The 72089-nt window shown below is 36.2% G+C and overlaps 3 protein-coding genes across 4 annotated transcripts; 1 reads left to right on the forward strand and 2 right to left on the reverse strand.

The window, feature by feature from the left end:
• Nucleotides 1–8548: 8548 nt before the first annotated feature.
• LOC144978381 (uncharacterized) lies at nt 8549–37193 on the reverse strand. Its single transcript, XM_078924337.1, has 8 exons — nt 37044–37193; nt 24965–25956; nt 23719–23916; nt 22137–22585; nt 21162–21323; nt 19347–19458; nt 18991–19053; nt 8549–12625 (listed from the first exon to the last, which is right to left on the reverse strand). The coding sequence occupies exons 2-8, from the start codon at nt 25896–25898 to the stop codon at nt 9213–9215; spliced, it is 5331 nt and encodes a 1776-aa protein (XP_078780463.1). The 5' UTR covers nt 25899–25956; nt 37044–37193; the 3' UTR covers nt 8549–9212.
• Nucleotides 35445–36116, reverse strand: LOC144978952 (uncharacterized). The gene has a single exon (XM_078925572.1). It carries the CDS (start codon nt 36114–36116, stop codon nt 35445–35447), a length of 672 nt encoding a protein of 223 aa, XP_078781698.1.
• Nucleotides 37194–37632: 439 nt separating the features above from the next.
• Nucleotides 37633–59960, forward strand: LOC144978384 (uncharacterized protein KIAA0930 homolog). Of its 2 annotated transcripts, none has more exons than XM_078924342.1 (10): nt 37633–37779; nt 42038–42195; nt 43386–43490; nt 44552–44629; nt 45156–45257; nt 47329–47469; nt 48417–48608; nt 49094–49259; nt 54373–54522; nt 56512–59960. In XM_078924342.1, exons 1-10 carry the CDS (start codon nt 37659–37661, stop codon nt 56550–56552), a joined length of 1254 nt encoding a protein of 417 aa, XP_078780468.1. In that variant the 5' UTR covers nt 37633–37658; the 3' UTR covers nt 56553–59960. The 2 variants fall into 2 exon arrangements, with proteins under 2 accessions (XP_078780468.1, XP_078780469.1); XM_078924343.1 differs by having other exon boundaries at nt 37638–37779; nt 49094–49244.
• Nucleotides 59961–72089: the final 12129 nt, after the last annotated feature.

Raw genomic sequence — 72089 nt, forward strand, 5'->3', positions numbered from 1 at the left:
AAAGTGTTTTAAGACGCTTGCGACACATTTAGGTCATTTCAGCGCCAGTACAACGGAAGAAAATGTGATAGCAAAAATTTGTTTTAATAGATTTACAACTGAAAGCACACGAGAAAGGAGATTTCAAGAGCACACTATCAGTTTTTTTGTTTGTTTGTTGCTTTAGGTCTCTTCCAACACAATTGAGGTTATATGAGAGACCGCTGAAACAAAAAAACAAGCAATCTAACAAAAAGAGTACAAATGTAAATCAAAATCATAACCTAAAGATATCATAAGCTAAATTATAAATAACCAAGAACAAACAGGCAGAAGATTTACAGAAAAAAAAAAATATCCCCTGTCAAAAATACAATCACAAACCAAAGAAGCAGGATAGGCTAGTAAAGAGAAGAAGAAACGACATCACTATCGGATCGTACACCCATGCGAACATCATAGGTATATGATTCAAGGGTGATGCTCCCATCCAACCACCCGCACACTATCAGTGTACTTAATTTGATATCACAAGTCTCATCCACACTCAAGCACAGAATCCCACCAAATGGAATATACACTCAAAATGCTTACAAATCATGATATTCAAAACAACAACAACAACCACAACAACAAAAATTACAATAAATAACAAGATGATCTACAAAGAACAAAATATCATCATCTACCAAAAGTAATACTAGGCATTTGACTGTTTCCCTAAGGACTTCAGCCAGGGTCAGAACAAACCAAGAAACTGATAAAAAGGGATAGAAGACCCAGTAAGTAATCTCCGCCCACCCAGACGTGTAAAAATCTGCTGGTAGACATCTGTTGATTTATAACGACGGATTGGAATTTGTAAAAAAAAAAAAAAAATAAAAAAAAAGTTACCCATCTCAACATAGACAATTATCAATATTTTGTATGTTAAAAAAAAAAAAATCCTACATATTGAACACAAATGGCGACTACACTTACATTATTATTATTATTGTCATCATCAACACCAATATTATCACTATCATTACTAGTACTAGTATCATTATTAATATTAACAGCACCACTATTATCAGCATGCAGACTGAAAAATAAATGCCTTTGTGACTATGGTAATGACTGTCTTTTAATGCCTCTTCTTTACCCGTTATCAAAAATAACAAAAGAAAAAAACCCAAAAAACACACACACACACACAAAAAAAAAAAATAGATATATGATACAAAAAATTCAAAACAATACACAAAAAACAATCAAATATAAAAAGGGATTCTGACAAATCTAATATGTAAAAGTAAAAGCATGGATGGACTCATTCATCAGTGCTGATGGTGGCAAAAGGTTAAAAAAGGAGGGACATTTTTGAACGATTGCCTATAAGTATAAGCCCCGTATTTACTGCAGTAACCCCCACTTTTAGAACAATATTGAGATGATAAACTATCAATATCAATGATATTTTGACTCAACTCTGGAAAATGGGGGAAACTGCATTTGTTTGTCCCACCACACCAAGCCTCTCACTCTCATTGTCAGGAGATTTGATTGGGGGAAACACAGTAATTTTATTTTTTTCAAAAAGGAGGAAATTCCTCCTCTGACTCAAAAATCACAGACTTAATTCCCGCAGATCCGAGGAAAATTATCAGCACTGATTCATAATATGTACTATTACACACAAAATATATATATAAAAAAAACATTTTATCATCAACCAATTCAAACTGAAAGATCCATTGGATTTTATCTATGCATGTTGGGAACATTCTGTCGAATAATACTAATATTTGTTTTTGTTTGTTTTTAAGGGTTTTACGGCGCTTGCTACACATTTAGGTTATATCAGCGCCAGTAAAAAGGAAAACGGGATAGTAAAAAGTTCTAGTTTGTTTTTGTTTGTTTTTAAGGGTTTTACGGCGCTTGCAACACATCTAGGTTATATCAGCGCCAGTAAAAAGGAAGAAAATGGGATAGTAAAAAGTTCTAGAATTACAATTGAAGCATCCAAGAGAAAGTAAGACATAGGGGAACAAGGAACTAATAGGGATTAGATGTAGATTCCAAGAGCATATCACCAATGTACTTAGTTTGAGATCACCTATAAGCCTCATCCGGACACAAGAACAAAATCCAACAAAGAGGAACACACTCAAATGCTTACATTATACATTAAAAAATAACAAATATACTAATACATAACAGAGAGATGATTTACAAGGAAAAAAATATCATCTCCCAAAACAATAACTATGCATTTGACTGTTTCCCTCCCAGCCAGGACTCCGACCAAGGCCAGGAAAAAAACTAAGTAATCTCATTCCAAGACAAAGACAGAAAGCATGTTGGAAAACAGATATAAGGGGATAGAAGACAGTGTGTACCTCCCTGCCCGCTATGGGAGGTCAGGATCCCCACCCAGGAATAATACTAATAACAATAGTAATAATAATATTCAACACAAACTGCTTCATATACAAACTTGCTATCAAACAACATTATATTATCATGATGTATGTTTTTTTTTTTTTTTTTTTTTTTTTTTTGTTAATTTTTGTTTGAGTGTTTCCTGGCGCTTGTGACACATTTAGGTCAAATCTGCGCCAATAAAAAGGAAGAAAATAGGAAAGTCAAAAAATTTTAGGATGACAATTCAACCACAACAGAAAAAAAAAAAGAAAAAAAAAAAAAGAAAAAAAGTAAGACAAAGGGGAATGGAACAAATTGGGAACAGGTGTAGATTCCAAGAGTAAACTATCATTGTGCATAGTTTGAGATAACCTAAAAGTCTCATCCAGACACAAGCACAGATCCCACTTAGAGGAATACATTCAAATGCTTACATAATACATTCAAAATAACAAATATAATAGTACATAAGAGGGATGATTTACAAGGAAAAAAAATATCATCTCCCAAAACAATAACTATTGACTGTTTCCCTCCCAGCTAGGACTCCAGCAAGGGCCAGGACAAAACTAAGGAATCTCATTCCAAGATAAAGACAGAAAGCATGTTGGATAACAGATATAAGATAGAAGACTCAGTATGTACCCGCCTGCCTACTATGGGAGGTCAGGAACCCCACCCAGAAAGACAAAAAGCAATTTGGAAAACAGATATAGGGGATAGAAGATACAACAATTGACCTCTTGCTCACCAAGGGAAGTCGAATCGTAGTTTTACAAGGATCCAAGGAAAACCCTCAGCATTGATTCATATTACTATTTCACATACATCGAATATAACATAGAAATTCAAACTGAAAGTTCCATTGGATTATTATCAATGCAGGTCGGGAACATTCTGTGGTATAAAATTAATAACAACAATGATATTCAACACAAACTGCTTCACATACAAACTTGATATCGAACAAAAATCATATCATCTAGTGTATCAAATATTATTTATCAACTGTGACTCCGTGACTGATCATCCCAAAATGGTATTATGTCCAGGTGGACCTGATGCACAGGTAGTTGTCCTTCAGAGCCAATAGGCCCATGGAGCAAGGAGTTTATCCCATCCGGTTTCTATTACATGAAACAGACAATAGCAATTTCTTGCTACCCTTTGGATAGGATGCCATTCAATTACAGAGTACTTCCGACCAGATATAACAGACCTCTGATGATGAAAATGCAACTGAGCAAGTTTCGAAAGTCAGTCACCTCCTCGCTCAATGGAATTAAGTTGACCTTAAACTTGTTTGTTTGTTAGGCTTTTGGGCGATGGCAACACGATTACATTGGTAATTCCAGTGCCAGTGGCAAGGAAGATGGGATAGTCAAATAAGAAAGAAATTGTTTGTTTTTTGGGGGTTACATCTCATTGGCAACGCAATTAGGCTGTTTCCGCATCAGTAACAATGGAAGATTGGATAGTCAACTAGGGAACATGTTCGTTTTTACAGTGCCTGCTTGCGACACAATAGAAAGGAAGAAAATGGAATCATAAAATAAACAAAAGGACCAAACCAAAAGGAACACACTCAAATGTTTTACTTTTACAATTAAGTACTATCAGTACTTAAGAGTAAGAAGAGAGATGACTTAAAGGAAAAAAAAATGATCTCCCAAAACTAATACTAATACCACACAGCTATTTATTCCCCTCTCAGCCAATGACTCTAGCCAGTAGAAAACCGGGTAATCACGTTCCAAGACAAAGACCTTGAAAAGGATAACATAGATAGGGGGATATAAAACACCCTTTTAACCACATGTGAGGTCTAAAGGTCCCGCTAAAAACTTTTTAAATTTGAAAATTACTTGACAAAAAGAAAAAAAAAAAATGAATGCATCTTGTCACTGTAACGCAGAACAGGGAAACTTTGCCACTGTGAATTTCGAGTCACCTCAGCTTTGCTGCTGTTATTTTCCTGGTAAAAAGACATGACTTTTTATCAAAGGAAATTACTGCTGAAAAAGCTCAATACACTCTTATTGGTCCAAAATCAAGTAGGCTAACTTTCTCCTTAAGGAAAATTTACCCCAGTTATTGGTACAAAATAAAAAAATAAAAACATCAACAAAAAAAAAAACAGCTGTACATGAAAGATTCATTGGAGAATTAAAAAAAAATAAATTTATAGTTATCAGTTGAAAGAAGCAAATTAAAAAAAGACAATTGAATGTCGGTACAACAGTAAACATTATACAGTATATAAGAAATATACATGAAAGATTCGTTTGTTGTAGGTTGTCAACTTATATAACGGGAGTTGAGGCTGCCAAACATATAATGTATAACATGCTGCCATGGGAGTTAAAAACATAATGTCCGACTGAGGCTGTGGCAGAAGGTGGGGGTTAGTAACGTTCCACACCAAAAGATACCAGTATTAATATACAGTTTCATCACAACCCCTGGTTGAAAAAATTAAAAAATTAATTTAAACAATGCTGATGGTGACAAAAAGTGAAAAAGGAGGAACATTTTTTGAAAGATTGCCTTTGAACCCCATTTTCACCGCACTTACCCTTACTTTTACTTTTACAGCAACTGAAATTATAGCTTACTTGTGGAGAGTGGGAAATTGAACCTATATGTTCCTACATACAACAAGTCTTTCACTCTCACTGCCAGTACATTTGATTGGGGGAAATTCCTCCTCTGACTCCAAAATCCCGGATTTCAGTGGATCCGAGGAAAACCATCAGCACTGTTTAAAAATTTAGGATCTGGCACCAAAACTGAACACATCTGGAATATGGAATAAACCGTTGTGGCACTGTTACTAGTTTTTGTGAAAACTAAGCTTAAGCTGCTAACAGCTGTGGGCTGTGAAAAGAAATGTACAAAAATGGATGTAACAGCTTCAAAAAGTACAAAAGACCAAACATGAAACAGTCTGGTTACACAATCCTTCTTCAGCTGAGCCTGACTGAAACACATGTATGGTATTTTTTTTTTTTTTAACAAGCTTTTATTTTATTCATTTTTATACATCGTTGATTATTTTGTTGCTAGTATCATAGCACTTGGATTATTCTTCACTACGTATCATTAAATAATGCAAGGACATTTAGATCGCTTCTTTCTACTTCTATAGATTCTTAGAGTTAAAAAATAAATAAGCTTGCTGTCTACAGATATCTGTTGTCAAGCATTACAAACTTGAACCTTTTCCCACAGTCTCAAGTACTGGAACAAGTAATCCAATTAATTTACATACATAAACAATATCATCTTTATTTCAATGAATGAACACATCATAAAATCTCAATAAACTTATTCAAAGCAAAAACAAATGTTTTTAAAAACAGCTAGGGAACTAGATATACAAGAAAAGAAAAGTCTACACACAAAGCTACTCACACTAGTAAGTACTGATGGTGACATGAAATGAAAAAAGAGGTAAATTTGAAATGATTGCCTTAAAGCTCCTTTTATACTGCGTTAACTCCCCATTTTAGAGCTCTTTCTAGCTCCTTGAAGAGTGGGACAATGCACCTGTTAGTTCCTACACACACCAACTCTCTCACTCAAAGTACATTAATTGAGGAAAATGTAATTTCTAAAAGGAGGAATACAAAATTCCTCCTCTGATTCCAAAATCACAGATTTCTGTGGATTCGCGGAAAACCATCAGCACTGTTATATATTATCAATTTTCATCTTGCACAAATGAATGAAACGCACAAATGCAAACCAGTAATAAGTTATACTGAAATATACATTTCAAGTCAACATCATCAGAAAAAATAAAGTTTCTTTCTTACTTTTTTTTGTTTGCTTGTTCTAATTCTTCTAAATAAATTTCAAATTTGCTTTCCAAAATCAATTTTTAGTACTTGTTTTGTTTTAAAAACACAACAATGACGGCACTTTTGACATTTAAACACCAAACTGGCAAAGGCAGCTCAAATGAGAAGATTAGGATTTGACATTTAACATAGGGAGGGATAAAGACAACTGAAGAAATCAAAACTAGATTTTTTAAAAAATCGTTTAAAAAAAGAAAATATTCACTGGAACCAAAACTGTTATCATGAGAGTTCATCTATGACTTTAAATCCTATTATGTTGAGTCAAATGACATTTCATTTCACTTGAGGGTTTAAAGGCATTTATAAAATACTACTAATCTGAAAAAGCGTGTGAAATTGAATGGAGAAATTCTTTTGTATTTTTCTTTATGCCTTAGGCACTGCTTCATACATATTGTTTATATTCTAATCTTACACTAATGCCTGCTCCCTAATCTGTCACTCAGATATTTTCAATATAAAATATTACTCCATCAAGCATGTATGTAAAATGGAAAAATAATGCTGCGACTGTTTATAGTTCTCTACACCACTGAAATAAAGGGAAAGAAAGTCATTTTGGGCTAATAATACACATACGGTCAGAATGCTTATGAACGTCTATGAACGCCTTGATCTAGTTTTACTTGAATAAAGACCTGTAATTGAGCTCCATAAAAACTGACTGATATTTTTTGACAATCCAAAGACAAGAATGTTAAAATAAATGAGGACAGTGACAGAGAGAAAAGTGATAAATGACCATGTGATTAAAATGGTAAATTTTATTACCACTATAGGTGCTTTTGTGTAGAAGTAGAAAAAATGCCAGATGAGCAAGTCATTCATAAAAGTAAAGATGACTTAAAAAAACAAAACAATGCTTGAAACAGTTTCCATAAGGTAATAATTTCAAAACAAGAAACTGTCACAATTAAGTGTATGTGTCTGTATGTATATATATATATTATATATATATATATATATATATATATATATATATATATATATATATATATATATATATATATATATATATATATATATATATATATATATATATATATATCATTTTTTAAAAATATTTACCACAATGTTTGAGACAGTCTACATACAGAATGTAGACTGTCTCAAACATTGTGGTAAATATTTTAAAAAATAATAATTCGCTCCATTACTACATGTCGAGCACTTTTCGTACCATATTTGTATCAAACACGATTCTATATATATATATATATATATAAATAAATAAAAGCACTCCTAAAAGAATATATTACCGATGGCCATTTAAATCTAAAGTTAAAATAATCATACTTCTAGTCGGGACTGATTGGGTTTATTCCTCACATTCAACCTTACTAATGCTCGACAAGTCTGAACTGTGATCAACACCGCATACATTGTGAGAACATTAAACGAATGTATCGAGGTTATGTTTTTGTTTGTTTTAAAGGGTTTTACAGCGCTTACAACACATTAAGGTCATATCAGCACCAGTAAAAGGAAGAAAATGGAATAGTAGAAAGTTCTAGAATTACAATTAAAGCACCCAAGAAAAAGGAAGACAAAGGGGAGTTGGTTCAAATAGGGAACAGATGTAGATTCCAAGAGCACATGTCCCCACTAAGAGGAATACACTCAAATGTTTACAAATGATAATGCATAATTTGTAAACAAACCATAATGCATAACAGAGAGATGATTTACAAGGAAAAAATATATCATCTCCACAAAACTAACTAACAATAACAATACAGACAGGGTATCAGGTCAGGGCCAGGACAAAACAAAGTAATCTCATTCCAAGACAAAGACAAACAACAAATTGGAAAACAGATAATAGGGGTATAGAAGACACAGTAAGTGACCTCCCTGCCCACTATGGGAGGTCAGGAACCCCACCCAGTCAACCAGTTTGTTTACACATGAGGCGATCAAGTATAGTAACGAGAAACAACTATGTTTCCTTTCGCATTTTAGTTTTTCATGAGTTTACTTTCCCCAGTTACAAAGTAGCCGCAATTAGCTAAGACGAAACAGTGGAATTTATTGCTAAGCCAATTGGGCACCTTTGTGTGAAAATGACAGGTTTGGAAAATAAAAAAAAATAATTTGATGAAGACAGAGTGGAAAATAGCAACACAGGGATCTGTTCAGACACCAAACGTTTAAAAGAGTTTGCTTACCCATGGTAATATAGTCACTAAAAGTTGTCTATCAATATAACCCATGTGCTATGCGTAGTGCTGTGAAACATTCCATACTTATTGTTATAAACCACAAATTAGATTCATTCATCCAACTACAGTCATGCCTTTTATTTTTTTTTTTGGCTTTCATTCTTTCCCTTTTCAAAAAAAAAAAATTGACAAACCGGCTGATATCAGTCAATTGACTGAGGATTTATAGGTTTAGTGAGTTTCAGTCAGTGCCAGAACCAGGTTTGACCTCATACTTACACATATCAGACCTCATTTGCGTCTTTTTTTTTTTTTCAAAGGGTTTTCCAGCTCTTGCGATTAGGTCATTTCAGCACCAGTGAAAAATATAAGATAGTCAAAAAAAATCTTGCTCAATTTCTTTTCAAATCTACAACATTTTGATAAATTTGCTAAATCGAAGCAACTGTGATGTACCACTGCCTACAAAACATATCCAGAGTTATTTTTGAAATATGTTATTTAAAGGTTTTACGGCATGTGTGACACGTTCATTGAGGTCATATCAGTAAGTAAAACCCAAGGAAGAAATGGGATAGTCATAAAAATTATGGATTTACAATTAAAAGCACCCAAAAAAAAAGTAAGGCAAGGAGACAAAATTTCAAAAGACCCCACCCAATTTTCTGAGTCATCATAGTCATCCCAACGGTATGTGCATCATAATAATGCCCTTAAAAATGAACCAGTGATGTGTACGACAGTTGAGTTAAATTGTTTCCAGCGCCTGTATTGGTTTCCTATCAATCCAACCCAACCATCAAGAGTGTGGAGAGAGTTGAATGTTGGGGAACCCTGGAGATAGACCGGGTAGGCTGTTGATGAAAACGTCAAGGTTTTCCATTAAGCTGGGGTCAAGGATGCTTGACAAGCTCTCTGGGGTGAAGGACGAAAGGATCTCAGGGGTTTGTTGAAGCTGCTGACTGCTGTTGTTGTTGTTGTTGGCTGATGATGATGATGATGATGATGGAGAAAGGAAGAGAGGGTTATTGGATGTCCCTGCAACTGATACAAATAACGGTGCTATTGTGGCACCTCCACTACCAATACTTCCATTACTGATGCTAGAAGTGCCTGTCATGCCACCACAAGGTGGGGTTATCAAGGAGCACAAAGTCAGATCTGATGATGACAGTGTTGATAATGATGATGTTGTAGCCGATGAGGCTGTTGATGATGATGAAGATGATGGGTAGTAGCTTTTAAGAATTGAGGGAGGCTCATCTTCAGTGATTTCATATTTTAAAACATTACCAAGAGGAGCAAGTGTGTCCTGATCCTCTTGGTTTTGTTCTTGTTCTCGCTTTATAATATCTAGGGGCATCAGAGTTGATCTATCCTCATTGCTATTATTGTTTTCTTTTAAGTGTTTCTCTACAAAAGCAACAAGGATGTTAGATGATTGGCAACGAGGTGATTTGGAAACTGATGTCGTTGATTCAGCTGTTGTTGCTGCTGATGTGGAGGATGTTCCCAGTATTGTTCCACAGGGCGGGGTATCCATGGAAGACATGCTGGTGCTCCAAGGTAGAAGAAAATTACTGCCATTCACGTGACTCGTGTTGTCTCCAATCTCCCGAGAGATGGGTATTGGTGAGAGCTTTGGTAAAACAAAGCCCTGACTTTCGTCATCACCATCGGGAGAAATCTTCTTTCCTGTGGATGTTGCAGTCTTGCTGGGAACAGAACGTTTCTGGGAATATCGGGATGGCGGAGACGGGGTTAGCAGAAAATGATTGGTTGGGGATAAGAATGGAGGCGGGATATTGTTAGTTTGATGAAGATGGTTATCACTTGTAGGAGTTATTGAGATTCGATTGTCCATACTGGTGACAGCTTTGTGGTAATTATCATCTGACAAATTTTGAGATGGCAATTCTGTATCATTAGGAAAAGTAGACAAAAAGTGGAGCACACCGGGTGGAGTGTCCAATTCGGATGAAAACAAGGGGTCTCTATGATTCGATCTGTCATTTGTTGCCACATCAGATGAGGAAAAACTACTCACGTCTGTCATTTCTTCCTTTATAGGGGAGCTAGAACATGTGAATATGCTTTCTATAACTTTGTTGACATCACCTGAATTTATCTGGAAATCGGACAATGAAATATCATCTGCCACATCAATGTAAATATCCTTCAAGGGTTTTTCTTTCACAGATGTGAAGGTGGCGTGCTGGTATTGCTCCAATGGCTTTTCTTGTAAAATTTTCAAAGATGGCTGCCTTATCTCGGTAGATAATGCAGACACAGGCTGCTGCTCTGATGTTGCTGCTACAATGCTATAATCATAATTCCCCTGATGACTGCTTTCATCTGATATATTTATGAATTGAGCATTTTCATCATCAACAATAAACACAGACGAATCTTCATCTTGTGGAATTGCATGAGATTTAGCTCTAACTGGTGAAATTTCAACTGTTAAAGGGACATGTACTTGCTTCCTTCGAGATTTTGAGCGCAAAATATTTCCAACTCTTCGAGATGAAGATCCAGTAGACTTTGACATATTTCCAGAGGGATGCACGTTTGATGATGAAGAATGTGAATGAGAAGAATCCGAAGATGCCAATGACATTGGACCATGTTCACCGGATGACATATGTCGAAACACCAACTGGCTTGCAGATTTTGTTGAAGAACGTAAAGGTGATAAACCGCAAACATTATCCTGGAAACTCCCAGCTTTCTTTGAAGACGGAGTTTGTAATGGATCAACAGCCCCGTTATCATCACAGCACATGATGTTTTTATTCTTAGCCAAACTCATCCTGTCTCTAATGTCTCTAAAGCTCAGACCCTCTTTCTTATCCAGTGGGAATGGCAACAATCTGGATCCAGCCTTGGGCAAAATTTGTTGCTGAAAGTGAAGTCTTTCAACATTTCCATCTTTATCCAAAGTACGAGATCCATCCTTGACGAGGCCAGCGTGAGACATAATATTTGCTGTCTGCTCCTGAAGTGCTCGTTGCATGTGGGAGTTGAGGTGTGATGATTCTCTCTCAGAAAATGACCTGATACGAGTAAAACCATTTGATGACTGCCCACCATCCTCACAACCCAGTCTTTTGCCTTCGTCCTCTTCTTGCAACAGAAGGCCTATTGTATCAGAGGCTTTCTTGTCTTCAGCACTGTTCTGTAACACGGATTGGAGATTCAACACAGGACCTCTGCATTGACGATTGGTTCTTTGTCCTTCTTTAAACTTTTTCTTGCTGCCACCAAAGTTAAATGAATTCATGTCAGTCAGTGACTTAGCTTGTGCTGAATCCTGCTTGACAAAGACCTCACTCAAATTCTTTTTAAATTTTCTACTTCTATAACTATCATTATTAATACCATGACAATTGCCTACACCGATTCTATTGCGCTTTGTCACTTCAGCTATTTTCTGATTCTTCTGCCGTTTGTTATTCTCACTGTCTTGCAAGACGAATACAATCTTTTTCTCACCAGGCTTCCCTCCCTTTTCCTGCCTGACCTCAAAAACTGCATCCAGAGGAAAATCTTGATGGTGGTTGTTCTTTTGTGATGATGGCATCGCTTGCACAGAGCATTCTGACAACACAGTGGAATTCATTTGTTCCATTGTATATGGAAAATTACTCGGGGCTTGTACACCATCATCGATACCAACATTACTGATTGAGCCATCGTTGACATTATTATCCACGTATTGAGATGTCATAGGTACAGACTGGTCAAACATTCTTAGAGATGAAAATCCGAGGGTATGACTCGAATTACTGTCTGACGATTGATAAATTCCAGAGGGAGTGTTACTTATATAATCAGAAGGCCCAATTAGGGATTGATCTTCAAACAACGTAGAAGAAACAGCCATTGCATGATGCTGTGGTCCTTGGTGCAGGAGTTGCTGAATAACATGATACTGATCTGGTTGATGTGATATTTGAGATACAAGTTGAGTATGAAACTGTTGATCAAAATTTGATCTTTCAGTATCTTGTCCTTCCTGATTGAGATTAACAGAGTGAACAAAAGTTTCCTCCCTTTGCTTTGGCAGGATATGGACGGGCTTGCGGGGAAGTGGTTGTGGGAGGAGTTGTTGATCCTGCTGAGGTTGAGAGCCATCAGTAATAGAGTTTGTCAGATTGTGAATGGGTACTAAGGCATATGCATTCACTTTGGGTAGGATGGGCTGGGGAGCTGGAGACAAATGAAAAAAAAAAAATATATATAAAAAGATGCGTTAATAAGAATGCTTGATAGAGACAAACTGACAAAGATGCGTTAATAAGAATGCTTGATAGAGACAAAATGACCACTCAAGCCTATACAAAATAAAGATTGCTCAGACTTTCAGCTCCTTTCCTTCGCCGCTCTTGAAAAGCAATGACATTCTATGGATTCTTTCCCTCATCAACTTACATCGACAAACTCATGAAAACATTAATCACTTAAAAATATGTATTTTCTTTTCTTCTTTTTTTAAGTGCAAGATTTATATCTCCCTCCTTATTTCTTTAAATTGCCAGTTGAACTTCATCAAAATAGATCTTTTATTGTTGCCTTGCAACAAAATGGTCATGAAAACAAGAGATGAGTTCAATGAATAGGTCGACAGATTCCAGGTGGAGATGTGTTACTGCTGCAGATACTTTTCTACTACTATTACTACTGCTTCTACCATTACCACTAGCCAGGCCTAGAAGTGATTCAGGAAAATATTTTTCCCTGCTTTTTCCCGGTTTTTTCCAGGCTCTAGGGAAAATTTTAAGGTAGTAATTTTCAAGCATATTCATCAATTCTAGACCAGTTACCACTACCAGTACAGTAGTGTGTTCGATGAGGGACATACTGGTATATGTGGGAAACCCTATTATAAATAAAAGAAATACTAATACCTTGAATCGACAAAGCTTTCAAATTCTAAAAGAAATGGCTTATTGAATAATAAAATGTGTAAAAGTACTCACAGTGTTGTTTATGTTGAATATCTGTTTAACTCTCTAGGAGCAGTAATGTCCAAATTGGTATATATCAATTTAAGATTAAAAGAAAGTTTGTAATCCATTGTCCATTGTCCAGAATCCAAAAATAGAAATCAGCAAAGTATACACAAAAATGTAAATTGAAAAATAAAAATCCTCTATACAGACTATAATTACACTATTTACATCACATTTTCATTTACAATGTTAACACTGCTTCATTTCAAGCAGCTTTTCATCAAGCTGCTTCTCCACCTTTTCCTTCTCTGCCTCCTTTTCTCTCATTGTTTTTCTAAGACTATTTGAATGAGTAATGAAAGATATTTTCCTTTGCTCTTCAGCCTGCTTGGCATACTCATCAGCACTGGCTGAAAGGGCTTTAATATCTGTTTCTAGTGCAGCTTTTTTAGATTTCAGCCCATCTATCTCCTCTACCAAATTCACTCTCTTCACTCCTCTTGTCTTCTCTTTTTCTTTCTTGCGCTGTTCGTCTAGGTATATCTGGTATTGCTTGTGCGCACTACTAGCAGATACCAACATGGCCGGGGTGACATGTATATTGTCAAGACCTCCTGCCTGACGAATAGAGTCAACAACGAGGCGTCTGGCAACAAGGGTTCTTTCAGCCAAATTTGGATCTTCTATCTCCTTGTTGACAGAAAATCCTCGCTCCACTGTAGCCTGTCCATGTGAGAGGAGAAGGAGTGTTTTAATCACTTTCCACAGTCTACCAAACTCATTATTACACCCAAGGTGTGTATAAAAAAAACACATCTAACCGATCTCTGTCCATGGAAAGGAGGACAGAGCTCCACTTGTAGTCACTTTATCCACAAAGTCTGAAAAATTTTGGAGGACTTCGTCACATTCCTCTCCTTTAAACTGTCTTTTGGAAACCAGCCCAATCAAAATTCTGTTTAGTTTGGCCTTAGCCTCACTCTTGCTTTCTAAAATGTAAGCTGGGTCTAAAAAAGACATGTCCTTCACCAGGCTGTAATGAAGAGGGGATTTTAGGTGGAATTTTGTCATGAAAGCAACCAGTATTTTCTTTGCATCATCTCTAAACTGCATTATCTGCAAATCAGAAGCCTTTTTTTCCCTCTTCAACCTTTTCAGTAGGTTCTCTGCCACAAAACCAACATCAACATTGTGTGCTGTTTTATGATTCGCAGCGTTGTCAACTTTGAATCCAAGTATATCTTTTGAAGATTTCAAGATGTCAAGCTTCTCTTGCTTAATAAATCTTCCAAGAAGTTGAAAAGAAATGCTGTGCAGATCTCTGTGCAAGAATGGCATCATTGGTTTGTCGGTCTGGTACTTGGTGAGGAATGGTTCAACCTGCTTGTTGAGTGAGACAAAGAATGCCAGTTTTGCAGGCAAGAACACATCCTTGAGTCCGTCTTGTACAACACTGAACGATTCGGTACAAGGCTTGGTGAACCTGCCTTTAATGCATTGCTCAACGTAGGTGGAAATATGGTCCATAATATCAATAGCTCGTTGAGCCACTTTGGCATTTTCAAGCCACCTGTGCTTGCAAAAATTCAGTGGGAAAATGCTGCTCCCTGTGCATTTAACATAGTCTTCTCTCCTAGCAGGAGTGTCTGAAAAAAGTCTGTGGAGACATTTCAAGAATCTGTCCAAACTCCAGTCTGATGCATCCATTGCTGCCTTGCATGCCCCGTGAACCTTATGCAGACCACAACTCCCAACATTTAACAGTTGAAGATCATGATCAGTTGAAAGTTTGGTGTTGACTTTGTCATAGAAACTCCAGTTTACATTTGGGCCATCCATTGATAGCTGAATCATGTTTGCAGCATTCAGTGATATGTTGCCTCTTCATATGCAGTTTGCATGTCAGCAGCTGTAGCGTGACCAAGAAATTTTGATGTAAAGAATTTAGTCTTCACATACTCACAGTCCCACAGACGAACATAAAAGTCCATTTGTTTGTTTTGATAAGATTTGTTCATACTCTCATCAAAGAGCAGAACAAATGGCTCCTTTGCTAGCTGCTTTGACAACAGGGAGCTGAAGTAAGGTGCCAGTCCAAAAGATGTCAGATATGATGTTTTGCGGTCAGAAAGGCTAAAATTCTTGGCAATTGTACTGTCCTTAAAAACACGTTGAAACACCTTATTTATTCCTGTGTTAGACGCAAAACTGTGGTGTTTGTCAATGGTGTGGAGAGTCCATAGTATCTCACTCTCTAGTAGATCTTCTTTGGAAACAAAGTTGTCCAGTGTAGCCTGACCAGAGGTTGAAGGTGCTGCTGAGGAAATAGAAGACGCTGATGATGAGGCAGGTGTTTCTGAAGAAGATGTGGACGCATTAGTACTAGAGGTAGTACCAGATGGTTTCTTGGGAAAAAATGCACCAATATTGGTGTTAGGTGCTGTTAGTGCCTTCACTCTAGCACTGTGCTTTATCCCATCATGGTGTGACGTAACTGCTCTCCTGTCCATTGATTTAAGATGAAATTCTTTCCTGCAAAGGGAACAGTATGCCCAATTTTCTGTTTTTCCTCGCTGAATCCACATTTTAAAATCTTTATCTTGCAGCCATTCATCTTGAAAAGTACTACCAGTCATCTGCAAAATACAATGAACATATATCTAGTAAAACTTATGTCCGCAAAACACAAGAGTAAATAGTAAAGGTATATGCAAAAGATGTTAAGAAACAGATAGAGAGAGAGAGAGAGAGAATCAGAAAAGAGGGGGAAATTATTGACTCGTAGTACATATTACTATAACAAGCCATCCAGTATCTAAGCCTACACCATCCGTGGGAAAAAAAAAGGAAAAAAAAAAAAAAAAAAAAGAGAGAGAGAGAGAGAGAGAGAGAGAGAGAGAGAGAGAGAGAGAGAGAGAGAGAGAGAGAGAGAGAGAGAGAGAGAGAGAATCAGAAAAGAGGGGGAAATTATTGACTCGTAGTACATATTACTATAACAAGCCATCCAGTATCTAAGCCTACACCATCCGTGGGAAAAAAAAAGGAAAAAAAAAAAAAAAAAGAGAGAGAGAGAGAGAGAGAGAGAGAGAGAGAGAGAGAGAGAGAGAGAGAGAGAGAGAGAGAGAGAGAGAGAGAGAGAGAGAGAGAGAGAGAGAGAGAGATATGTGAGAGAAAAAGAGAGTGGCTGAGACTGAGAGAAAGAAATATATTGACTCTGGCTATTAATACTTAGACGTATTCCTGTAAAGTCTAGGCCTCCTACAACATGCAAAAAAAATATTTTAAAAAAGAGAGAGAGAGAGAGAGAGAGAGAGAGAGAGGAGAGAGAGAGAGAGAGAGAGAGAGAGAGAGAGAGGAGAGAGAGAGAGAAGAAGAGAGAGAGAGAGAGAGAGAGAGAGAGAGAGAGAGAGAGAGAGAGAGAGAGAAATGGGGAGAAAAGAGACAAAGAGAAGAGAAATCAATAGAGAGAAAAAGACATTTGAATATTACTATGAGAGAGAAAGTAGCGTCCAAAGACTTGTGGCCTACTTATTGAATTGCACATGAATGAAATAAAGCTAGTTAATCTAGAGACAGACAAAACAAACTTAGTACAAATTACAATGAGTAAACGACCTTAATCTGCCATCTCCAAATAATTGAATAACAAGTCACGAAAATTAATTAAAGTAGCCCAAGGACGTCGACCGTCTTTCTTAGCTTAGCTAACAATCGCATTCATGACCAAGTCAAAAACAAAAAGAAAACACACAAAAAAAAACAAACACACTCACACACACACACTACTAAGATGAGGGGAGGGACGTGTGTTTCTTGCAGCCTGTGATTGTGATCAGATCTATAAATAGAACCAAGTTTGTAGAGTGCACGCAAACTCTAGCCTAGGGTTTAAACGTCTTATTATGATTTCATAATGGCATTAATGATAATGAGGAGCGCTGGCGCAAGTGGTAGGCTACTAGGTCAAGAAGGGGTAAGGATGTGGTAAACCTTTTTTTTTTTTTATAGTGAAGTTTTCACTCTAAGCAAAACCATATCAGACATCGCAATTTCTAAAGACAAAAGTCCAGTATTAGTAATACACCCGAAATCTACACTACAAATTAACAGTTTTAAAAAACTTGTAAAATATTATACACTTACCTTTCTACAAACAGCTGAAAGTCCAGGGGAAACAACGAAATAGATAGCACTCTTGTCTTGTCGACAATGATGAGTTGACTGAGTGAATCAAGCGTCTTTAAGTCTTCGACCAATCACAGGCTATCTAACCGAACCGGCTGGTCGAAACAAAGACGCTTCTCGCCGTCGATGTATTACGCTATTGTTGTGCAAGTGGCAAGCAAGGAATATAACACCTTTTTGAGTAGGCCTAAAAGCTAAAATCTAAAAGTAAAAAATATAATTCTGAGGAATTTGAAAGTCACATTGTTGAAATCGGCTTGAAAAAAGAAGAACATTGGTCCTTGTTTCAGAAAAATCGATTGAAAACCAACTGTTTTACGAATAAATTCGATTTTAAAAATTGCTTTTGTTTATTTTCGATTTTTTTAGCAACTTTTTTATTTATCGGCCGATTTTCTTGATTTTTATATCATTCTTTATATCTCAATGAGACGAGATCAGTGATATACTTTGTTTCTTTCAAATGTAACTACAACATAATTTGGTTTTTTAACTTATCAACCGTGCCTGGATAATTTATTCAACAACTGACGCAACTATCCCATTGCCGTCTTCCAGTGTTTCAGCGATGGCTCTAAACCATGACGTAACTATAGTACTCTAGCTTAGATGACACAGGACCATGGCCGACCAGAGTACTATAATTACGTCATGCACAGGAAACATAGTAATAGTCTGTGTACTCTACGAATGCGGACCGGACGCTGCTGCCATGCTCTAAGCCGATCGTTCGCAGGTTGGTTAATGATTACGCGGAAGAATACATGTTGGGTTGTTGTTCACCTAAATTTTTCTCACGGCTTTTTCCCGGCCCAAGACAATTTTCACCGATTTTCCCGGCTTTTCCCGGTCGGGAAATTTCAAAATAAAGTTCCCGGCTTTTCCCGGCCCACTTCGAGGCCTGACTAGCACTACCACCACTGCATCATCACTAGAAAACAAACAACCAATCATTCTCATCACTAGAAAACAAACAACCATTCATTCTAAAATGTGTTTCAAATCATTAAACCAATAAGATATATTAGGAACTGTAAACCTTTAAGCCAACGTCTTAATTGAAACAGGACATAAACAACATTAAAAAAGAACAGTAAAATCAAATTAAACATTTTCCATGAAATTAAAAAAAAAAAAAAAGAGCAGTCTTTCAGAGCCATTAGGCCCGCTGAGCCAGTTTATACCAGTTTCTATAGCATGAAAGGGACAATAGAAATTATTTGCTACCCTTTTGATAAGATCTTAGTCTATCACCAAGTACTTTCCATCAGATCTAACAGACCAAGCTACCCAATCACACAGTGGTGTTGGAAAAAAAATCTTGACACCATCCAAGATTGATCTCGGCTCAAACCCAGGACCTTCCAATCTGATGGTGAGTGTCACACCACTTGACTACATAATAGCCACACATACAACTAGGAACACTCTACCTACCATTTTTCTTAACCCTCTTCAAAAATGCTGTCTGGGCACTTGTCATCTCTTGTGGAGCAGGAACTGTAGAGTGAAGTAAGCATACAATTTCTTTAAAACCTTCTCATATCTAAAATAATTTGGAACAAAACAATGAAATTCATCATGTCTTCACAACAATAGCACATTCTTCCATCTAATTTATTGTGTTCTTGATTAAGGTGCTATAAGGAAATTAACTATGTTATCAATGAATGAGAGCATAACAAAAGAAGGAGAAGAAGAAGAAGAAGAAGAAGAAGAAGAAGAAGAAGAAGAAGAAGAAGAAGAAGAAGAAGAAGAAGAAGAAATTATACACGACTAAGTAAAGGACTAACCATGCAGATTAGGTTGTGCCACATCATTACAAAGTTTCCACTTGCACCCGTGTTTCTTGTCATCCGCCTTCATGAAATCGCTATGCAAGGACAAATTGTGACGAATGGAACTCTGAGGAGACAGAAAAACTATATGGTAAATATTTGTGATTTCATACTGACTTATTTGCTGGACTCACAGTACAGTCATAACATGGAACAATGACTTTTACCACTATGGCACAAGAACAAAGGGAGAGAGCTCAGCTGGTCACTGGTGCAGATAAATAAGTACGCAACAGACATGCCACATCAACATTGTGAAATTTCCTGAAGATTTTCGCATCCAGTAGTAAATAGATAGAGAAAAGTAAACACACGGTATCAAAATGTATCTGAATCTGAATGTTACTCGAAGTCGACTCAATTCTGAGTATTTGTATTTGAGGGCGGAGAGAGTTGTTGAGTGTGACAGCCATTGTTAGTATTTACGTTTAGGCTGAAGAATTTAGATAATCTTCATTTGAATGTTTCTAAATCTGTTGTGTTCACACATGATTCGGGAGGAGCGTTCCAGACTTTGATAGTGTGGTGTGAAAATGAATAATTTTAAGATATTTGAGTTTGTAGATTGATGTGGTGAGAATGAATAAGCTTTTAACCCACCTCAACAGAGGAGCATTTCGGTAAACTGGAGATCTAACTTGGAAATATATACTGTATACTTATTACTTTTGCCTTTTAGATGCAGGGAGCAACCTGAATTCAGAAAATTTCTGGAAAAGCAGTATCTCGGAAGTAAGCATTTACTTACTTATTTCTCTTGGTCCCTGTTGGGACATGGTGCTGCAACGATTCTCTTCTGGCACACCTGGTATTTGATCATTGTGACTATATAGTGCTCATCCAATTTTACAACAGTATCAAAGCTCTTTACAGGGATGTAAATGGCAAATGGAAAAAAACATTCTGAAACCAACTCGCACACTGCCTTTTTACAAAATTGTTAGTTCAAATAAGAAGAAATGGTTGTACATGTAGTATATTTTTCTCATATTCTATTTATCAGTGCTTCCTCCAAGAAATTGTCAAAAAGGAGGATTTTTTGAGAAGCCCGCCGAAGGCGGGCAATGCGACCGCCAAAGGGGGGTCAGGGGACATGCTCCCCCGGAAAATTTAAAAAATTGACATGCAATTAGAGCCATTTGGAGCCACTTTGGGATCAAAATTATGATTTTTGTTAAGCACTCCAATAAAAAAATTTTTTCTTGAAATTTTCCGCGGATATTTCTCTTGGTTTTTGACAAGTGCAGACTTTTCACGGATCATTATAAATGTGGAAATCCGCATAAAAGCGGAAAAGAGGAAGCACTGATTTATAAAGTGAAAGAGAAAACAACTAATGAATATTTAACAAAGGTTTAAAAATCTCAGTTTAAAAAATCACCCGATATCCGATTGATTGTTTTGTAAGTTCAGTCTCCTAAGGCTAACTCTACTACCTCAGCTAACTCTACTAACAAAGTGATTGGATGGCCCTAGAACTTGACACAATCTATTCTAAGAATCATAATCTCCAAAGCAATGCAACATAAAATTAAACAAACATATATACAAAACTAACAATGTAAAAGAATGGATAGCCCAGCACTAATGAAGAAAGCTGAGGACAGATCTGGGTGAAGGGTCATTACTACTGTAAAGTAATCTCATGACTCCTCTGCCTCTACGAAGATCACAGTTACTTAGTCAGTCAGGAGTAGGAGAATGAGAACTTGAGAATTCTATGAGAATCTCAAAGTCAAAACAGGAGAAATCAGTGCAACATATAAGTACCTTCCAACTGTCTTTGGCTTCATGCTTGAAAAAAGGAAAATGATCCTCAATCCAAGTAACAATCTGTTTGAGAGTCATCTCCCCTTCCTCAGATGTCTGCATGGCCATCTTGATCAAGTCCATGTAAGAGTATCCAGGACGACTGAAGATTTTGCCCGTATACTGAAAGAAAAGATAGATAATCATCAATTTCTTCTTGATCTATGGGAGGGAATGTCAAATCACTCGATTTTTGTAGGAAGGATATATCTTTGTATTAAAAAAGAAATAAATGTCGCAAAATACTTAATATTTAGACCTGAAAAAAAAAAATGCTAATTTGTAAACAAAAATCCAAGATGGCGGTCATTACCATGGCAATCATATTGTAAACAATATTTTAAAATGTATTTTCCTCCATTTCTGACCATGGGCTTTTCGCTTAGCATGTTTATAATATTTATTTTCTATTTCTTTTTTTTAAATGTGGTCTCTTCACTGACCTCGTACCAAGTTCTACTTAACAAGAATTAGAAGCTTAAATGAGATTTGAAACCATTTGAAGTATAAAATAAACTTATATGGCATAATTCAATGCAAATCTTCAAAAAATGGTGTGAAAGATTTTAGTGAAAACCAGCGTTTCATGACAAGCTTAAAAGACGAATGTAGTACAAAATGTGACGCATCAGTTGATGTATCCCATGTGAACAGATCAAATGTAAGACAGAAAATTGACCTATGCATATAATTGTCACCTTTGAAAGACAATTTAAAATTCCTAGTATTAAGAGTTAACGTTCTGGTACTGCAATAACGATAAAGCCGGCAAAAGTCAAAACGCCCGTAGGCGATTATTATAATAACTAAAAAAAAACAGAATTTCTGGTGTCGTTGAACTTTCACTCATGCCTAAAGCTCCAAAAAGTTGAATGACATAAACCCTAAGACTAAGATCTTTAGAAATAAATGGATTTTTTTTTTTTTGAAACTCACCTTAGATCTGCCAATATTCTTTTCTGGTTTGTTCATCTTAAGCTCTTCCAATGCCTTTCGCTGACCATTCTTCTTACTGTTATTACCGTTGATGTTAGTGTTAGCATCTTGGCTTGTATTCAGAGTTAACGCTCCTTGAATTGATGTCAGAGATGATGATGCTGTCGAAGATGATGGCAACGAAGAGGACAGCAACAATGACGATGATGATGCTGATGTTGAGGAGGAGGATGCTGCCGCTGATATAGATGTTGATGCAGCAATGCGACTACATGTCTGGAGATAGGTGGGGACTCTCGGTGCCATGATGACAGGGAGAGGGGTGAGGGAAGGGGATGAGAAGCAAGGGACATTCGAAATCAAACCTCTTGTTGTCGTGGCAGTCGATGTAGAACTGCCAACACCATTAGTTTTATTCGAGTCTGACACTTTAGACTGCTGATTTTGATCTGTTCAGAAAAAAATAAAATAAGGTTAAATATCAAATCATAAGAAAAATAATACTGGTAGATACTTTGGTCTTTGGTAAACATTCATTTGGCACTCCAGCAGTGAGCTGATAAATGACCTCGTGGCTGTGACCCGAATTTTTTAAACTTTTGAGTGATGGATCTCAGAAAACGTTCCATATATTTTTTGTTTATGGATGGATTTTAATGATTTATGTCTTATTTTCTTCAAGAGACTGATGTTGTTTATTTTTAAATCAAGGCCAATTTAGTATATCTTTTGATTGTGGATAAAATAGGGTATAATTTAGCTTTGCATAATTAAAAAATTAGAAATTTGTAAATCAAAATTTCAGTGGTGGCACATGATTTAACATCTTAACATTTTAATAAAATTAAATTCAGGGCAAAGCTGTGTACCGCCTCCAAGAATTCGTTCCAGCAAAATCCTTACTCAAATCTTAACGGCCATTATAAGCCAGTTTTGAAATCCAAATGGTGGTTATTCCCAGAAACGCAACAGTTTCAGGTCACAAAGTCAGTCAGTAAATAACAAAGGCAAATAGAAGACCATTTTTTCAGTCTTTAAACTAACATAACTTTTCTTCTGCTTAACTGATTTTCACAATATTGGTACCATTAGATTCGTGTTGAAAAGCACTTAATAATGATATAGGTTTCATTGAGCTCAATCCAATTTGAATTTGTTACCAAAGTACCTAATACTGGTAAACTGAAAACTGCTTGATAGTGTTTGTGAGTTTTATATCAAATTGTACTATTTATTGTATCTGAAAAATGGAAGATGGCGGAATTGTCTGATTTTATAAGATCAAGAACAAGTAGGAAGTGACTTACGCTTAAAACTAAGAGCAGGGGTTGATATTGAATTGAAGTGAACTCCGCTATCCTTAATATAACTGGGAGTGAAAGGAGGAGTTGAGATTGAGAAGAACTACACTTACCTTTACAACTGGGAGTGAGAGGAGTTGATGGTGAATTGTAGTGAACTACGCTTACCATTACAGCTGGGAGTGAGAGAAGTTGCTGTTGAATTGTTGTGAACAACGCTTACCATTACAACAGGGAGTGAAGGGAAGAGTTGAGACTGAATGGAAGTGAATCATGCTTACCTTTACAACCAGGAGTAGGAGGAGAACTAAGCAGTGGTTTGACGCTGTCTCCAATGGAGAATCCCTTCAGCCACTGGACAGACCTCAGAGAGGAATTGGGCGAGCTCTCTCCCTCACCACTATCATTGCCTTCCTTTGGATCTTCTGACATTCCACCACTGTCATCAAGACTGTCCCAGTCCATAGCATTACACAAGTCTGAAGTAAAGAGAAAAGTAATAATAATAAATAATAATGCTGAAAACTTATATAGCGCTATAACTCCGAGACACCAGACTCTAGCGCTTTAAAAAAAGTAAAGAGAAAAGTAAAAAAGTTTGTTAATTTTAATGATTGGGGGAGTACCGGACTGTAATGACCCAAACTGAGTGATTGGGTAACCGGACTGGTTAAATATGGTGGAGAGTACTTTGTGACAGACAAGTGTCCTATCCAAATGGTAGAAAGCATTTGCTGTTGTCTGTTTCATGCTATAGAAACTGGGATAAACTCCAGCTGCATGGGCCTAACAGCTCTGAATCTGAATGACAACTTTTTCCCCCCAACAACATCAAAATCTTCACATTTGTTACAATATTCCTTTTTGGATTTTATCATTCAAAAAATTCAAGAAATTTTTTGGGGGAAAATCTGTTCAAAACATAATAATAATAATAATAATAATAATAATAATAATAATAATAATAATAATAATAATAATAATAATAATAATAATAATAATAATAATAATAATAATAATAATAATAATAATAATAATAATAATAATAATAATAATAATAATAATAATAATAATAAAGGGTGATGAAATATTTGTGCTCTGACTCCGAAAACATCAGATTCTATGCACTTAAATTACACTCAACTTTTTAAAGAATTTATCTTTTAGTTCACACAACCATTTCTTTTCTTAAACCTAAATAAGTGAGTTTTAATGTTAAGAAAACACCTATAGGTGTTATAGATAATATACATAATAATATTATACAAGTACTATTTTTAATCTTTGTATGGTAGTGATAGTTTAATAAAACTTCGTACATGCTAATTTTCCTTTGCATTGAGCAACTAAGATTTCTATCTCAATTTTGATAAAAATAAATTTTAATCATGATTAATTATTAAGTATTAATATTACAAAATATTATATCATATAAAATCATAAAGTTACTATTTTTAACTTTGCATGCTGGTGGCTCTTGTTAAGCGAACATTTAAAAATAGACAACAGACACCGATGACTTCTTACCTGTAAATCTTTCGTTAATCCCCTCACACCTAAATCGTTTTGGTGTTTCAGTCAAACAAGGAGTTGAAGTCTGAGGCCCTGCAGATTTGGATCTCCTTGGAGTTGAAGTAAAAAATGGGTTAATGGAAGCAGAGCTGGCATTGGAACTTGGCTCAAACTGGGACGGAGTGTAAAAACCAGAGTCAGGAGTAGTTGATAAGGTTGGTGTTTCAGGATCTGTTCCTGGCTGGGATGAAGTCAATGACAACGATGATACCACAACAGGGGAAAAGGGAAGGGATGAATTGGAACTTGATGCAAACGTTTGAGGTGTCATCTCCGTTATGGAGGAGATGTTGGTTGCTGTCGCTGTGCTTCTATGATTATGACATTGTATGAAAGATGAGGATGGTGGGGAGAAAGACTCGCTCTTTATGGGAAAACTAATACTTTTATGACGACCCAATTTTATACTTTTTTGACAACTTGCATCTTCATTCACTAGAATATTGTTACCATTTCCAGGTAGCAAACCTTGATCTGTCATCTTCCTATGTAGATTAATTCCATACTGAGGAAATGACTGATGAGTGTAATCCTTATTGAAAGAAGATGACCGAATCTCCCCTTTCCCGTCCTGCACCTTAACTGTATGCCCCATTGGAGATTGAGCTTTCAAGTTAGCAGCTGCCTTGTGGTGTGAATCAACAAAGAAACTCTGATGACTATAGAGAGTGTCATTGATATGAGAACTCAAACCCTCTGTTAGAATCCCAGCACTATCTTCTTCCATCCTGTCAGCATCTTCTCTTATTTTTTCTGAAGAAAGAATGCTATCTGTCTCAAAGTTATCCTCCCCACCCATTTTTTGCCAATCTTGAGGTTCTTGGATAACAAGAATATTGATGACTTTCTCTCCCATTGAATGTCCATTGCCGCTAGATTCCTCCATCATGATCGACTTCTTCAAGGCAGAGTCAGAGCTTTGAAGTTCCTGCAGCTGAGGTCATGATCTGGCAAAAGTTAAATAAATGAAAAAAGAAAAGAAAAAAAAGGCTTTGCACAGAAAGAAAAAAAAAAAAAAAAAAGAGAGAGAGAGAGAGAGAGAGAGAGAGAGAGAGAGAGAGAGAGAGAGAGAGAGAGAGAGAGAGAGAGAGAGATGTAACATAGTACAAAATCATGTATAAACAAAAGTGATTATATAACAGCTAAAAATTTTTTTAAAAAATGTTAAAACCAAACATGGAAGGTTTCAGGATCAAAACCTTTCTTCGCTCAAAAAAAACAACAAACAACAAAACAATGAAAAGATAAGTCTGGCCCCCCAGGAAAATGCGACCGATGCGGCCGCATAATTTGCCACTTACCGCAATGCGGCCGCATAATTCACCTTTTACCGCATAATTATGCAAAATGTGGTTTTTAGCGTGAATTTATGACCATTGTATGAAGAAAAATTAAACCGAAAAAATCCAACGATGTTCCCAAATACGTGACAGTACGACAGTGACTTCCCTTTAATTTTAACTCTCTCCTTACCAGCTATCTTTAGAATTTCCCCCGAAATTTCACACACACCCAGCACAAAATAGACTTTTCTTGCTCAAACAAGAAAGTGACATGTGAGCTCTACAACACAGTGATTAGCATTTATAGCTGTAACCAAAGCATTTCTTTAAATTTTGTGATGTACAAGAGAAATTATTTGAGGAAATTGTCGGTGGCATCGTAACGACCGTGACGATTTTCATATGGGTGGTAAGGAGAGGGTTAAAGGGAGGCTGTTCCAATACGATTCAATAGTCTGATGTCACGCCGCCCGGCAACGGCGGCCATCTTGGTTCTAAACAAAGAAAATCATTACTTTTTATTTTTCATGCTGGCTAGAACTTTTCATATGCCTTGTGATCAGAATGTGTAAAAGTCAAAACATGATCAAATTTATGTGGTTCTTTTTTCCTCTGGATACTCTTTATGCTCGCCGGAGAAATATTTCATACGGGCGTCCGCCATTGTTCCGATAGTTTAGAGCCAGTGTTACTAAGTTACCATCGTATTCCAAGTGTACGATTTGATTTGTCTTCTTGAGATCTACCCAAAACCAAGCGCCAAGCGATCACTGCCTTTCTCTCGCTAACAAGGCTAACGTGCGAGTTACGATCTGGATTCAAGTTTGATTCCTTTTAATAAAAGTTTTATCAATAATCAATACAAGACAACTTGACCAGAATGGATGCCTTCGTACATCGCGATGGGGCAGCGCCGCGTGCCAAAGCAAAATCAGCAACAAAGACACCAGTTACCGACCGTCACAAACAGTTTAAAAATGAAACATTTGTTAGTGCTTGTAAACTGTTTTGTAAGTCTTGCAACTTAGTGCTGGACCATATGAGAAAGTCTACAATTGACAATCACCTCAGCTCAGACTGTACCTGAGGAGGAGATCAAGAGGTACCCCCGGCAGCTTGGGCCCCTCGCGGTGAAGAACTCCATCACCTCTTCTGTTGACGTGCCACATTTTTGCCAAGTGGTACATATACACCACAATCAACAGCGCTGATGCTGAGCGCAGCTTTTCTTTTTACAATCTGATATTGTCAGACAACGTCTCTGCGACATCTAGCTTTTCTGTTCTACAACAAAAAATTAAGTTTTGAATTTGCGTTGTAGTTCTTAAATTTTGAATTGGTTAAATGTAAACAAAGCAATGGAAAAATTTAGACAGCGATTTAGCTGGTTCGGATAAGTAAGACACAGGGATGCCACCAGGCAAATTAAAAAAAGCCTGAAAACTTGGGCGGACGAGATACAAATCAACGTCAAGGGCTTTGTAGGGATTTGAAAAATATCAAATATGGAATATTGTTTCAGTACTTATTATTGCAATTGAGAGCAAATAACACACAAAAGAAAGGAGAGTTAACAGTTTTCTAATTGATAAAATAAGGTGCTAAAAAACAAAATATAGACAAATTAATATCAATAGCTATCAGGGGTGAGAATGACTCGTCACATAAAAGGAGAAAATTTTTCATTGTGAAGATCATGACCCACCCATGCAACTATAACCTATTCATTTAAACTTCACTCAAATTCACTGAGATTCGATCCAAAATTTGTCTCGCAGCAATTTCTGACACGACTCGGAGAATTTCAAAAGTTGAAAGTGTAATTAAATTTGGGGGTTGTAGTAGGGATGATGATGGTGGTGGTTGTAGTAGTAGTGGTGGTAGGGATGATGTGGTAGTGATTATAGTAGTACTGGTCGTATGGATGATTGTATGGTGGGGTTGTAGTAGCTGTGGTAGGAATGATGATGTAGTGGTAGTTGTAGTAGTAGTGGTGGTAGGGATGATGTGGTGTTATTTGTAGTAGTAGTGGCGCTAGGGATGATGGTGTGGTGGTGGTTGTAGTAGTGGTAGTAGGGTTGATGATGTGGTTGTAGTTGTAGTAGTAGTGGTGGTAGGGATGATGGTGTGGTGGTGTTGTAGTAGGAGTGGTGGTAGGGGTGATGATGTGGTGGTGATAGTAGTAGTAGTAGTAGTAGTAGTAGTAGTAGTAGTAGTAGTAGTAGTAGTAGTAGTAGTAGTAGTAGTAGTAGTAGTAGTAGTAGTAGTAGTAGTAGTCTTAGAGATGATGATGTGATGGTGGTTGTAGTAGTAGTGGTGGTAGGGATGATGATGATGTGGTGGTGGTTGTAGTAGTGGTGGTCTTTTAGAGATAATTGTGTGGTGGTGGTTGTAATAGTTGTGGTAGGAATGACGATGTGCTGGTAGTTGTAGTAGTACTGGTGGTAGGGATGATGTGGTGTTATTTGTAGTAGTAGTGTTGGTAGGGATGATGATGTGGTGGTGGTTGTAATAGTAGTGGTGGTAGAGATGATGTAGTGGTTTTGGTGAGTGTTTTTTTTTTCAGTGATAATAATAGCAATTTGTCAAAAAGGAGGAAAGTGTCTCCGTCTATCGGTCAAACGCAAGCAAAGTGTAGAAATAACAGGAACATAGTTTTGTATTGGTATTATGTAATATATTACTATTACTAGTATAAATCCATTCTTATCATTAAACATAAATTTAGTTCTTGTAAAGATTTAATGGATGGTTGCGCGAGAGAGAGAGAGAGAGAGAGAGAGAGAGAGAGAGAGAGAGAGAGAGAGAGAGAGAGAGAGAGAGAGAGAGAGAGAGAGAGAGAGAGAGAGAGAGAGAGAGAGAGAGAGAGACTATTGCACTGGTGTCAAAATATAAGACATAATGGTGATTTTGTGGTTTTGAGGGAAATGTTTGACATGGCAAATTCAGCGGAAAAATTCTGAGAAATTCTCAAAATCACTGTTTATTTATCAAATTTTTTTTAAAAAAAGGAGGAATTGTGATGGGGATGGACGGAGATAAACTACCATTTAGGTGCCCAAATATTCGACCGGCGGTGACAGCCCAAATTATTCACCCGGCGAAAAAGTTCCGGCTCAAATCTCGATGTTTTTCTTCTTCTTTAAAAAAAATGGAATAGTGACGACGGACAAAAACCGGAGGTTCCGGATTAAAAAACCGGATTTCCGGCTAAAACCGGAAGAGTGGCATCCCTGAAGACAGCGATTTATTAATTTTTTCTTGTTTTGCATAATTAGTAATTTCCCTTGCATAATTTGCCCTTTTCCCCCCCCCCCCCCCCCCCCCCCCCGCATAATTTGGGATATTTTTTTGCATATTTCCGGGGGGCTAGATAAGTACATCACTAAAAAACCAGACCTGATAGCAGAGAAATATACGGCAATTAATTGGGTTTTTTTTTTACTTCCTTCTTTATTTTGGGTTGTTCCTATGAGTATTAGCAATAAAAGTGGGATTTTAAAAAAATCATTATTATTGTTAGCCTAGGGATTATTTTTCTATTAGGAGAGGCAATTAACAGAAACTAGATAGTAGACAAATAAGTTTAAAATATTCTACGGAATTGTCAAACTAAGTTCTTAACATTAAAATGAAGTACTCAACACAAAGTAACAATATAACAATGCTACTACTTGTTTTCGAGATCAATGGTTATATAATGCTTGTTAATGTGTCGTAAAACTGTGCCAACAGTTCTTTTCAAATTATAAAACCAATAGCCATTGGAGATTAAATCTAAGGGAATTAATCCTATATAAGTCAGCTTCTTCTCAAATTCAGGTTGGTCGTTGCTATGTTGAAAAGGATAGGTGCAAGTACCGATCCTTGAGGGAGTCCATTCTTTTGTGATCTCCATCTGCTTTTCTTCCCATCCATTTCCACAAAAAAGCGACGGTTTGACATAAGGGATTTTATTATTGCAACGACTTTTGTGTTGCGAGTTACCCTAGAAACCTTCAGGAGCAGTTTCCTGCGATTTACCGTGTCATAGGCAGCTGTCAGGTCCACGAACACAGCCCTGTAATTTGTTTGTTCTCATAGCCATATTCGATGTATTGTGCTAAGTTCAGCAGTTGGTCACAGCATGATCTTCCAGGGCGGAAACCAGTTTGGTCAGGTGACAGATGTTCTTCTACTGTTTGGGAAATCCTGGCTAATATCATGCCGGGTTTGGAGTGTTCAAGAGCTGATTCCAATTCTTTGATGCAGAAAGGGTCTACTTCCTATTCACTCCCTTGGGCGATCTGTTCCATTTCCTTAAGTTTACCCTTTTCTCTGTATGTTGGTTTTCCATTTTTGATAAGCTGATTTGCTACATCATTTGGTGTCACAGCTGAAACCCTGGTTTGTTTGTAATTTTCTGTATTTAGTTTTTTCATTGTTGACCAGGCTTTCTTGCTGTTTGTGCTGGTTATCATTTCCTTCTTTCTGATTTTGTTTCGGCAATGGAAGTTATTAAGGTCTCACCATGTTGGACAGTTTCTTCAGCAAATGGATCTGTTTCGTAAGCCTCCACATATTTTTTATAAAGTTCCTTGCTAGCTTGCTGTAGGCATGGTATAAGGATTTCCTGCAGCCTCTAGGTATGTGTTTTTTGGCATTTCTCCAAACAAGCTTCTAGAACTGGTCTTAGTTTTTGGGAACTGGATCGATGTTATTGATGCTGTCGTTTATGTCTGACAAGAAATTTTCCCACTTTGCCTTCCGAAAATTGAATCTGGCTAGAGGTCCTACCTCAATGGTGATAAGTCTGTGCTGGGATATTGATATGGGGTTGCCGACAGATTTCTGATACCTGGTATCAAAAGTTAACGTTCCGGTGTTGGAAGTGATAAAACTGGCAAAGAGTCAAAATGCCAGCGGACGATTATCATAATAACTAAAAAAACGGAATTTCCGGCAAACTTTCTCCCATGATATCACTTGATATTAACTGATCTGGGACACATTCCCACTGACATTTTTTCAGATTATTTGGTATTTTTCACACTTAGTTTGGCATTTTGCATAAAATATTTCTGCCGACGTGATCAAACGTGTCTGTCAATTATAAAAAACCTAGACTTTTGATTATTGGCAGACACTGTCTGGCTTACAGCGAGAAAAATTTAGCGAGCTGTAGGGCCAATAAATAGAAATTTATCGATCAGCTAAATCCTTCATGTGCCGCGACTCAGCGAGTGACGTCTCTCTCCCGCCACCCAGGAGTAACACACACGCCTCTGTCTGCCTTTGTTCCGCTCGTGTCTTCACACACACCTCTCGTGTCTACCTGCACTTCTTTTGCCACTCGCTCTATTTCTTTGTATGCGTTGATTGGTCAGTCTTGCGATGATTAAGTTGGGCAACCTGATTTTAAAGAGATGCGTTGCACAAGCTGACGCCGTGGGTAAAGCCCTTGGCCAATTTGAGAGAAGAGGCTTGTGCGCACGCAGTGGTGTGTACATTTTAATTCAGATCAGCCCTATCGTGCCATTCCTCATTCATTGCAATTGTGGCTGCTCAAGCATACGCATCACTCGCACTCGTTCATATCGTATTATTTTTACTATTTTAGTACACTCGTACCAAGAGAAATCCCGAGACAACGATGGCTACCCCCCCCCCCCCCCCCCAAAAAACAAAAAACAAAACAAAAAAAAAAAACAAAACAAAATAAAAAAAACAAAAAAACAAAAACAAAATTAAAAAAAAAAAACAAAACAAACACTGAACCAAAGATAGTCCATTTCAAGGCTCATGTGTCACGTTAGTTTTATTGACATTCACAAGTGACAAGGGAGGTGTAGCGTGGTAAACGATAAATTGAACACAGTAGTTACTCAGAGTTCGTGCTGTTTATTTTCGAGTGAAAGTGAAAGTAGAAGTGAGTAAGACAAAGAGAAAGATACCACATTACAACGTTACGTAATTCACAATAAAAGAGTTCATCAGTGTATGTCGATGCGATGATCGCCACACAACTCCCCCCAGCACAGACATACACTGTCGTCCAGGTATTTGGGACGTCTCGTGCAACGTCCAGCCCGCGTAGTTGTCGTATCTGGTATTGGTTGGTTTGGGGCTTGGACGACTTCTGGTTCGTTCTCACTGGTTGGGTTTGGAGGTCGTCCACGCCTACGGTGGTCGGAAACAGGCACTGGTGTTGTCAGGTCAACATGAGCAGGTTTCAGACGATCGATAGATACATGCTCATGTCGTCCACCCACGTCGACGAGAAATGTCTTTGAGTTTTTTTCGATGACCTGAAAGGGTCCCGTGTAAGGACGGCCGAGCGGTCCACCGTGGGCGTCGTTCCGTAGAAACACATATTTGGCCTTGGTTAGACGATGAGGTACAAACGAGCTGGATTTGCCGTGTTGAGATGCTGGGTGATTGTTGTATGGATCTTTATTGAAGGTTTCTGTTCTCTTTTGTGCCAGGAATGTGTGCGCCGACCATGGGGAGGTGGTTTCCGAGACAAATTCCCCGGGAACGGTGAGTGGTTCACCATAAACGAGCTCTGCAACTGACACGCCGATGTCTTCTTTGGGAACTGTTCGGAGACCAAGCAAAACCCATGGCAGTTCGTCTAGCCAGTTTGGGTTTGTAAGGCGAGCTTTCAGGGATGTTTTCAATGTCCGATGGAACCTTTCAATCATCCCATTGGATTGTGGATGATATGCTGTCGTTCTATGGATGCGAGCGCCAAGGTGGAGCGATACTTCTGTCCAAAGAGAGGAAGTAAATTGTGGTCCGCGGTCTGATGTGATGTCTAGAGGTGTTCCAAACCTGGAGATCCAACCATGGACTAGAGCATTTGCGCAGTCTTTCGCTGTAGTACTCCGTAAAGGTACAATTTCAGGCCAACGGGTGTTCCGATCTATAATTGTGAAGAGATGAGTATACCCGTCAGATGGAGGCAAAGGGCCGACTAAATCGACATGAATGTGACTAAAACGTTTAGCGGGAACTTCAAATGTCTCAAGTGGGGCTTTGACATGTGTGCACCTTTGATCTCTGGCAAGGTAAACACTCGCTTGTCCATTTATTTATCTGTCTTCTCATGTCGGGCCATACAAATTTGTCGGCTATCAGCCTCCTTGTTGTATTCCTTCCGGGATGAGAAAGGTTATGTATGATGTCAAAAACAGATTTTCAGAAATTTTCGGGAACAATCGGGCGGGGTTTTCCTGTCGCTGTATCGCATTTAAGTATAGGTCCGTCTTCTGTGATTGGCATAGGGACTATGTTGAGGCTTGGGTAGGCGGTATGGTAGGGAGTTTGGTTTTCCTCGTCCATTTGGTCCTTTGCCATGGCAGCGTAGTCTATTCCGAGGGTAACGCTACTGATCCCAGCTCTAGACAGACAATCAGCTACTGTATTCGACTTTCCGGATATGTGGCGAATGTCCGTGGTGAATTGAGAAATGAAAGCAAGCTGTCGTTGTTGTCGGGCTGTCCAAGGATCAGTTGCCTTTGCCATTGCATCGGCGAGTGGTTTGTGATCGGTATAGGCAGTGAACTTTCTGCCTTCCAGGAGGAAACGGAAATGTCGGATGGCTAAATGTAAGGCAAGGAGTTCTCTGTCGTACGTGCTATATTTTTGCTCTGGTGGTCTTAGTTGGCGGCTGAAAAAACCTAGCGGTTGCCATTTACCGTCCACAAATTGTTGAAACACTGCCCCCACAGCCAGGTCGGACGCATCTGTTGACAGGGCAATAAGTGCTTCTACTTCGGGATGAGCCAACATGGTGATTTGAGCGAGTGCTGTTTTGCTGTCTTCGAAGGCTTTTGTCATTTCTTCAGTCCAAACCAGTTTATGAATTGGTTTCATGGCCTTCATCGATTGGTAGAGGGGGTGTAATAATTCTGCCGCGTGGGGAATGAACCGGTGATAGAAATTTATCATTCCTAGAAATTCTTGCAGGCCTTTTACAGTTGTCGGTTTTGGAAAATCGGTAATTGCATCCACTTTGTCTGGGTGGGGGATTGTTCCAGATTTCGTAACCCGATGTCCAAGAAAATCTATGGTGGTTACACCAAAGACACATTTCTCCAGGCGTATTACAAGGCCGAAATCGCTGAGTCGTTTAAAAACTGCTTTGAGGTGAAGTTTGTGTTCTTTTTCATTTTGGCTGGCTACAAGGATGTCGTCTAAATAGGCAAACGTGCAGCTCATATCCTGGAAGAGTGTATCCATCAGGCGTTGAAAGGCTTGTGCTGAATTCTTTAACCCGAAAGGCATCCTTAGGAATTCAAAAAGACCGAAAGGGGTAATGACAGCAGTTTTGGGCACATCGTCGGGATGGACGGGAATTTGGTGGTAACCGCGGACAAGATCTATCTTTGAAAAGATAGATTTTCCTGCCAATTGGGCGGTGAAATCGTGAATGTGAGGTATTGGGTAATGATCTGGAGTTGTTTTTTCGTTGAGGCGACGATAGTCTCCACAGGGGCGCCAACTGCCATTTGATTTGGGTACCATGTGTAGTGGTGATGCCCACGGGCTGCTTGATTTCCGAACAATGCCCATCTTTTCCATTTCACTAAATTCCTCTTTGGCTAGGAGTAGCTTCTCTGGTGTAAGTCGTCGGGCTCTGGCGAAGACGGGAGGGCCGGTGGTTGGAATATGATGGCGTATGCCATGTTTGACTTCCTCCGTGGAGAATGTTGGTTGTAGCAGCTCTGGAAATTCGTTCAGAATTCTTCGAAATGGATTAGACGTTGTTTCAATCATGGCTAATTCCTGTGTTTCAATCGTTTGGACTGAACATGGTGATGAAACATAAAAGTCTGCTTCAATGAGACGGCCCCGTCGTAAATCCACCAACAAGTTATGAGCACGTAAGAAGTCGGCGCCGAGAAGAGGATGTTTAACTTCTGCAATGATCAAGCGCGCTTGGTACACACGATCGTTGATTTTTAATGACACGTTGCGCGAGCCATATGTTTTAATAGTTGTTCCATTCGCTGCTTGAAGTGGTGGGTGTGGAGGGCAGGAATTTTTGTCACGCCAGGTCGCTGGGACGACGGACACTTGTGCACCGGTATCAACAAGAAAGTGTGAGCCTGAATGTTTATCTGTCACGAAAAGTTGCTTGTTACTACCAGGGCCAACGCTCGTGACGTTTAAAGTTGTTGACCCTGTCGATCGTTTCCCTGTTCTTTGTTGAGGCCGAATTTTTGACAAGGGGGCAGGCATTTCTTCGCATCTTTCCCATATTTCCTATGATACCAGCAGAGTGCAGATTGGGGTTCTGTTGGGGTTTTCTTTGTATATTTCTGTCTGATCTGGTGTACGTTGTCAAAATGTGTTGATATGGAGACAAAAAGCTGATCTGCATCTTGGGCCAAAAGTCTAGGATTTGTTTTAGAACTTGAGTTTGCAAGAGGTGCGCGGATGTAGTCGGGGAGCTGTTGCAAAAAAATGTGACGAAATAGGAAACAAGGTTCGTGGTTACCCAGGAGAGCAAGCATTTTGTCCATCAGCACCGACGGTTTGTTGTCGCCTAGCCCTTGTAAATTAAAAAGGGCTTGGGCTCTTTCTTCCTCTGTCATTTGGTAGGCCGAAAGTAAAAAGTTTTTAATAGTGTCATATTTGTTGTTTGTAGGAGGTGCGGTCAGGATTGACAGTGCGCGGTTTGCTGTGTCTGTGTCGAGTGCCGCAACAACATGATAATACTTCGTTTCATCTGCGAGTATTCCGCGAAGCGCAAAATGTGCCTCGGCTTGCGCGAACCATGCCACTGGGCTTGTGGACCAGAAAGTGGGTAGTTTAACAGCTACTGCCGCTAATTCCATATTTGTACTTGTTTGAAGTTAATAAATGGTTTGTGTTGAGGTGAAAAATACGTCTCACCTGTCGGGGTCACCAATGTAGCGTGGTAAATGATAAATTGAACACAGTAGTTACTCAGAGTTCGTGCTGTTTATTTTCGAGTGAAAGTGAAAGTAGAAGTGAGTAAGACAAAGAGAAAGATACCACATTACAACGTTACGTAATTCACATATAAAAGAGTTCATCAGTGTATGTCGATGCGATGATCGCCACAGAGGTAATCATGCATCATGTTTATTTTTGGGACATTTTCCTCTGCATTCCTACAGCGGGATTATTCTGCTAGGACCAAAAGTCCCCCAATAGGTATGCTCTACTGTATTATTATAAAATATATTATTTATTTTTGAAAATCGGAATTCGGAAATTTAGAGACAATGCCGGAATTGTAATAATAAAGGAAGAGTGAAAATAGGAACGATTATGCCAAAAGCGGAAGGGTTGGCAGGCATGCAAAACCCAAGAGGACAGTTGAGACTTAGACGCACCCAGTGGCACCATGCACCAGAGACTCTGGCAGAGACTGTTGACCAGTCAGCTAGACACATTATTTCAATTTCACCATTATAATTATAATTATGTGGACACGCCATCATTAATAAACTTCCATGCATTCTTATCTTGATAATAAATATAATTGAGACTTTACTATAAACTTTGTCGCCTTTACTTTCCCTAAAAATACTACCTTTGTGATTGTGAGAATAGTGAAGTAATATTCAATGAGTGAGAAGTGGAGTCGGAGTGTAGTTGAGTTGTAGAAGTAGAAGTCAATTTTTGAAGATATGAGAAATTGTTTCGACACTTCACACACTGCCATGCATATGCATGGCATCAATTTTTGATCAAACTATTAACACATAGTCAAAGTATTATCTCAAGAAAATTACCTAAAATTTTACAGGCACATATTTTTTCGAACCTTCCGAAATCTTTGTTGTTGTTTGAAGTTCGTGCCATTCATTTTTCATGTTTTCCCTTCTCTGTCTCGAATGTTGAAGAGAAAAACAGAGACATTACGAGACAAGAAGAAAGAAAACAAACAAATAGCGAAAGAGACGTTCATTACATGTTCACATTTTAAACTTCTCACCACCGACTGTCTTGTTGTGTATTGTTGGTGAAAATACATTGGTTTTATCGTGATGATAGCTTAGCAAAGAAGATAACAAACAATATTATGTTCATGGTTAATTTCAACTACATATTATTAATTAATAAGACGTATCAAGAGCAGACCATTTTTCAGCCTACGCAACGAATTCTAAATGTAATAATTATGGGTTGTCTAATTGTTGACTGTGCGGCCATTTCAAGCAATATCTTTTTATTTCTTTAAATTTTATTTTACGTGTATGAGAGGATGGAATAGCTTGATATGCCCGCATACAAAGAAACGCCTGAATCAATGGCTAACGAACCGGTGACCGTGACTCTAATTTAATGTCATCTGACTTTGTTTTCATTCTGACTGATTTGTCGGAAATGTAAATGGTGAAGTAAACATGGCTGAATGCACTGAGGAGTCGGCAGGGACTGATGTTCAAACGGAAAGCTTCCTACAGCGGTTATTGAAAAGAATTGCCGATGAGCGCAAAAGGAGTAATAGGAGCGCAATTGATTCAGGTGACGCAAAAATTGAAATTATGTTGTGATTTCTGAGAAAAACTGGTCTGTGTCAGTATTCGAATATTGGATCCGCCTCGGCCTCGGTCCAGTCTCAGTCTCAGCAGAATGTTGAATGTGAATGACGAGAGTGTGGAGAGAGGTCTGTCCATCTGTCTGTCGCTCCGCTGTCTTCAGCTGTTGTTGGGTCTTGTTAGTCTGGCAGTGTCTAAGTCGTAAGAGTAAGATAATGATAATTAAATAAATAATTAATGTCTAGCCTATTAATTAATAATTAGGGAGTTTGATAATAATAGAAATTTTTAATGATAATGTACCTCACACACTTGAAACCAATGCCATATGAAAGAGCTGGCAACACAGATTACAAAACAGGGCTGTCATTATCCCCAGACACCTGTCTGGGGATATTGAAAATTCGTTATCCCCAGACACCTGTCTGGGGATAACCAAATTTCGTTATTCCCAGACAGATATTTGAAACTCCGCTCTTTTAAACAATTATCCACAGTCCAGAATATGGAATGTTTCCAAATAAGGAAAGTTAATAAATTATCTATAAAAACATAAAATTAATCAACATTAAATCAGTTGTTACTACATATACACAATATGCGTCGACTTCGAAGTGGGTGTCATGGCCGAAGGGTTTAGTCGTCTGCCTTGGAAGTTTTACCAGAATCGACGTTGTGGATTCAAATCCTGGTTCCGCCACTTTTTTAAATATTTTTTTTTACATTCCGTCTTCTTTTTACAGAACGGTGCAGGGGATAAAGGTCCCATCCATCCCCCCACCTCTTTTTTTTTTTAACTCTCTCTCTCTCTCTCTCTCTCTCTTAGTTCCTTTCTAGTTTCTAGCAAATTGTCATATTCGTCCCCACTCCGATCTCAAAAATTTTCTAAAAAGAATAAATAATTAAAAAGCAAACAAACAGAAATATTCAGAGAGCGACCAAATTGTCAGATAGAGGAGAAAAAAACAAACAATAATTTTTAAAAAAATAAAAACAATTTTAAGAAATTCATGCTCAGAAACGGAACAAAAGGTCAAACAAGAAGGAGAAAAGAATAGACTCGCATACAATAAAAAAAAAAAGAAAAGAAGACGGAATTAAAAAACAAAAAACAAAAACGTGGCGGAACCAGGATTCGAACCCACAACGTCGATTCTGGTAAAACATCCAGGGCAGACGACTAAATCATTCTGCCATGACACCCACATCAAAGTCGACGCATATTGTGTATATGTGGTAACAACTGATTTAATGTTGGTTAATTTTATGTTTTTATATATATTTTATTAACTCTCCTTATTTCTATGTGCATTTTAGAGACATTCCATATTCTGGAATGTTGATAATTGTTTAAAGGAGCGGCGTTTCAAATATATGTCTGGGGATAACGAATTTTGGTTATCCCCAGACAGGTGTCTGGGGATAACGAATTTTCATTATCCCCAGACCGGTGTCTGGGGATAATCACAGCGTACAAAACAGTTTGAATTTTGTTTCTATCTTGATTAGAAATGTAGTTATGGCAGTTCAAAGCCTGAAATTTCAGACCGATTTTTACCCCAAAATTACCATTGCAAAGTTGTGACCGAAATCGCATGATGTTAATAAAAAATGGTTAAAACGGTCACTATGGAGTTCTTATCATTTATTGTATACCAAAATGTTCGTCTTATCGAGGACAATGCTTTTACATTAATAAAGAGGAAGATAAACATTTCAAATTAACACATTATTACATATTATGCTGCAAATGTTACATAATTAAAATCTCGGCTAGGTGTAAGAAACAATTTGCTATATCACTTTTGGATTTATCCAATATCTCACTGAAACAATTGCAAATAATCCCCCTCTTTGAATTAATACATAGAGAATAAAAAAGGGTTTGAGAGTATTTAAATGAAAAGATATAAACATGTTGTGTAATGACATAATGTTAATGAGATTATTTTTACCTCTGGCAATTTAATTGCATATAAATAAAATGGTAGATTGAAAAAGTTCAAATAAATTGAAACAGATTACCTATTATATTTAGAAGGAAAGTTCTGGCTTTTAATACTTAAAAGATTCTTTGGGTTTATTGCTATTACATCATTTGAACTGACAATTAATATAATTTGATCCCCCCCCCCCCCTTCTCTCTCAATGTGTGGGGGTGTCAAAATGTATAACTAATAGAACTTCTTACCATAATAATTATTAAGGCTAAGGCCTTTAGAATATGGATACAAATGATAACAAACATATGGGAAAGAAACTTGATGACTGGAACTTGATGGCAAAGTAAAAAAATCAAATAAAATAAAATTATTATTATTATTAAAATCAATTGGTATTTTTAAAATATCGATATTATTAATATCGGATTTCACAAAGAGAAGAAATATACGAACTTTTAAAACAAAAACTATAAAATGCCCATAAATAAAGTTGGAAAGTATGTATTCAAAATAAAAACATAATAAATAATAGTACTGAAAATATTATGGACTAAATTTAAAATAATACATAACTAAATTTAAAATATCGTTATGAATATCGATATCGTCGGGCAGCCATGATGAGAAGATAATGTAAACATGGCATTTCGGCGCAGAGTTAAAAGGTGTCTGCACATAGATATAGGGCCCTGAAATTTGGCATGAATAAAGTTTAGATGTTATTCTAAAAACAAGCGTTTAAATTTTAAAAACACACGAGGTAAATAAAAAAATAAATGCATTTGAAAATTGCCAAATTTTAACATCATATAACTTCTGGAATTATTAATGGATTTTTCCTTAATTGGCACCATTTAAAAGGAAATTGAAAGACAAAAATAATGATACCAAAATATCTGCGATATTCCTCTTTATAACTAAGTTATGCACCTTTAATTGAACCCCCCAAAACGTGAACAGCATTTCCTGTCACAACTTTCCTATGGGCGAGTTGGGTCACAATTTGACTGCCACTGCTGCTGCTCACTAAACTGCCTATAATAATGAGCTCGATCCACATTCAAATGCTCTCTAAGTTAGAGTCTAACTCTAAATCTACTCTAACTTCTAACTCAGGGTCAGGACTATATAGATATCTAGAAATTATAGATTTAGAGTATAATATAGTATAATATTAATATAACTTATACTTATACTATATGTTACTTATACTTATAAAACAGCTTCAAAAAAGGACATTGACATTCCAAGATTTTTATACAGAAAGGACGTGTTGAAGTTGAAGTTGAATTTGAATATTTCTCTGACATCGATCTGGGTTTTTTTAATGTTTTCATTGGCCATTGGGTTGTTTTGGTTTTTTTTGGTCTTTTTTTGTTGTTCACTGAAAAAGGGTTTTGAGCCTGAATATGTTTAGTATTTTATTCTGTTTTATTTTTTATTTTTGTGTTTTGTTTTTTTTAAACGCTGTGATTATCCCCAGACACCTGTCTGGGGACAATGAAAATTCGTTATCCCCAGACACCTGTCTGGGGATAACGATATTTCGTTATCCTCAGACACATATTTGAAACTCCGCTCTTTTAAACAATTATCCACATTCCAAAATATGGAATGTTTCCAAATGCACATAGAAATAAGGAAAGTTAATAAAATATCTAAAAAAACATAAAATTAACCAACAGTAAATCAGTTGTTACTACATATATATACACAATATGCATCGACTTCGAAGTGGGTGTCATGGCCGAATGGTTTAGTCGTCTGACCTGGAAGTTTTACCAGAATCGACGATGTGGGTTCGAATCCTGGTTCCGCCACTTTTTAAAAAAAATTTTTAAAATTCCGTCTTCTTTTTACAGGACGTTGCAAGGGATAAATGTGTGTGAGAGAGAGAGAGTTTAAAAAGAAAAAATGCGGAATGTATCTAATTTTTGTTGCCACCTTTTGTGAATTTCCTGGTGATACTGATACAGGTGATATTGATGTTCTCAATAGCTTAAATTTAATTTTTGTAAGGCACTACTGGCATTCCTTCCATTTTGTAGTCATTTGAATGTTGTTCCTTTTTCTATTCCGAAAATGATGATACTTTTGATGTAAAAATTTACTTCAGGTATCGTTTTATTATTATTTTTATTGTTGGCTAAAGAAGGGTTTTGCACCTGACATTTTTGTGTTAAGTATTTTGTTCTCTTTTAACCCATTTAGTTCATTTGTGTTCAATTCATTTACTGTGCCGAATCATCCACTTCTAACCAAATAAAACTTTATTTCTTTTCTCTCATATTAATCTTACAGACTCAGGGTTTGAGCTCGTAAACACCAATCAGTTCTGGCCAGATGTTTTCTCACAATACTTCCTCAATGGGGGAATGTCACCGGATGAGAGTCGCGATGACATGCTCTTCTACATTCGAAAAAATCCAGAATTGAAAAATAGACATGGAATTGTTCAGGTTAGTCTTTGATTTCAGCGGACCTGTCATTTGTACAGATTTAATGTATATGATGTTGTGCCAAAATGCTGTTTTTGTAATGTACGCCATAAAAATACTCCAATTATAATAAGATATTTGGAAAGAAACTGAGGAAAGAATTTGTCTCCATCCAATTTCTATCAGTTGAATAATGTAAAACAGATCAGTAAATGGGATCCAGCTCCAATAGAATAGTAGAAATAGTTTTTCAAAGTTTAAAAAAAGTGTGGACAGAGTGTTAACATTGTCCACCGTTTTTCCAACACAAGAAGAAGCTATATTGTCAGTTTTTTTGTTTATATTTCATTGTTTACTCTGGAAAAATTGTTGAAGGCAAATTGTTTCCTTAGTTTTTTCCATATAACTTTGTATTGCAATATTTTTGTGGTACATAACACATATGGGGTTTGGTCTGCTGACCATCGATATGTTATTACAATAAGCAAGGATGATCGACTTAGAAGGCAACAGGTTTTTATTTTAAATTTACTCTTGTTATATTTCTTAGACTTTATTAGAGATTCATGAGTCTAATTTATAGATAGTATGCAGATGACGTCACTCAGGCCTTTATTATTGTTTTTGCCATCCGCGTTTGTGAGTTGTTCTCACTAAACTGTATTAACCAGACTATAAAAGTTCATGGTTACACAGAGTTTGTGTGTTGGTCCGTTATACTTCCGGATGGCAATGTTGTGAACTCCTTGGCCAAGCGCATTCTATCTATATAAGCCTTTTGTTCTGAACTCATGATGTATCAAATGATATTATAGATATTTGCTAAACTAAAAGTAAAGTTATATCTCATGATAAAATTGGATGTCGCTACAATGGTACAGGTTTACACAATATTGCAGTACAGTTCTATGATAATATTATTATTGAATGTTATTTTTGTAATTGGTGTTATCATGGCAAAACTTTCTTGAGTTTGACAGTTGACCAATAGATTTTCCTACTTTTTGACAAATTACCAGTGTCATCACTGCTTATATATTGATTCAACATCAAAGTCCCTTAAATCTGGTCTATCAACATAAATTTTACAATTGTTTAGAAGGATTGATTTATTGACATGATGCTTGTACTTGTGTTGACATTTGCGATCTCCACAATATCTATATCTCTTGTCTTGGTATTTGTTTACTTATCTATTTTTGTGATCACAGCCCTTAGTGGAAGTGTATAGACGTGACTCTAAACGCCTTCCAGCATTAGATGAACCCACCATAGACTGGGAGGAGACAGTATACCTCAACATCATTCTACATCAGGTTAGTAAATAAATAGAAACATTTTATTCGTCCGTAAGAAAATAGGCCTTACAAATGTCAATTATAAGAATATTAAATAGGTATTATAAAATGTCATATTTACATAAGCTAATAAAGCATTATAGTAAATAAAAGCGGATATCATATTAGAGTATAAGAAATGTAGTATCGTGTATATGTATTATATAGGGTGATTCAAAAGTTATGTCGTTGTGGTATCTTGAATTATGTAAACTATCAGGTATTTCCGTTCTACAAATGGAGACAGGGAGGGCTAAGCTACCTGATTTGCAAAACACGTAAAACACATTGACTATCAAAAATGAACTGAGACCGAAACGTTTTCAATTATGAGTTTGGAATCTAGATTTTGTAAAAATAAATGTAAATAAATTATAAAAAATAATGTAGATCTACATCTACAAGGCCTCAAATGTGTAGCTTTGAGCATGTCCCTTCCCCCTAGCTCTCTTTGCGGTGCTGCACTGTGACTGACGCTTGGGTTATTCCAGTCTTCCCCACGGTTAACAAAAAAGAATTCTCCTTGGGGAATTGAAAAAAGGGAATTTTGATTTGTTTTCTGAAATTTTATTTGATTTTATTGAGCCAACTCTCATGAAAAATGAAAGGGAAATATATATTTTTAAGTGCTATCAAGTGTTATTATAAGATAAGATGAACTTTATTCATCTGCTTTTGGAAATTTATATTGGGTATTGCCATAGACTAATGAATTTCTGAAAATAATGATAAAAATATATAATAAAAAGGAAATATAACGACATAGAAATAAACCAACAAAAAGCTTAACAAAACTAAACACATTAAAAAAAATCTCAAGTTCTTTTTCTTCTCTCTCTCTCTCTCTCTCTCTCTCTCTCTCTCTCTCTCTCTCTCTCTCTCTCTCTCTCTCTCTCTCTCTCTCTCTCTCTCTCTTTTTTTTTCTCTCTCTCTCTCTCTCTCTGTTTCACTCACTCTCTCCTTCACACACACTCACAAGCAAACATTACTCTTCTCTCATATCACCCTAATTTCATACCTGTCTGCCTCTCCATTTACAGTTTGAGTATACAATCACTTGTGGCCTTTGTACACGCACAGGAGAGCAAAACCTTCAAATACTTAAAAAGTTTTCACAGGTGAGAAGACATTTTATCTCATTTTAATGTACCATGTGTTTCTCAGATTTTCAGTGTTACAAGGCTCAATAGTTAGGACACCCCTCTCACTCTCAATTTTATATTTTAGATAAAGCACTGTCCAGAGACCTAGCTCAATGGTAGAGCACTCGCTGCACGTGCAAAGGGACCAAGATTGATCCCAGGTGAAATTGATATTTTTTTCTCACCCTCCTGTCCACCCAGCAGTGAATGGGTAGCTGGGTCAGTTAGATCTGGTTGAAAGTACTCCAATGGATAGCTAGCACTAGCAATTGTCGTTGTCCATTTCACGCTATAAAAACCAAGATAAACTCTTACTGCATGGAGCTAATGGCTCGAAAGGACTGTCATCCTTGGCAACTGTTCAAATGATCTTTCACTGAACAGCAGTTTTAAATCACTGTCCATCTAGCACCTCAAAGTCTTGATTTATACTAGATTTATGACAATAAGTTGATCACTCACTTGAAATTTAAAGTAAATGTTTTCATGCTGTATTTGCCAGAGAGTTTACCCTAGTCCCAGTCGCCGTTCCATGGACAGTAAAGGTACCAGAGAGGAGATCACATACCCTAATATCTTTTTTACTGTCGATGACTTTGAAGAGGTAAATAGCCTTAAAAATTAACTACAATCTTTGAAAGAGATGACTTTTTCTGTTTGGTTTGTTTTTGATCTTTTCCTTGATTTACTGTACTAAATGGTTTGCCTTTTGTTTCAATGCAATTGGAAGAATGTTGATCCTCTAAAGCTTAGGGAATTTCTGATATCCGCCCATGTTTGCTGTCTTTTGACATGTACATGTTGCTTCATATTTAAACAATAGTGGCCAAATCGGGAATGTCCTTATTTTGCAATCTGAGAAAAATTTTATAGAAGAAAAATTGGACTATTTATGTGTACGGAAGTGACTCTTGACTGTCCCAAGATTATGAAAAATTGGACTATTTATGTGTACGGAAGTGACTCTTGACTGTCCCAAGATTATGCTTTTTTGACTAGCAAATTAAAACATGGAACACAAAAAGCTCTAAATCTGGATTATATAATATAAAAGACCAAACATACTACTGTTTTGGCTCATAATGGTGTTGTGTCCTGTGTTAGCTCTTCAAAAAGTTGGCCGCTATGATAATTTGATTTTTTTTTAAATTTTGTCTCGGATAAGGCACTTTATTCACATTACACCACTCAACTCAGGTGCCTGGATGTAGGCAGTGGCGGATATTGTAATAGTGATTTTACGAAAAGGGCATTTTTCATGTGACCAGTACTGTATGATATAGAAGTAGGGTTCCTTTTGGTCCTCTGGGGAAATAAATGAAACATTGTGAAGGGCATTGAGTAATTGAGTAGGGTAAATCTGTTGAAATGGGCTAAATAAATGTTCATATTTATATATCTTAATCTACGTGACTTTTCATGATTGGGACACGAAACTGTAGCAGAACTGGGTTTGTTGACATAGTTATAGGTACAAAATCTGAAAATGTATTTATGAAACGCACACCTTTGACTGGTAATCAAGATATCTGAGGTTCGGTTTTCAGTCATGCAGGATTTTTTTTTTCTTCTTTTTTTCTTTCAGCTTTGTCTGGCATGATTTCATACACTTTTTTTTTTCAGATTTGTTTTATCTTACACCTGCTCCCACTCTCTAATTTGTTTCACAATTAAATATAAAATAAATATGAACATCTGTTCAGTGCACTTCCACGGATTCACCATGCTCAATGCGCTTCACAATGTTTTATTTATTCCCCCAGCAGGCAACATGGATCTATATTTAAATTTCATATAGTACCAGTTGCCTGTTAGTGTTATGTGTTCTTTTTGTACAAAATCTCATTCACACCTAGTGATGGTAGTGTGTGTTATGTGCCTTACCCAACAATCGGACAATGTCGGGACCAAAGTTTTTCCACATTTTTGACTTCTGTGACAAGATGACACACCATATTGCTGGCCCCAGAACCCCACACACATGTACACACATCAGTCTTAAATTTGATTCATTTGAACACTTTACACCCACTTTACCAAATACAAAAACTTTTAATCTGATTTTAAAAATATAAATAAATATGATTAAACAATGATATTTCTTTTGTATAAAATGTATTAAAATAATTGTAATATGTATTATGATCAGATCAGAACAGAGGAAATTATTTATATTCAATTTATTCAAAGGTTGGGGGTCCCGATAGCTCAGTTGGTAGAGCACTCACTTCACTTGCAAATATGGAGATCAATCCCGGATGAAGTCGAGAGTTTTTTCTGGTCCCCTTGTTCACCCCACATTGATTGGGTAGCTGGGTCTGTTAGATCTGGTGGAAAGTATTTTATAATAGACAAGCATCCCATTTAAAGGGTAACAATCAATTGCTCTTGTCTATTTTATGCTATAGAAACTGAGATGAACTCCGGCTCTGTGGGCCTCATGGCTCTGAAGGACTACTGTCATTTTTATTATAGGTTTTCACCCTACTATCACAGTTGATGAGAGCATTGCTTAGAGTTAAAGATAAAGAAGAATTTATTGCAGCTATGTTGAAAAAACAACATGCTTTTGGGGTCCAGTTTTTGACACAAGCTCATATGACATTTTAAGATGTATTTGTTTATGTTTCTATTTCAAATCTCCTCCAAATTCTTTAAAAAAATTTTGTTAACAGGCTTTTCAAGACCTGATTGTCCGTGACAGTGAAAGTGTAGCTGTAGAATTGACTGCCAAGGATAAACAGGGGAAGTTTTCAGGGGTCATTTTTCTAGGGTCCGTCAAGTATGATGCTTTGAAAAGAGTTTACGATGGAAGGGTAAGTGTTTGATGGTCCAAACATTGTAATTTTCTCAGTTCTTAAAGTTATTTTTAGAATAACTAAAGAATTATAAACTTCAAGGAATTTGAAAAATCTGGAGCATTTATATAGCGGCGTATCCACTTAACAAGCTCAATGTGCTTTTCAAGGGGTCCCAAGCCAACAGTAACACTTACGTAGGAAGAGACAGGACACTTTTTAGGCGATATTTTTTTTTTAATTTTCAACCGAGACAAGGCTGTTAACGGCCAGGTATTTATTAAACACCTGAGTATGCTGAGAGAATGAGTAAAGAGCTCTCTACAAGGACTCAACCATGCACTTCACAGGGCTGGGCTCGAACCCGGGACCTTCTAGTCTAAAGGTGGTATTATATCACAAGACCACTTAGCCATGTGTAATTCAAAGCTCTAGTTCATTTCAATAGGGTTACAAAACTTGTACTTTTTTATTTGTTTATTTTTTTTGGGGGGGGGGGGGTATAATTTTAAGGCAATTTGCCAAAACAATTAATTAATCTGAGTATATCTGTCACTTAGGTTATTAGTGTTAGGAGAGAGAGAGAGAGATAATCATATGACTATAGATGCCAGAGCTATATTTTCCCAAATTTATAATGAAATTCCTTTTTCTTTTTTTTTTTATTTGGATAGTACTTGTTGGCATTTGTTCAAAATCTTACTCATTTTGGCTCTCCATTGTATAACATTTTCATGGGCTAGGGTTGGCAGGTCTGTATGATCACGAATAATATTGCATAAGAAGTCCTCTCTAATAGAAACATCTTGACTCAGGTCCTCTTCTTTGGATCAGTCAGTATTTTGATTATATTTCAGATAATTTTAGGTAAAGAAAATTGTTCTACTGACGAAAAAAGCTCTCTTCTGTTTCTCAAATGATAACTTTTATGACATGTCCTACTCCTTTTCTCTCACCACTATCAGGCCAGTCTGACCCACAAACTCACACAGCGGATGTCCCTTGGTCTTATCAAGAGCAGAAGACGTATTGAATTTATGAAGATGAGGGGGCCACGGGGTAAAGGCTGTGCTGAAATGGCCGTCAGTCGAGTGTCTGGACCAGAGACACCTGATTTAGAAAACTTCCCAGTGGCAGATTTTGACGATGATGCAGAGGTAAGCGATTATTGAGCAAGATAGATGTATTAGTACTTCAAAGACAAAATGCTCATATGACTCATCTGTCTGGATGGCAAAGCACTAGTGTGTTCTCTTGCTAATGTCTATCCTTCTCAGACTGCCATTGAGTGCCTACAAGTCAGATCACTCTGTTCTCATCTAGCACTTTTCTATTCCTTTTGTATCTCCTCATCATTGATAAAAGTTCCTACTGCAAATTTCTTTTTTCGGACTTGAAGTTTTGTATTTTGGTTGATTCAGACTTTTGAATAATTTGAATTGAAAAAAAATGTTTACTGTCTGGGGAAAATTAGATACTATATATATAAAATATATTGACATGTCTTACATCTTCATTGAACATTAGAGCCCCACTTACGAGAACAGAAACATTGACTTCTGAATAAATGCTTACAAGATAGAATTTTATAAACATTTTTGTATGAGGCCATAATTATTAATAATCAACTTTTTTTTTAAAGGATCAATATGCACAACGTCGCATGAGTGACCCAAGTCAGGGCATTACCAACTATGTACGAGGTGGATTCAAGCGAGCTATGAAGAAATCTCGATCTGAGACTGAAGGGGTCGACTCGGTGGAGGATGAGGACAGTCCTGAGGTGGAGGCAGGTACATTGCAAGACGGTATGGCTTCGCTCTTCTCGCTTCTCTTTCTTTCCTACACCTGTATGGTATGTGGGATGGCACGACAGATTTAGTCTATATTTATTTTAGTGGTTCAAAGGTTATATCATGTTATGTGTATGAAAACCTGCCAATTACAAGGACATTCATCTTTTTTTTTTTTTCTTTTTTATTTGAAGCTGAAACTATTTATCTTAGTTTTTTTTTTGTTTTTTTTGTGTTTTGTTTTGTTTGTTGTTTTTTTTTCAAACTTATTAATCTTCGCAAAATTGTCAATTTTTCTGAAGGCCGTTCATTTGCATTAATTATACTTATAAGCCACTGATGGCAAATTTCTTTAGGTCTTTTTTTATTTTTTTAAATTTTTTTTTTTAAACCTAGTTTTATCATTGCAATTATATAGTATGTAACAAAATATCCATTTGAAAACCATGTTTCAAGTTGTTTACCCATTTCAATGGTAGAGAAGTCCAGATGTACATTCAATCTGTGTATACAGATACATTTATTGGGAAGGGGGACGGGAGGAAATTCGTTCAATACTGATATTTTTTAAAAATTCCGTATCCAGGTATTTTTTAACTCAAAATTTTCAAGTAAAATTATAAAAATATTGTCATTTATTCTTAGAGATGAATGTTTCACCATCGCTTTTTAGAGTGACAAATAGTAATAGAAATCATGAGTTTTGGAAACTTAATAGATTGTTCTCTTGAAATTTTGATATTTTTTTTTTTTAAATTAAAAAAACAGTTTTTATTAGATGCCTGTGGCATGTCTGTTTAGAGAGCAATCGCATCAATTCATTTTATCAATGGGATTTAAACAATACCAACAGTGAGACTCAAACTTTTATATGCAGTCAGTATAACAGGTTCAACTTACTCAAAAATAAAAAAAATCTTTATAAATTTAGATCAATACAAGAAAATTATTTGAATTAAAGTTTAGCCCATTGCAACCTACCCCTACACTTAATCATTTCACATGGGTATCAGACACCAATACTTGCTTTATACATTTTACTTCAATATTTTCAAAACCCTCAAAACTCTTACAATAATTTAAAATCCAGTACGGCATTAAACTAACTAATATATTTTGAAATGAAAATACAGTCCACTCCGGATAATCGCAACTTTTGGTTAATCGCAACATTTCCCAAGAATTCTATATAAAAGTCACTGGTTATTTACAACAAGCTTTGGTTAATCGCAACAAATTTTCACCCTAAAAAAAAAGTGGTAAATTTAAAAAATCAATCAAACAAAGCATCATGATTAAATTTCATCATGGAAGAAATTGTGACAGATTGATAAATTGAGAGTGAGCGGGATTTAATGCTACAATTGTGTGTCGACATTCTATTTGAGCACAAGAGGGCGGGGCTTTGCAGTATGGGTTTGTGATGTCATCTTGACTTACTTGACTTAAAATGCCTTTCGCGTCTCGACCGAAAGATCGGGTCGCCTTGGCTGTTTCCAGTATTTCCTGTGTGAGGTGTCTCCAATATTGCCGGTCCTCTGCTAGGGTTCTCAGATTTTCAAGGTCCCCTGCCGTTATGAGACTAATGCTTTGTCCAAGTGTTGTGAGGTTTTTGTTTAGGATCACAGGGAGTGTTGTGATCGGTCTTCCTCTGAAAAGGTTCCCGTGTTTTTGGAAGTATCCCGACATGGCTTGGTTAGCTGGTATGTTTTTGTCCCTGCGTAGTATGTGACCGAAAAGTTACCATCGTTGTTGTAAAATGTCAAGGGAGATTGGTCTTTCTTTTGTGATCTTATAGAGTGATTCATTTGAGATCTTTTTTGGGTATTTGATGTCCAGTACCCTTCTTAGCTGTGTGCGATGGAAGGCATCCAGATGTTCTTCTTCGGATTTTGTCAACGCCCAAGTGCCGCAGTCATACAGAAGTACGGGTTTTACAAGAGCACGGTACAGTTTCAGTTTGGTTTTTCTCTTTATTTTGTCACCTCTAATCCATACATTGGTGAGTTTACTGAGTGCGGCGTTTGATAGCTGTTTTCTTCTTTGTACATCCTCGGTGTCTCCAATTAGTGAGCCGACTTTCTTTGTTCTTTTCCATTCCTCTTTGTTCCTCGATATTGTTGTAAATTCGGTTTTATTGGCATTGACTTGGAGGTTATATTTCATGAGGGTATTTTGTATGATGTCTATATTTGCTGGTGTTGATCCAATAAAATCGACATCATCTGCATAGGCGATTTCTCTAGGGATTGCATTCTCAATATGAGTCGTTGGTTTTGGAATGACTTTTCGAACTTCTTTCAGAGCGTGTTCTAAGTATATTGTGAACAGAATCGGGCTCAGACTATCTCCTTGGAGGGTCCCGATGTTACTTTCGAACTGCGTCTGTTTTGTGGCCCCGTATATCCTTGGTTGTATATTTGTGTTGCTGAGGAGAAATCGGATTATTCGGAGCTCGTCTTCGTCTACTATGTCTGTTAATATCTCCAAAAGTTTTCCTCTGTCGATCGTATCAAAGGCTGCGGACATATCGATTCCGGTTATTGTTATGGATATGTTTTCTTTGAGTGCCTTTGCTGCCAACCATTTATGTGTCCATACAACGTCCGATGTGCTTCGGTCTTGGCGAAACCCGCTTTGGCTATGTGATAGATATTTTTCTATTTTCGGTCTAATTCTGTTGAGGACAATAGTTGACAGTGTTTTTCTTATGGTATTCAGTAATGTTATTGGGCGCAGGTTGTTTACGGGTCCTTTCGTTTTTCCTGGTTTTTGTATTGTAATTAGGACACCGCTGTTTATGTCCCAGTCTTTGTGTGTTGAGAATGTTTTGTTCATTATGTTTGCAATGCTCAGATCCAGGGAGAGGGTACCGCATTTCAGCAATTCAGCGGGAATTTCATCTTCGCCTGGGGATCTGTTATTGTTTAGGCACTTTATGCTATTTCTAACTTCAGTTGTTGTGATGCGGTTGTTTAGGTCTCTAGGGTTTCCTGAGAAGGGCGATATTTGTGAGACTTGTTTGTGAAATTTCTGCTGGAAGTGGTCAGTTACAATGTCAAGGATATCGTTGGGATTTGTTGTCTGTTTGCCAAATTTATCCTGTAGTTTTGGGTTCTCGAATGGTTTTCGGTTCAGAGATTTCGTCGCTTTGAACATAGACGATGCGTTATTTTTGGACTTTTCTATGTCTTCCACTTTTTTGTCTAATTCCTCGTTTCTGTGTTTTATTGTAAGTGATCATCTGTGGCCATTAAATAGGAGGCGAGGGGGCTGGGCATAGTTTTTACAACAGGTAGACAATGATAGTTGTAAAGAGAGACTGAGCGACATCCTTTGCTTTGGGATTGACAACTGTGCATTGTGGCAAACAAGTTTGGTAAAAGCTTATTGTCTCTCATCACGGCTAATTCTTTTGACTCTTACAAATGTTGAGAACAATAATACTGAAAGTTAATCCAATCTGAATAAGATGTCGACTTGCACCAAAGCTTGGTTTATATAGGGATGCCATATGGTTTTTGTTTCAATCAAATTGCTATGTCTGTGGTGGACTAAGAACTTTGTTTACAACAGCTTGTTTGAGTGTAGCATATATATATATATATGTGTAAAATGTTGCAATTAGTGACAGGAAACTCAACTTCGGTTAATCGCAACATTTTCGTTGATCCCAAGGTGTTGCGATTATCCGGAGTGGACTATAATCTTTTTTGAATTATCTATATTAAAAGATTAAAGGTACTCTTACCTTTTCTAGTGAAGAAGTTTGTTCCATTTTAATGAAGCAAACAGTCTTGAGGTCTGAGAAAAACCAATGATATATAGACATTGGAAATGGTGTGTTAAAGAATGTAGACACAAAAAAAAAGAAAATGAGCTGGACTGCAGGATTGTGGAATCACCGCCATTCCCATGACGTAACATGACGACAAAGAGTCTAAGAAAACTTATACTACACGTTCTAATCTCATCTGGAAAATAGTCCGTCTTAGACTGTCTGCAACCGATACAGTCTGTACAAGGGGTGGAAAACTTTTCTATGTCCCTAATCCTAAATATAGAATAGTTTGTTTTTTTCTCTTTCGACAATACCAAGTACAATTTAGTGAGGAAAAGTTTTCCTCATTGTAAATAGAATAGTCTTCTTCAACTCTGGTGTTGGCATCTGAGATAGAATTCTTGTTTCTTTTGATTGTATCTTTAGTCCAGCTATGAGGATTCACACATCCTGTGTCTTGTTGCATTTTCTTTGTACTGGTCACTTTAGCCCAAAATAGTGACTTGGAATAGTTTTCCTCTCCAGGGATGATCTATTCTAAAATATTTTAAAGTGACAACCCATATAAATAAGGGTAGAAACCAAATACTTTGGGTTTAAACAGGAGGGGGGGGGGGTGTCTTGTATTTAAATTCGGATTTTTAATCATAAAAGGTATACAGATTTTTTTTGTTTGTTGGCTTAGGCTGGTTTGTACCGTGGGTGAAAGTTTGCTGGCATATGGCGACAGAACATTGTATTTTGCTTATTGTAGTCATTGCCTGCTGACATTTTGACATAGAGCACCATTACTGAGTAAGCAGTTGGAGTGTAGGATAAACCCATATGTTTTTTACCATTTTGAACTTGAATCTCATTGGATTAGCATCTCTTTCAGGCAAAACCGATCCCTGTGATATACCTACTTGTACTGATCATCCGTAATTGTTACAGAAATTTGAAGACAATTTCGGACATAAGAAATGGAAGAAATATAACAGATTTTGATTTAACAGCAGTTTGGTTGCAGTATCATCAGAGAAAAATCATTTTTCTTAAATTACCACAGTTTTAAGGAGAAAAAGAAATATCCAGAAATTCATAAAGGCAACTGCTCCGTTCCACACCCCATGACAGCAAAGTTGATTTCTAACTCGCAATGGTGGCCGTCAGCTACTAAATTTATTTTATTATAAAAGTTGTATATAGCATATTTTGATTGATTTAGTTTAGTATTAATGAAATTTGCCCATTTATTACTGTTGAATTTCGTGTTGGTTTAAGTGATTTTGAAATTTTGAAGTAGGCAGTCATTCTATGAGCTTTTACCCAATGGTCTGTACTCGTCTTTCTCATTTCATTCCTCAGAGTTGGAGGAGAATGCCCAGTTAAACGGTTTCTGGGGAAAGTCGTTTGGTCAAGCATGGCATTGGTTCAAGGAGAAGAGACGGGCGTCCAGTGTGGCACTGAATGCCAATCTGACATACGTCATGCTGCCCTGGCATCGGATTATAGCAGGTGAGGAGGGGTAGAATCTCAACCCAAAGTAAAAGTAGTCTTTCAGAGCCATTAGATCCATGGAGCTGGAGTTAATCCTGGTTTCTATATATAGTGTGAAACGGATAACAGCAATTGCATGCTACCTTCAGATAGGACACATGTCTATTGCAAAGTACTTTCCATCAGATCTAACAGACCCAGCTACCCAATCACTGCTTTGTGGATCAGAAAAAAATTTCGGCTGCTCCTGGGATTGATCTCGATCCCTTTGATTGTGAAGTGAGTGATCTACCAAATGAGCTATCCTTGTTATCCTTGTTGTCCTTGGGTAAGGCATTTTACACACACTACCCCACTCAACTCAGGACTGAATGAGTGCCCAGCTTTAGGCATTTACAGATACTGTAAATAAAGTAGTCCTTCAGAGCTATAAGGGCCATAGAGCCAGAGTTTATCCCAGTTTCTATTGCATGAAATGGACCGTAACAATTGCTTGCTACCATTTTAATAGGGCACTAGTCTATCACACAGTACTTCCACCAGATCTAAAAGATCCAGCCGCCCAATCAATGCTGGGTGGACTTAGGGGGGGGGGGGGGGGGTAGTCCGATAAAAATCTCAATTTCACCTTGGATTGATTTCAACCCCTTTGGCATGTGAAATGAGTGCTCTACCAACTGAGCTATTGGTACCCCCCATATTGTGAGAGTGTTATTACAAAAAGACCACAAATGATTTTATAGAGTGCAATATCCACTTGATATGGTTAACCCTCTCCTTGCCACCCATAGGAAAATCGTGACATTCGTTACGATGCCTCCAATAATTTTCTTATTCTGATTTCATTTCGTTAATAGTTATAGTTATTAAAACTCGACACTGTGTTGCAGAGCTCATTTTTCTGAAAAAAATATAGAATATACACGTTACTATTCTGTTTGAAAAATCTGTTGGTTTTTTTTTGTGTTGGGTGAGTATGAAGTTTCAGGTAAAATTCTGAAAATATCTTGTAAGGGGAGAGTTAAAGGGATTTAAGGGGGATCTGAAAAGGTGTATGTGAAACAGTGCCAGACAAAGTAGAAAGAAAAATAAAATGCAAGAAAAAATCGTCCTTAAAACATCTGTGTCAACCGGGGGTCAAATCTCAGACCTCCCGTTTACTGTCTGCTCCTTAATTTGTTAACTTTGATGCGGCTATTTGGTCTAGTGGTATGACACTTGCCCTCAGAAAGGAAGAAGGTCCAGGGTTCGAGTCCTCTGAGCAGCACATTTTCGAATCCTTAGAGAAGGCTCTTTACTTGTATTCTCACATGGGAACAGCTCGGCTCAATGGTTGGTATGGTCCTTGCTTCTTACCCGAAAGGTACTAAGTTCGACTACCCATTGTGCTGCGGGGCCTTGAGCAAGTCACCTAGCCTTATCTCACTTTTTTAGAATAGATCCTAAAGAAAAAATTCCCCTTAGAGATGAATAAAGGGAATTTATATTTATTTTTCATTTTAATTTTATTTTTTTTTCTCGCTGTACTCATATGTAAAATGAGTACCTGGCCATAGACTGTGTTGTCTCTATCTGAATAAATCACTGTGGCACACCACATCATTATCTATATCACAATTACCACATTATCATCATCACCACTACTGCTACTATAACCACCACCACCACAGTATCATCACCAGCAACATTATTATTTAAATGAGTAAGGATAATAATATTTATAATAATAATGATAGGAGGTTTATTTGACAAGGAGAAAAGGGGCTGGAGTGGTTGTTGACTTCTTCTTCTTCTTTTTTTTCTTTTTTTAGATAATGTGCCCTAAATAGATTTGAATTTTTATGCATAATTCCAGGTTTTTGCTTTGAAATTTCTCAGAGTTGTATGTCGGCATCTCTGAATACGACATTATTTTTATTTTTTTATCCCTCGTACTCATATCGTCTCCCATTCTCCCCCACCTACCCCATCATAACCCATCTTTCTTTTTTCTTTTTTTCTCCTCAGATGTTCTTGAAGACAAACAAAAGCCAGTATTGACGCATTAGCATTAAATTCCTTCCTCCATACCAGTGTAGAATTATTCATTGAAATTGATTGAGCATTATTATCATATCAACATCTACCTTAATTTTCTGTGTTGGATGAATGAGACGAGAAAATGAAATATAGCAACTTATTCCAGAGCTGCCAGTTAAAGAAACCAGAGTTTACAGATTATTATCATTGACATCATCATCATCATCATCATCATCATCATCATTGAACATATTAATACCATAAATAATTATTTATTGTGATTTCGATGTATTAATGAATTCCTTGTCTTGACCCGAAAGTACCAAATAGGTTTTATAATAATTCAACACCAATCTCAAACCCCCATTCGTCACTTCCCCTGAAATCAAATCTCAATCCTTTGTGGCGTACCATCACAACACATACCTGCCTACCTTTACGGATTATCCACAATTGTTCTGGAAATTTGGTGATATTTACAGACTTACAGAAATAAAAGGAACATTACAGATTTTGATGCCACAGCAATTTGGTCACAGAGAAAAAATTATTTTATTCTTAAGTTATCGCAATGTAAAAAGTTTTAAAGGTGTATCTTAATTCCACGTCTATGATAGCGAAGACGGTTGCTACATAATCGGTAATTCTTAATGGTGGCCATCGAAAAACTGCAAAAAGATTGCCTACATACCACAAAAAAAATTTCGATGCCCTTTTGGCACACCCACGTCATCGGCAAATGATGTGTGATGTCACCTTTGTTTAGTATTCTGAAATTTTACCATTTATTATTGATAAATTTTGGGTTGGTATCTGATTTTGAACTTTTCAAGTTGGCAGGTATGCAAACAGCAATTTTATCCCTACTTCAAAAGAGTTCCCATGTCTGAATGGACACTAACTCTTTCATACAGTACTCAAACTCACTTGTTATTTTATATTTACGATTTTTTTTTTTTGGACTGTGCAAATTATAAAGAAGTTGACTCTAAAAAAATCTTGTTAATCTAATTTTAATTGGGAATGAAAACAAAAATTAACATAATAATTGTATCAAGTTGATCTACAAATATTTTTCAATCAGTATGAAATAATATTTGAATATAAATAATGAACAAATTACTGTTCAAGTTCTGAAAACACATCAACAACTGCTGATCTGCTAACTCTACCAATTTTACTGGGGAAATTTCTGATTTTCCTCGTTATCAGCCATTTTTCTGATTTTTATAGGATTTTTTAAAAAAAATACAGCCATAGCGCTCTTCATCATCGCCGTCATCAACAGTAACAACAACAGCAACACATAATCATCATAAGAACAATCAACAACAACATTTCATCATCATCATCGACATCATCTTCTGAGCGTCATATTTGCCCAAATACTTTCCCCCAAATTTTGCCTCTAGAAAGTTGGTACGTCTGCAACCTCCCCTCATAGATTGAGTGACAGTGACAAGTGAGTCGTAACTTAGCGCATTGAGTTGAGTATCGTCATTGACTCAATTAGGTAAAAAAAATATAGATTGAGAAACCCAAATAAAAGTCTAGATCTTGAATGAAAAAGTGATGAATTTAGTTGAAGTTTGTTCATTTCAATGGTTTTGAGTACATCGAAAATAAAGATGTACCTTTTTTATTTTTTCTTCTGAAATTCAACCTATTAACGTTAATAAAAGCATCTCGCTTTCAAAGAACTTCAAACATTGAATGGGAACTTAAGGGATGGGATGCCCGGCCGGAAAACCAGCTTTTTGAAATCTTCTGGCTGATATTGGTGAGTTGTTTTTTAAAGATGAAATATTGGTTGTTTTTGTGTGGCTATGTGGTCTTGTGGTATGGCATTCACTTTCGGATCGGAAGATCCTGGGTTCAAGCCTCACTCACTGCATAGTTGAGTCCTTGGAAAAGGTTTTTTACTCATAATCTCTCACTGTAATCAGGTGTAAAGTAAGTACTTGGCCATTAACAGCGTTATCTCTGGGAAAAAATTGTAATATCGCCTTACACGCATCATGTTACGTGTTGCTGTTGGTCAGGGACCCTTTGTAAAGCGCTTTGAGCATGTTTAGTGAATATTGCGCTATATAAAAGCTTGTTTTCTTGTTTTTTAAGATAACGATTAAAGGGGAAGCTAAAATGGATATACATCCTTTTTCTATGATTCAAGGGTGATAGCATTTGATGAAGAGAAGCTTTGCATGAAATATTTTCAGATATGGTCTTTACGAGAAAAATTTTCAGGCTTTTATCAAAGGGAATTTACCCACTGTCCTTCTGACACCGGTGAATTTTGAGGCCTACTTTTCTATATCTATATTTTCATCTCGGCTAGATATCGGTATGAGCAACATGTTTATGAAATGCATGTTTCAATCGACTCTAATATTGGTGCAACTTATATTTATACTTATTTTAAAGGCAGTATGTAAATATTTATTTTGTTCATAAACGCTGCCAATTATTTGTATAAAATTGTTGTTGTTATTTAAAAAAAATTTTTTTTTTGTTTGTAATGGTGGCCACTTTTTTTTTAATATATATATTTTTGTGTATTGGCTGGCAGATTTGATATTTACAGAGTAACATTACATCTGTTATAAAGCAAATGGTACTAAGAGTAAGAGAGATTGGTGTTCTTGCTTTTTTAAGGCGATGTAAATTATTTGTCTTAAAATTGGAATACCCGTCAAAGAATTCCTTTTTTTTTTGTTTTGTTTGTTTGTTAGAAAAGGATGGTTATGCTTTATCGTTAGAAAAATTAATGTTTTCATGTCAAAGTTACAAGACGAATGTATTAGTTAATTGATTCAATATTTGATGCATAGTTTCATAATGATCCATTTTTAAAGAGTCTGATGAATTATTAAATTCATTGTTTTATTGAAAACTTGAGAATGATTATTCTTTAAAGAATACAATTCAATATTTTTTATATATTCACTATTTGATAGTTTCATAATGATTATTTTTTCAAGAATCAAATAGAAGATACAAGTTGTATGTGTGAAAATTGGGTTTTTAATTGTTGTTACAAATAGTTGATGAATTAGCAGCATTCATGGTGGGTCATCTTACTTCCAAAGTGCTGCTGTCAAATCTTCCAGCATCATTGGAAGACAGGAGGATTAATTATTGTCAAAAGATTTGTCATAATGGAGCAAAGAATGGTAGGGGGTGGGGGCATTATAAGTGGTGGTGCTAAGACTAAGAATATACTATTTATTATAAATATTGTATAGCTAGCGCAGTTCGCATTTATGCAATCATAAACTATGATTTTTAACCTTATTGGAAATGAATGAAACCGATGTGTTTAACTATCCACATGATAATGAGAAAAATAATGAAATATATTTATTTTAAAAACAAAGTTATATCTAATGATTATTTATTAAATTACATCACATTGTGCTGTGGGCAGCAATGAAAAAGTATTTTTTTCTTAAATTAAATGTCATCTTTATTTTTTTTAAATTCACTTATTTTTGGTTTGTTTTTGTTTTTCTCATTGGCTCTCATTAGGCAGATTATTTGGTTATTCCAATGTAAGAAATTGTACTTGTTCTCAGTTCTCAATCATATTTAACCCCAAGTTTTCTTTTCGTGGTTATAAATATATGAATTCTATTTCACTTAGTTCATCCTGATATAATACCGCTTTATGATGGCGGGTCACATATGATGGTAGAAATGAGAGACTCAAACTCTCCTCCTTACCAACCACATCTTCAAGATTTTTACTGAACTGTCACAGCGATACTAAGCTGTTAGAAGCTGTGGACTGTAAAAAGTGATAAACAAAAATGAATATATAACAGCTTTAGAAAAGAACAAAATGCCAAAAACGGAATGTTTTGGGCTCAAAACTTTTCTTTAGCCAACACCAAAATAAAAAGAAAAAAAAGCATAAATACATTCGTAAGAAACCAGATCGACGACTTAATATCCTGTATGATCTGTTTGTTTTGTTTCTTTTAGTAATTTTTAAATTGTATTTTTGTTATTTCACTGAAGAAGGGTTTCGAGCCCGAAACGGTCCCTGTTTGTTTGGTATTTTGGTTCTCTTTTTAAGCTGTTATATTCATTTTTGTATATTACTTTTTTAAACGGTTTTAAACTCGAATTTAAAACCAATAAGTACATCATACTATACATAATTTTGTTAAGCAAATCAAGCTTTACAAAACAGCATTAAATTCTTGTAAATATAACAATAACAAGGATTTTTCTTCAAATTTTGTGGTTTATATAACAAATCCAAATAAGAAAAATGCTGTTTGCACCATAACAAATGTGACTATTTTCTACAGTTTTTAAGAAGAGGGTTAAAGACACTTAGTACCCTCTGTAAAAGGCCTACATTCGAGTAGTCAATCACAGAGTACTTTCTGCCAAATCTGATATTTGGCCCGGTTACCCATTACATTGGTAGGTAAACTGTGAGCCCATAGAAATTCAAATAGTATTATGGAATGGAGCCAAATTGGTTTGATTGTGAAGTTAAATGCTCTTCCAACTCAAATACAGGGCTTCCCTTCTGGGAAAGCTGAGAACTTTAATATACGTACGCAGTATTATTTATTTTTGTCGTTGATGGCATTGTTGTTTTTGTTATTATTATTATTATTATTATTATTATTATTATTATTATTATTATTATTATTATTATTATTATTATTATTATTATTATTATTATTATTATTATTATCATTATTATTATTATTATTATTATTATTTTTGTTATTGATGTTGAAAAGAATGAGTGTTTCAGTGAATCTGTTTTGAAATTATTAAAAAAAAAATTTGTTTAAAAGTTAAAAGCCAATGCCACAATACAAGTGACTTGGTCATAATGCAGACAATTTAATTCAATATCAGATTTCAGTACCTGGGTGGGGTTCTTGACCTCCCATAGTGGCCGGGAGGGAAACAGTCAAATGTATAGTTATAGTTTTGGGAGATGATTTATTTTTTCCCTTGTAAATCATCTCTTGTTATGCACTGTATTATTTTCTGTTTTACATATATATGATTTGTAAACATTTGAGTGTGTTCCTCTTAGTGGAAACCTGTGCTTGTGTCAGGATAAGACGTTTAGGTGTTTTCAAACTAAGTACACTAAATGATAGTGCACTCTTGGAATTTACATCTGTTCCCTATTTGAGCCCTTCCCCTTTGTCTTACTTTTACTTGTCAGCTTTCAATTGTAAATCTTTAACTTTTTTGACTACCCCATTTTCTTCCTTTTTACTGGCGTTGAAATGACCTAAATGTGTTGCAAGTACAGTAAAACCCTTAAAAACAAACACCCCGACATCATACTGTTTTGAAGCATGTGGCACTTTTATTAATATTGAACTCAAGGCTTGAATTATATTCCAAAAGTTCATTCAATATTGATGATCTGTTTTTATTTATTTGTTTTAACGTGTTTTATGTTATTTTTTTTTGAATATCATTGGTACAGATTTGACGATTAATTATCCACATAAGATTACTTGGATCATTGATTAATTAAATATATATTTCCAAGAATCAACTAATCAAATTGTTTCAATAAAGAACATTTTTCTTAAACAACATATGTACAGGATGACAGTTGGATTCAGAATGACTCCCAGTAAGGTAGACACTTGAACAAATGCTAGTTGTGAACGATACATACCATTAGATGGAAGATACCAGTTTTGATCACTTGAATACAACTTTCATTCCCAACAAAGATTACTTGTGTGCATGTGGATGTTTAAGAATATATATTTTTTTAGATCTGTTGTCATAAGATTCTAAGCGTCAATGAACATTTTAAAAAAAATGGAGACTGGCTCTTGCCTTATTGTGTTAAATTACATTCAGCATACACATTCATTTAAACGCTTTTACTTTAAAGGACAAGAAAGGATATATCCCATACTGCTTGATATATCTGATATACTGTGTTCATCAAATGACCCATTTTGGTTTTTGAGTTATATAAAGATTATTTTCATTACATTTTTCGGTTTTTTGTTTCTTTTAATTTGATTATTTTTGTTACCTTTTTAAAAAAACAAAACATTTGGCACAAGTAATAGCATCTTACATACAAAGAGACGTTAAAAACAAGAGAAAAAAAAGGATTATTTTATATGTTGAATAATAAAACTTTTCCCGTACGGTACCCTCTTATTTTCACATTTTAATCTTCATCATTGCCTGTCAATGATTTTTGCCACATTCTTACCAAAATAATTTGAGTCGATTTTGTATATATTTTATTATTGTAAATAGATATTTATCATTCCTGTGTTATGATTGTAATATTTTAAGTTATTTCTTTATTGAGATGTTACAAGTTACAGTATTTCAATCATAATGATATCTGGGTAGGGTTCTCAGACGTCCTACGGTGGGCAGAGGTCACTTTTACTGCGTCTTCTATCCCCCTATAGCTGTTTTCCAACTTGCTTTCTGTCTTTGTCTTGGAATGAAATTACTTGGTTTTGTCCTGGTCCTTGTCGGATGCCTGGCTGAGAGGGAAACAGTCAAATGTTAAGTTAGTTTTGGGAGATGATATTTTTTTTCCTTGTAAATCATCTCTATTATGCACTGTATTATGTTTTCTTTATATTATGTATGATTTGTAAAACATTTGAGTGTATTCCTATTAGTGGGGGTCTATGCTTGTGTCTGGATGAGACGTTTAGGATCTCAAACTAAGTACTTTGATAGTGTGCTCTTGGAATCTACATCTGTTTCCTATTTGAACCAATTCCCCTTTGTCTTACCTTTTCTTGAGTGCTTTAACTGTAATTCTAGAACTTACTACTATCAATTTTCTTCCTTTTTACTGGCACTGATGTGACCTTAATGTGTTGCAAGTGCCGTAAAACCCTTAAAAAAATAAAAACATCACCATCATCATCCTACCCCAACAAGAGAGAAAGAAATCGTTCACCAAAATGAAAGATCACTTCGATTACAAGGCCAAAGTGTTCCATTATTTTACGAACTCAATACTATAAAGATTATATTATTATAATGTACTTGTACAGTCGTATTGATTCAACATTTCATATATATATATATTATCATTCCTCAGATTGCTAAATTGGTACATTGAAAATGTATATTAGTATTTGTATTATTTTGTTTTGTTTTTATCATCAGTCATTATATTCAAGTATAATTATATACAGGGTTTCTGGATGGGGTTCTTGACCTATAGTGGACAGAGAGGTTACTTACTGTGTCTTCTATCCTACCTATATCTGTTTTCCAACTTGTTTCCGGAATGAGATTACATTTGATTTATGTCCTTTCCTTGGACGAATCCTTGGCTGGTAAGGGACACAGTCAAATGTGTAGTAATAGTTTTGGGAGATGATATTTGTTTTTCCTTGCTTATCATCTTTCTGTTATATATTGTTATAATTGTTGTTTTGAAAGTCTAATGTAAGCATTTGCTGTATTCCTCTTAATGCTTGTGTCTAGATGAGACTATTTGGTGATCTCAAACTAAGAGCACTCATAGTTGGCTCTTTTAATCTACATCGGATCCCTATTTAAACCAGTCCCCTTTGTCTTACTTTTTCTCATGTGCTTTAAATGGTAATTCTAGAATTTTTTGACTATCCTAATTTCGTCCTTTTTACTGGCGCTGATATGACCTAAATGTGTTGCAAGCACCGTCAAACCATTAAATTGTTTTCTGTCTTTGTCTTGGAATGAGGCTACTTAGTTTTGTCCTGACCTTGGTTGGAGTCCTTGGCCGGGAGGGAAACAGTCGAATGTATAGTTACAGATTTGGGAGATTATATTTTTTTCCTTATAAATCATCTCTCTGTTAGGTACTGTTTATTTAATTATTATTATTTTTTTTTTTTAGTTTTTAACATATAATTTGTAAACATTTGAGTGTATTCTTCTTAGTGGGATCTTGTACGGTTAATGGGTTTTATATCCCCCCTCCCCCCACCCCCTAGCAGGTTATATGGATGCATATTTCCATTTCATAAGTACCAGTCGCCTATTGGGCTCTAATTATAATATTGTATTAAATTGCATGCAGCTTGCACATTTAAACGGACACACCAACATTCTTACAATGTCTGTCACTGCCTATAGATATATACTCATTCACACCTGAGTAGAGTGTGGTTATAATATAGCTATTTCGGGGATAATTATATAATTGACCAGGGATCTTTTTTTTTTTTAAATTTGTTAATAATTGTTAGTTTTTATCAACTGTCCCACCATTGCAACTCTGTAATTTGATTATCACTTAATAACTTTCGGTGCTCATTATTGTTATTATTATTATTACTATTATCGTCATAATAATATTATAATTGGTTCTACGCCATAATCAGCATCGTCATCATCATCATCATTCAATCGTTTTATTTATTTTATTGCTTGTATAGCTTTATTACTTGTTGGTTTACTTCGTATAAAAGCTACATCATGTTTCTATTTATCACAATGTAATAATATTATCGTAAGTAATCATAATAATGATGATATTGTCTTTCATAACATTGGATTGTGTTGTCTGGTTTTAATCATACTTTTTTTTTTTCGTCGTCTTTTAAATAATTCGCTTTTTTATTCCATGAAATTTGAAAACGTGATTATAGTCATTTATGTTGTATGATCATATTTACTATATTATTATATATAGCTTATATAATCATATACTGTACTTAAGCATCGCGTATAATATTGTGATCTATTGCCTTAAAACTGTATTATTTCAAGGTGGTTTAAATGTTCACAATATGATTTGTAAACATTTGAGTGTATTCCTCTTAGTTGGGACCTGTGCTTGTGTCTGGATGAGACTTTTAGGTGATCTCAAACTAAGTACTTTGACGGTGTGCTCTTGGAATCTACATCTGTTCCCTATTTGAACCAATTCCCCTTTGTCTCACCTTTTCTTTGGTGCTTTTATTGTAATTCTGGAACTTTTTACTATCCCGTTTCTTCCTTTTTACTGGCGCTGATATGACCTTAATGTGTTGCAAGCGCCGTAAAACCCTTAAAAACAAAAACAACAAATGTTCACAATTGAATTGATAAGTCAAAAACGTGACGAGTTATTTTCTTCCCCTTCTTTTTCTTCTTCTTCTTCTTCTTCTTCTTCTTCTTCTTCTTCTTCTTCTTCTTCTTCTTCTTCTTCTTCTTCTTCTTCTTCTTCTTCTTCTTCTTCTTCTTCTTCTTCTTCTTCTTCTTTTTCTTCTTCTTCTTCTTTTTCTTCTTTTTCTTCTTCTTCTTCTTTTTCTTCTTCTTCTTCTCCTCCTCCTCCTTCTCCTCCTCCCCTTCCTCCCAAATCCCCTTTGTCTTACCTTTTCTTGGGTGCTTTAATTGTAATTATAGAACTTTTTACTATCATATTTTCTTCCTTTTTACTGGCGCTGATATGACCTAAATGTGTTGACAAAAGCTAAAAATTTCACACTTCTAGTTATTTTAACTTTTAAAAATTCCATTTGGGTATTGGGTTTACCTCGATATAATACCGTTTTTAGGCAGTTGATAACATGGATCGTTATCGTTGTGATTTCAATCAGTTGCATACTTATCCGTGATCATGTGATTACTGACACGTACTTATCATGTCATGTTCAATGTAAATGAAATGGAGAAGAAAAAAAAATAATAACAATGAAACCCATGTGTTGTTTGGTCACAGTGGTTTGGTGCTTTATTTTTTTGTTTGTTTAATGATGGATTCTTTTAAACAATTCCACGAATCAGAAACGTATGTATGTGTCCTTCCGTAATATGTACGGTAAATGTTAAAGATCAATATTGTGTTTTACTGGGCTATTTGAGAGAGAGAGAGAGAGAGAGAGAGAGAGAGAGAGAGAGAGAGAGAGAGAGAGAGAGAGAGAGAGAGAGAGAGAGAGAGAGAGAGAGAGAGAGAGAGAGAGAGAGAGAGAGAGAGCTATTTATTTATATTATTATGAACGTTTGATTATTTTTTCTTTTGTCTTCCTTTTTTCCCAAATATCGTCCAACTTGTCATTGTGCAAATGTTGTGTTTTAGTCCATTTCATTAAAAGTGAAGAAAGGTCGTTTGTTTGTTGTGTTTTGTTTTCTTTTTCCTCTGGGAGTCAGCATTGTCTGTGTAACTTGTAGTTTACTTTTACAGATGTAATACAGTTTACTGCGTTGTCTGTGCTTCATGAATGCATGCATCATTTTATATTTATACCAGACTGTCGATTGGTGTCATTGCTAAAATATTATAATTATAATGCTATGATGATATAAAATGGTTCTATTTATTGATTTCTTTCAATTCAACGTGTTCCTATTAGCAGGTCTAGTGACTAACATTGATATATATATATATATATATATATATATATATATATATATATATATATATATATATATATATATATATATATATATATATATATATTATATTTTCTCATTGGAACGTCTTGTGTCTTGTTTTATTATTTAGTTTATTTTAAAGATTTACTTACTGTTAATATTCTTGTGTGTTTGTTTTTGGATTTTTGTTGTTGTTCTTGTTTAATTGTTTGTTTGTATTTTTGTATATTTGATGGGGTTTTGTTTTTTTTATTTCAGTGATGAAATATTTTTCAAATTTCATTTTGTTGTAGTTTTAAATTGTGCATTTCAGTGCGTAATGACCTCTAAATGTAATACTTTTGTTTAATTATAACATGTAATAAAACATATTTTAAAGAAAGAAAGATTTAACGTGTTGTAATTAGAGACTCCAATCCTTTTTTCTAAATAAATAAATTTAAAATAAGTTGTCAGTGCGTATAGTATAGTAATATCTTTACGCATTCTATTTTAAACATTGAATGCAAATCAATTCGGCTAAGTGTTATGAAGGGAGTGGGTGTGCGGGGGGAAGAGGGTTTGTAAAGTTTTAATAAATATGCTAATGCTATGATCGACGTGTGTTGTGAAGGGAGGGGGTGGGCTGGGGTAGGGGTTTGCAAAGTTATAATTAATTTCACATTTTTCTGGTCTTTTTGCCCTTATGACTTACTGGGTGGGGTTCCTGGTCTCCCATAGTTGGCAGGGTGCTACTTACTGTGTCTTCTATCCCCTTCTGTTTTCCAATTTGCTTTCTGTCTGTCTTGGAATGAGATTACTTGGGTTTGTCATGACCCTGGCCTGAGTTCTTGGCTGGGACTGGGAGGGAAATAGTCGAATAGTGGGTGGGGTTCCTGACCTCCCATAGTGGGCCGGGAGATATTTACTGTGTCTTCTATCCCCCTATATCTGTTTTCCAACTTGCGTTCTGTCTCTGTCTTGGAATGAGATCACTTGGTTTTGGCTTTGTCTTGGCCCTGTCCGGAAACATGACTGAGAGGGAAACAGTCAAATGTATAGTTAGTAAAAACAAACAGCCCGACATTGTGAAGGGAAGGGGGGGGGGTCCCGACATACGATAGACTAGCGTCCTATCCAAAGGATAACAACCAATTGCTGTTATCCCATTCACGCTACAGATTCCGGCTCCTGGGTGGGGATCCTGACCTCCCATAGTGGGCAGGGAGGTACATGCTGTGTCTTCTATCCCACCATACCCGTTTTCCAATTGTTTTCTGTCGTTGTCTTGGAATGAGATTACTTGGTTTTGTCCTGACCCTGGCTGGAATTCCTTGGCTGGGAGGGAAACAGTCAAATGCATAGTTATTGTTGTGGGAGATGATATTTTTTTCCTTGTAAATCATCTCTCTGTTATGTATTATTATGTTTGTTATTTTTAATGTATAATGTAAGCATTTGAGTGTATTCCTCTTTGTTGGATTTTGTGCTTGTGTCCGGATGAGACTTATAGGTGATCTCAAACTAAGTACATTGATGGTTTGCTCTTGGAATCTGCATCTGATCCCTATTTGTTCCCAGTTCCCCTTTGTCTTCCTTTCTCTTGGGTGCTTTAATTGTAATTCTAGAACTTTTTACTATCCCATTTTCTTCCTTTTTACTGGCGCTGATATAACCTAAATGTGTTGCAAGCGCCGTAAAACCCTTAAAAACAAACAAACAAACGATTCCGGCTCCATGGGCCTAGTGACTATGAAGGACTACCACGTGTTCTTGTGGTATGACACTCGCCTTCGGAATGGAAGGTACTGGCTTCGAGTCCCGGTCTGAGCGGCGATAGTTGAGTTGAAAAGGCTTTTTACTCACATTCTCTCTCCGTACTCGGGTGTAACACGATTACCTGGCCGTCAGCGGCTTTGTCACTGTCGGAAGAAAAAAAAATGTAATATCGCTTAACAGGCGTCATGTTTTTTTTTTTTTGTTTTTGTTTGTTTTTTTTTTGGGGGGGTTCTATATGTTTAGTGTTGCTATTGGACAGGGACTCCTTGTAAAGCACTTTGAGCACTTTTAAAGTGATACTAAGCTGCTAGACGTAAGCACTTTTAGTGGATGTTGCGCTATATGAAAGCTAAAGGTTTTGGATTAATATTTTTTTTGAAGATGATGTTTCTGATCATGATTTTTGAAAAACTTTCAACCAACATTTTGACACCTGTTTGACCGACGCGCATATAATTTGCAGGTCTGATAGCCGAACGCAATTAATATGGTATGGGATTGGTTTAACATTGTTGTAATGGACCATATTGTTCGTTAGTTTGAGCGTTTTCCATTACAATAATCAGACTATAGCAATTTAGCTTTCGGTTGCCAGACCTGCAAATAAGTACACGTCGGTTAGTTTGACCCCCATATAATACTGTTTGATTAGGTAGGTCACATATATTGAAGTAAAAAAACAAACAGAAATATTTCCGGGTCACGATGGAATAGAAATAAATAAGGGAACGAAGTTGACGTCACTCAGCTCTTTGTTATTGTTTTTAGCCAGCCATTTTTATGAGTAGATATCACTAAATTCTATAATAGATCTATAATATTAATAATAGTAATAATAATAATAATAATAATAAAATAATAATAATAATAATAATAATAATAATTATTATTATTATTATTATTATTATTATTATTATTATTATTATTATTATTATTATTATTATTATTATTATTATTATTATTATTATTTTTATTTCTATTATTATTATTATTATTATTATTATTATTATTATTATTATTATTATTATTATTATTATTATTATTATTGTTGTTGTTGTATTGGATAGCATTTATAACGCGCCAATCTCCATACACAGCAGGCTCTAGCCGCTAACTTCTTCCTCGGTGTGTCAAATTATTGGATAAATACTCACTATTTATTGTGTGACTGAGTTATTGGTCTGTCTGGCGTACACTATAAAGGTAGCTATGGAATCACGGAACTTTTCCCAGGCCTTTTCGTTAGCAGCAGCTGGAAATCAGTTGTCAAGGGGACAGAGAGGGATAAATAGTAGTAAAAATTCTGTGTGAGTTTTAGAGTATTTCCGTCAGAATGACCCAATAACAATTTGGGTTATCAGACCTGCAAATAAGGAAACTTCGGCCTAAAACAGTTTGGGTCATCGTCGCTAGAACAATGAAAATATAAATTGTTCACTCGTACGTTAACAAATAAACTGTGTCTTCTATCCCCTTATATCTATTTTCCAACATGCTTTCTGTCTTTGTCTTGGAATGAGATTACTTGGCCCTGTTCGGAGTCCTGGCTGGGAGGGATACAGTCGAATGCATAATTATTGTTTTGGGAGATGATATTTTTTTCCTTGTAAATCATCTCTCTGTTATGTATCATTATATTTATTTTTAATGTATAATGTAAGCATTTGAGTGTATTCCTCTTTGTTGGATTTTGTGCTTGTGTCCGGATGAGACTTATAGGTGATCTCAAACTAAGTACATTGGTGGTATGCTCTTGGATTCTACATCTGATCCTATTTGTTCCTAGTTCCCCTTTTGTCTTACATTTTCTTGGGTGCTTTAATTGTAATTCCAGAACTTTTTACTATCCCATTTTCTTCCTTTTTACTGGCGCTGATATAACCTAAATGTGTTGCAAGCGCCGTAAAACCATTAAAAACAAACAAACATTATCCTCAAAACATATCATTAGCATATAAAAATATGAAATAATAAATAAACATATTTATTTATGAAAATAATTTATTTTTTACTTATTGATAATTCAACACTTTATTAAAATGTATGATATAAAATAACAAAAATATATTTTATCACTATTATAAATTTTACAAGAATTGTTGTATATAAACATTTTTTCATGCTTTCGATCAGTTCACACTATAAAATTAATAGGTTTTTGGAATGAGATGTTAAGACCTAAAAGGCTTCACTAACATCTCATGTCTTATCCTTAGCCTATCTAGCTAGATAGTCAGTCAGATTTCTTAGTTAGCGCACGTTTTTCTGTTTTTTTTTTCTCAGTTGTTTCTTCTATCAAAAGTTGTAAAATTGTGTGTCAACCTTTGAATTAAGTTCAAGTTCAATGTCTTTATCTGCAAAAGGCAGCAGCTTCTTATGGTTCTCACACTACTATGTTATAACGATCGACCCAATTAGCGAAGTCTGGTCCGCATTCGTGCACCGTCGCGAACCCGCCCGGTAGCATCGTCACAACACACCGTTCAACTTGATGCTCTGCGGTTTCGGATTCTTGCCCACATCGGGTACATGTAGGACAGGTCGAAAGTCCCCACTCGCAAAAGGCGGATTGCCCATCACTGCAGATTTTAGACATGTATGTGGTGGTGACTTTCTCCATTATTGAGTTGAAAGATAAATGTTTAATAGTTGACCAAATTTGTTGTTGGTAAAATCTAGGATTTCTGGTGGGAGAGTGTTCCATTCCTTGATGATTCTTGGGAAGAAACTGTTTTTATATGAATTGGTTCTGTGTGTTGGGGTTGTAAACTTACTACTATGGAAATTTCTTGTGGATGTACAGTGTTGTTTTGTGTACTGTGATAGAGTTACTGCTGTTTTGTTGGAATGTACTGCTCTGTGTAGAGGTTGGAGGCGTTTTTCTTTCCGCCTACTTTCCATTGTTTTCCACCGCAACAGTTTCAGGGTCTCAGTAACGCAACCTGGTTCGCGCAAGTAATTGTTGGTGACAAACCTCAAAGCTGCCCTTTGAACTCGTTCGATTTTCTTGATGTGGCCTTGCTGATTAGGATCCCACACTGTGCATCCGTATTCCAATACGGGTCTGACTAAAGCATTGTATGCCTGTTCTATCACCTTTGGGGGGGGGGGGGCGGCACTGGTATAGGTTCCGCCTCAGGACACCAAGCGTACGATTTGCTTTTGCCACAATATTATCAATATATTGGTCCCATTTCAGTGATTTGTTTAGTTGGGTTCCCAAGTAGGGTAATGTGTCCACGTGTTTTAATAACTGACCGCTTATTTGGTAGTCATAATTAAATTGTTTTTTTTTGTTTGTTATTGACATTACAAAGCAGTTCTCGAGGTGGAATTTCATCTGCCAGGTTTGTGTCCATGATAAAAGTGAGTCAAGATAATTCTGTAATATGTCTGCCTCCTTCTGGGTGTCAATGACTCGAAATAAGAGGCTGTTATCGGCGAACAGTTTGAGCTTGGTAAGAGTTCATATG

Source organism: Berghia stephanieae, chromosome 8, assembly GCF_034508935.2.
Source record: "Berghia stephanieae isolate SIO BIC M18660-M18661 chromosome 8, UCSD_Bste_1.3, whole genome shotgun sequence".
NCBI lineage: Eukaryota > Metazoa > Mollusca > Gastropoda > Nudibranchia > Aeolidiidae > Berghia > Berghia stephanieae.

Bases quoted from the DNA above. Each gene is read 5' to 3' on its own strand.
- LOC144978381 (XM_078924337.1), bottom strand. From the start codon at position 25,898: ATGATGGAGGAATCTAGCGGCAATGGACATTCAATGGGAGAGAAAGTC. The intron at 21,324-22,136 runs GTGAGTTTCAAA...CTTTTCTTTCAG, and splicing joins AGAATATTGGCAGATCTAAG to TATACGGGCAAAATCTTCAG. The intron at 19,459-21,161 runs GTACTTATATGT...CTGTCTCCTCAG, and splicing joins AAGCCAAAGACAGTTGGAAG to AGTTCCATTCGTCACAATTT.
- LOC144978952 (XM_078925572.1), bottom strand. From the start codon at position 36,116: ATGGAATTAGCGGCAGTAGCTGTTAAACTACCCACTTTCTGGTCCACA.
- LOC144978384 (XM_078924342.1), top strand. From the start codon at position 37,659: ATGGCTGAATGCACTGAGGAGTCGGCAGGGACTGATGTTCAAACGGAA. The intron at 37,780-42,037 runs GTGACGCAAAAA...TTAATCTTACAG, and splicing joins TAGGAGCGCAATTGATTCAG to ACTCAGGGTTTGAGCTCGTA. The intron at 44,630-45,155 runs GTGAGAAGACAT...TGTATTTGCCAG, and splicing joins TACTTAAAAAGTTTTCACAG to AGAGTTTACCCTAGTCCCAG.